General features: G+C 34.7%; 4 protein-coding genes across 5 annotated transcripts; 3 read left to right on the top strand and 1 right to left on the bottom strand.

Annotated features, from left to right (window-relative positions):
* The first annotated feature begins 17,763 nt into the window (after positions 1–17,763).
* On the top strand, positions 17,764–29,193 carry LOC112711418 (uncharacterized). 2 transcript variants are annotated; one of them, XM_025764068.3, is made up of 11 exons: positions 17,764–18,012; positions 18,521–18,770; positions 18,847–19,021; positions 19,106–19,264; positions 19,426–19,519; positions 19,772–19,842; positions 20,078–20,129; positions 27,893–27,941; positions 28,036–28,170; positions 28,582–28,701; positions 28,810–29,193. In XM_025764068.3, the coding sequence occupies exons 2-11, from the start codon at positions 18,568–18,570 to the stop codon at positions 28,943–28,945; spliced, it is 1,194 nt and encodes a 397-aa protein (XP_025619853.1). In that variant the 5' UTR covers positions 17,764–18,012; positions 18,521–18,567; the 3' UTR covers positions 28,946–29,193. The 2 variants fall into 2 exon arrangements, with proteins under 2 accessions (XP_025619853.1, XP_072059450.1); XM_072203349.1 differs by having other exon boundaries at positions 17,834–18,016.
* A 27,914-nt stretch (positions 29,194–57,107) lies between these two features.
* LOC112709406 (uncharacterized) lies at positions 57,108–58,671 on the top strand. Its single transcript, XM_025761294.2, has 2 exons — positions 57,108–57,501; positions 58,419–58,671. The coding sequence occupies exons 1-2, from the start codon at positions 57,258–57,260 to the stop codon at positions 58,589–58,591; spliced, it is 417 nt and encodes a 138-aa protein (XP_025617079.1). The 5' UTR covers positions 57,108–57,257; the 3' UTR covers positions 58,592–58,671.
* A 1,291-nt stretch (positions 58,672–59,962) lies between these two features.
* Positions 59,963–61,019, top strand: LOC112711416 (stellacyanin). Its single transcript, XM_025764066.3, has 2 exons — positions 59,963–60,239; positions 60,477–61,019. The coding sequence occupies exons 1-2, from the start codon at positions 60,071–60,073 to the stop codon at positions 60,872–60,874; spliced, it is 567 nt and encodes a 188-aa protein (XP_025619851.1). The 5' UTR covers positions 59,963–60,070; the 3' UTR covers positions 60,875–61,019.
* A 392-nt stretch (positions 61,020–61,411) lies between these two features.
* LOC112711417 (uncharacterized) lies at positions 61,412–63,720 on the bottom strand. The gene is made up of 2 exons (XM_025764067.2): positions 63,185–63,720; positions 61,412–61,869 (listed from the first exon to the last, which is right to left on the bottom strand). The coding sequence occupies exons 1-2, from the start codon at positions 63,261–63,263 to the stop codon at positions 61,658–61,660; spliced, it is 291 nt and encodes a 96-aa protein (XP_025619852.1). The 5' UTR covers positions 63,264–63,720; the 3' UTR covers positions 61,412–61,657.
* Positions 63,721–72,089: the final 8,369 nt, after the last annotated feature.

Here is a 72,089-nt window from a genome sequence, read left to right as displayed (position 1 = left end):
AAGTGATTTCTGATAATCATTGTTGTAAATCAAAGGCCAAAAATGTTTCTTGGGGACAAAGCTCTAGCTCAAGGGTTCAGATATAGGTTTACCATTGAACAACTTTTTCATTGCTATCCAAAGATTTTTGGCCAAGCAAAAAGGCTCAGATTCAAATTTCCTAATTTAGGTATTAATTGAAAACAATGAAATGGTAAGTTGGTGAAGTACACAGCTCGAGGAGTTGACTTGGAAGAAAGCAACTCAGCAACATTGAAAGAGATATAAAAGAAAATTTTTCTTCTTTCTAAAGGAGAAGGAGAAAAAAACCAGAATCAGAGTTTCATAGAGAGCTTCCTGAGAAAGTTAAACGTTTTTGGACAATGCGTTCTAGAGAAAGAAGCAATCTGCCAAGATGAAAAACTCGATTACTGTTAGCTCAATCCGGCTAAACTTATAGCAAGAGAGGCTGTTGATGCATCAATCTCCTTCATGTTTTACAGTTTGTAATTTTATTTTCAATGTATATCTTTTTATAATTTCTTGAGTGAAAAAGGCTGAAAGTGAGAAATCAAGAAAAAGCCTATGAGTGATAAAAATTTGAGTGAAACACTTTAGAGAAAAGCTTAGAGTGATTTCAGATTTCTTTAAGTTGGTTATTAAGTCTTGTGTCTTGTACCTGTGAGATACCCCTTTCTAAGTTGGGTTAGCTCTTAGAGTGAAGAGTTAGGTATTAGCATAACCAAGTCGAGTTGGGTTAGAACTTGAGAGAGAAAGGATTGAGTGAATCCTAAGTATTGGTGTATGTAATACTTTAACTATAGTAGAAATTCCACCACAACGATTAGATGTAGGTTGCATTGCACAAGGCAACTCAACAAGGATACATGCTGGTGTCATTCTTTTTCTCTTTCTCTAAGTTCTGTTTTTTGATATTTATGAGATAAAACCAAATTATCTCATAAAGTTTTTACTGCACAGTTCAGACAGATTCTAAGTAAAATTTTGCAAGTAAAGGCTAAATTCATTAAAGTAAAGGAAGGCCATAGATTTAACCCCCTTCTCTAAGCCTTCTACAACCTTCAGTACTATTTGCCTTATCCAAGTTCATGTAAGTCTAGTTGGGTGGTTGTGGATAAGACTAAGCCAAGAGGCTGCATCGAGTCTGATGATAAGACAGAGGGTCAAAAACTTTACCAGATTGATGACCAAACTCTTTCGAAAACGGTGGTTGATACCACTGAGCCGATCACCCTCAGGTCGGCTGTTATGAATGATGACATCATTGACCTTGGAATAAATGATGACGCATTGCAACCAAGGGATGATGATCTTTAAGAAGAAGATGGGATCGATGGTGACGAAGAAGAGGAATACAAGTTCGATTATCAGGAAACTACCTCAGAAGAAGAGAATGGTGAACCAGAAGAAGAAGATGAAGAATCTGAATAAGGTTAATGTAAATATAGTTCTATAATATGTATTTCTTTACAAAACTTTGAGAAGAATGTAATATAATTATCATTGTTTTAGATATTTCAGTTACCATCATTCCATATTTTTAGTTTACAGGTTTGATATTTCACAACAGGTTTAAAGCACTGTTTCAATTATTAATTACCAAGGTACATTATAGATGGACAGGAAAATATTATTAAAAAATAAAAAACAATACTGTTAGAATACACCAACGGTAATAGCCAGTCAATTTAAAAAAATAAAAATATTTTATGTTGGCATTACCATCAGATTGATCCACCGGTAAGATGGCGCGGAGACGTATGATATGGCTCCAACGTTACCGTCGGAAAATTTTTTACGGCAATGTTCAACAGATTCATTTTTTTTACTACCTATATTTCATCACTAAATCCGATGAAAATTACCGTCGGACGCAAAATTTCGCTGGTATTATGTTATTGGCAAGATTTATTTCATCAGTTTTTTTCATTTTTCTATGGTAATTCTGGAGGTACTCAGCAGTTTTCTTGTAGTGCTTTGGATATAAATATGACGAATGACTATGATAGGGTGATAACGGAACCAGCTACACCTGCAAGAAAAGATCACAATGACCCTTTAGTTGTGAATGTCAAAGGTATTGACAATCTGTATTTTGTGAGTTCATTTATTTGGTTTATTTTTTTAATTTTGTATTTGGTTGTAGACACTTTTACGAAGAAATCACCAGTCGCAAAATGATAGCAATTCAAATTTGGCATTTGAAAAAGAAACTTAGATGGCCGTGGGCAAGATCGAGATAACGACGCTAACTTATTTGTGAGGTTTCTAGGTCTAATGGCCCGTAAAGCAACACTGTGTTGAATTTCAATTAGCAGATGGGATATGATGTCTGAAGACAACAGAAAAAATAGTAGAACTACATTGAAGTAAGAATATATGCTTTAGATATTTTAATATTTTCTTTCATATTAAATTGGTTATTGACGGTAGTTTTAAGTTGTTAGTATGCTACTTGTTTGTGATACTGTATCTGCCTATGTTTGTTTCCTCCTATGCTTGTATACACTAATCTAACTTTTTTTTTCTTATATAGGAGCAAATATTAAAATATTTGCCTGAAGATCAAGAGCATATTACAGCTGAAGAAAGTGTTGGCTCATCCGAACGATACAATTGAAAAGGTTTTTGGTGCTGAGAATGTATGGTGTGTGCATGATTTTAGTAGTGCTATATGTCCGGTAGGATTTGATAAGTCTAAATGTGTTTTTGAGTTTGTAACTAGTAGAGTCTCCAACAACATATCTCAACAACATATGATATATTTAGAGTAGCATGTTGAAACTATATAAAAAAAGGTAGACGGATATGAAGAAACCAAAACTCAGTTTGCAGCTCTGCACAAATTTTTGTTATCAAAATACGATGATAAAGTGCCTACTCTGTCCAGTGACATGCCACATACTTAATTGGTGTATTTAACAAGTATTAGTTTAACATTTAGGTATATTTACTTTAGAAGACCTTAGAGTTTCTTTTATTTCTTATTATATAAAAAATATAGAAGTTTAGACTTGAATTGTTATTATTATTTTATTTATATAAATAATAAATTTATATTATTATGTCTTTTTTTTCAGTGCAATAAATGTCCAATTTGTGTATTTTAAAACTAACTTTTTGTTATTAATGTTATATATATAAATATAATTTTGATATATTAAAACTGTTTAATTAGTCACAATCAAATTATAATAAAGGCTACAAACTTTAAAAAAATCAAAGTTAGCAAAGAAAAAATTTAATTAATTAGTACAAATTAGTCACGGATAGTATATAGAAAAACAGGAATTAGACACGAAAATAATATGATTAAATAATTCGATATTAGCCATGAAAAATAGTGACTAAAAGAGACAGCCTGCACAAATTAACTACGAATAACATGTAATAAAATTATAATTTTTTATTTGATTAGAGTTATTTAATAACGATATTAAGTGTGAAAAATGATGTATAAATTATGACTCTTCAAAAATTTTGACAATATCTAAAACTAAGGCTCATAATACTAAAATTATGACAAATTAAGAATACAACCCTTTTATTAGCTATAAATGTTTTTTCATGACCAATATTTGATTGTATAGTTTTTATGGATTTTAGTCAAGTTTTTTTTTTTCTATAGGTAAATCCTTTATTTTTTTTTTGTAGCTCTTAATTAAAAGAATGAGAAAAAAAAGTAGAATTTTTATTGTTGAGAAAGAAAATGGTTGTGAGGAAGAAAGAAAAAAAACGTATATCAATAATTATTGACTGATTTTTAAAAAAAATATTGGTTAACATATTTTTAGAAATTAATTTATTAAGAGAGATTAAAATCGTGATATACAGTATTTATTGATGCATGGCATATAATCCAGAAATGTGGATTTGCCATGGTCAGTAACCTGAAAAACGTAGGTTACATTTTTCAGAGACTCCAAAAAGCAAAAGCTGCAAAATGCAGCTTTAGTTTGTCAACGAATGCCAGCCAGAGGACAAAACGTTTTGTCTTCTTCTTCTTCTTCTTCTTCTTCTTCTTCTTCTTCTTCTTCTTCTTCTTCTTCTTCTTCTTCTTCTTCTTCTTCTTCAACCTAATAAAATTCGTCATTCTCCTCTGTTTGCATTTTTCTTCATTATTGATCTGCATTAAATTCAACATAATAAGCTACATCGCTCTTCTTCTTTTTCTTCTTTGTTTTCTTCTTCGATCTATACTTCTAAATCGAAATAATGAATGATTCAACTTCAAATCAGTTGAATGAGAATGATTTGGTTTATTCTTTTGAAACGAATCATGCTGATGAAGTTTGGATTGTGCAATTTTGAATCGAATTGAATGGAATGTGATTGTTAGTTTTATTTGAATTGAATTTAATGGACGTAGGTGTTTTTAACTCTGAATTGAGTTGAATTTAATTGATAATATCTAAATTATAGACAGAGTTGTTTCGAATTTGGTTTTGTATAATGGATTATGTTTCATTCACTAAGTACGATACAATTCTTTCACTGTCAGTAACTGTTCAGTTCGGTAAGCAGAAAGGAGTTTTCTCTTTTCATACACCAGATTATGTTTCGTTCACTCATTATTATAGAGTTGTTTCATCATGAGCATGTGTTCAATTCGGTATGCAGAAAGGAGTTTTATTAGAGGAATATATATAATGGTTCGGTTCACTGAGTACTATATAATTTTTTCACCATAATGATGCTTTCAGTTCACCATGCAGACCAACTGTGTTGTGGATGAAAAATTTGTCCCAAAGGTGTGGATGATTTTCAAGACACTAGAGGAAGCTGGAAAGTTCTACAAACATTATTCCAAACTTGCCATTTTTCTACCAAAATAAGGAACATGACTCGGGACGGAGACAAGATTAAGAATCAACTAATTGTATGCACCAGAGAGGGGAAGTGGAAATCTAAGATATCTCCAACTTTGAAGACAAACCCTTCAGCTGGGTTAAACTGTCCAGCCAGAATTTATGTACACATAATGAAGGACGTCGGTCTTTGGACAATTTCCAAAGTTGTTTTGAATCACTCACATCCTTGCTGTCCAGACTGGGCAGAGATGCTCAAATAACATAGGGAGCTTAGCATTTTTGTGTGTCACACCATCGAAACCCACGAGGAAGCTGGAAGCAGACTGAGCAAAACTTACCAGTCATTTGTGGCAGCAGCTGGCAGTCACCGTGAACTAAGTTTTATAGAAAAAGACGTGAGAAATTACATCACAAGGGAAGTAAAGAATATTTCCAAAGAAGATGATGCCAAATAATTTGGGAAGTACCTACTAAGAATGAAAGAGAAGAACCAAAATTTCTTCTTTGAGCTTAACCTTGAAGTGGATCACTGCATTAAACATGCATTCTGGGCCGATACAAGAAGCAGGGCCGCATTTGAGTATTTCGGAGACTTGGTTTCATTCGACACCACCTATAACACAAACAGGTATTCCGTTCAGTCACATATAGTTTCATGTTCAGTGCATGTACATATTTCGGTTCACAACGGTCTGGGTGCGCTTATTTATGCAGGTACAATTTAGTTTTAGGTTCCTTTGTGAGCGTGAATCACCATGACTAGTCGACACTTCTCGGATGAGCGCTGATGAAAAATGAGGACATCCAATCATTCAAATGGCTATTTGAGTGTTGGCTACGTTGCATGGGAAGGAAGGCACCAAAAGGCATTCTTACTGATCAATGCGCATCAATTCAAAGGGCAATTGAGCTGTGCATGCCAATAATAATTCCCTGGTGGTGTATTTGGCACATCATAAAGAAGATCCCAAACAAACTAAACGGCTACAAGGGACACGACAAAATTGAATAAGAGATGAGCCATGTTGTTTGGAACTCGTACACAAAAGATGCATTTGACAGAAATTGGAACGATTTCCTTCTAAAGTATGGCCTCGGAAGGAACAAGTGGCTTTCAGGTAATTGGGGTTTCAATTCAAATTATTTTCATGCCCATATTTTTTCAAAACATGCACTGTTTTCGCTTCACCACACCTTATGGGTTCGGTTTATTATGCAGAGCTGTACGAGGATCGGCATATATGGATTCAAGTTTACTTGGATCACCACTTCTGGGCTGGGATGAGAAGCACACAAAGGAGCAAGAGCATACATTCATTTTTCAACAAGTTCATCACACTGAACAGCTCCCTGAGACAATTCGTGAAGCAATACGACAATTGCCTAGCAAGCATAGAGCAAAGAGAAAGAGAATTGGATGCTGCAGATTTTCACACCGTGATACCGTGTGCAACAAAATCAGCAATAGAGGCACAGTTTCAGCATGTGTATACCCACGAGAAGTTCAGGGAAGTTCAAGCTCAATTCGGAGGTAAAGTGAACTGTATCACAAGATCAATGCATTCCACCCTAGGTTTCACAACATACGAAGTCGTAGAGCAGGTTTCGAACTCCACATTCAACAAGTTTGTCATTACCTATGATGCAATATCACGAGAGGTAAAGTGCCAGTGCTTGCTGTCCGAGTCAAGAGGCATATTGTACCACCATTCCCTAAGCGTCCTAAGCTTTGAGCGAGTGTATAATATGGCACCGAAATACATACTAGAACGCTAGAGTAAGAACATAAAGAGGAGGCACACACACATCAAGAGCAGCCAAGGTGGGCCTCTACTGGAGCCAAGAAGTAAGAGATTCGATGAATTGGTGTTTCGGTCACACAATATATGTAAATTTACATCCGAGTTCGAGGAGTTGACCGGAATTTTGCACCGAGTGTTTGACAAGGTCATGGCCGAGATGCAAGAATATTAAGAGGGAAGCAAAGGAAAAAGTTTGTTATCCCACGAAGAAGCGATGTTGAGCGATGTGAATGACCTTCAAAGCCCGCCATGTGTGAAAACAAGAGGCCGGCCCAAGAACAGACTTGGATCAAACTTGGAAAAAAAGATCTCAAATGTCATGAAGAAAAAGAAAAAGACAGCTCCAAGCGAGGTAAAATTGACTTGCTTTCGATTAGGTAAAAATTCAATTGTGCATTTTGCTAATATACAATTAATTATGTTTTTTTAGTTGAACCTTTTAGACGCCAGATCATCGATTCAGTCAAGCTCCACTCTTTACAATGCACCAGATATGAATTATCCAAGAGAGGATTATACGAGTTTTAGTTTTTATTAATATAAAGTTTTGTTCACCCATGAGCAAATTTTGGTTCACCAAGGTTATAGGAGGGTTAATTTCTGACTGTTATTAGTCTTTAATGAATAGTCACTATTTTTGTAAAATTCTTTATTCCAAAAGTCAATTTTTTTATTAAATAGTCAATTTATTTTGCTATGTCAGAGAGTTCAGGTGTTTCTAAAACTGAATACTGATAGAAACATTTTTTTATAATTAGCTCTTTGAATTTCTGTATAATGTGTTTGCAACTTTCAGTTCGACCAGTATATTAATTTCGGTTCACTGTGTTTTTTGGTGTTCCTAATGTATTAGTAAATACACTGATTGCAATCACTGAGAACCTGGAATAAAATAGCAGCCAGACAGTTCCAACAGATATATAAATTAACATCTCAGATGAGTAATCCATCTTGAATCAAATATAAATATTAACATTTGATATATATATTGATATTAAGAATATATATATATATATATATATATATATATATATATATATATATATATATATATATTAACATTTACATTAATATTGATACATATACATCGAAAGAAGCATTGTTTGCTATCTTAACAAGTTAAACAAAATATTGTTAATTACAACCAGTCAATCATAGTATATGCTATTTACTATCTAAATCCCCATATGTGAATTTACAATAAGAGCTGGAGAAGATAGCAGATGATTTTGGGAGTCTTATTGCTTCAGATTCCCAAATCACTTGGTCTCTGATTTTGTTCATTTTGTGCACCAGAAGATTCGGACCATATTGGTACCTGAAGTCATCAATCTCTTCCTACATTTCAATTGAAAGGAATTAGTTACATAAGAAATGAACCCAATTGAAATAAGAACAATATCATTCAAAACCCTAGTTATACTGTAAAAATGCAATCACAATAACCCTAAACCCTGAACACATTAAATATCAAGTAAATCGAAATCACAAAGGCCACCGAACCAAACAATATTCATGTGGTGAATAAATGGTGATTAACTTTGAATCAACAAGAATATTATTTCTCCATGCAAAAGAAGTATTGAACAGAGTAACAACCAACTTCAAAGCCCTAGTTAAACTATCCACTGAACTGAATGAAATTAACAACAAATTTCATTCAAAACCCTAGTTATACTGTAAAAATCCAATCACAGTAACCCTATACCCTGAACAAAATAAAAGAAGGCCACCGAACCAAACATTGTTTATGTGGTGAATAAATGGTGATCAAATTTCAGTCAACAAGAATAGTATTTCTCCATGAAAAAGAACTACTGAATAACAACCAATTTCAAAGCCCTAGTTACACTATCCACTGAACTGAATGAAATAAGAAAAAAAAGAAGTTTATTAATTTAGAAAGTACTTACTTGTGTCCAAACTTTATATTTATATCTCTTTCGCTTTTGATCTTTTGTGGATCAATTGTTTCGAGCCATTTCATCACGTATATTCCACAATCATAGCTAATCAAAAATTGAGTATAATATGATTAATAGTATACAAAATAAAACACATTAAAAATAGCATTATAGAAGAGAAAGATTCTTACTTTGTACGTTGACCATTCAGTGGCATATACTCTGCTTCCTCTCCCAGTCCGTCCTCCATTAAGGATTCCGCCCCATCGTACACCCTCATCTGGAAAATTATTAAACAGTGAAAGAGACACAAAAAGTAAATAAAGAGAAGCAACAACAGTGAACCGAACTCCTCTTATCTACTAAATAGTTTGAATAATTTACAACAAAATAACTTACAACAAATTTGTTCAGTTTCACTCTTGATTCAGATATATCTTTTTTCACCTTATTGATAAGGTCAAGGACATAGAATTTCTTCTTGTTGACATCAGCAATCCACAACCACCAATGCACTCCATTACAAATTGGCACAAATAGCTGAAGTTTGGGAAAATGATAGAATATTTCAGTCGAAACATAGCAAACAAGAGAATTATCGAAGAATTTTTAGAAATTACAACTTACAAATGGATGCGATGCAAGTTTTCTTTTCTCAAGAAACTGGCGTTGGTGGGCATACTGCTCAATATCGAACCTGTAGGCCTTGTTTGTCCTTTTATCAGTGTAGTCCACGCCATGTGTTCCCAACATAAAATTCTGCAAAATGAACATCAATTAAAAATCACATTTCCACCGAACCAAACACATTTCATATGCTGAATAAAATGTGAAAGACATTCAATCATCAAGAGAAAAGTTTTCTTCATGCAAAATAACTCAACAGAACACATAACAATCAGGTGAATCAATATTAACATTTCCACTGAACTGAACAGCAATCAGCAGAGAATAAGAAATTTAGCTTATCACAATATCCAGCGGCACAATGTATATTTGTTCTTGATATCGGTGAACTTTTATTTGGTTGAGAATCATGCTATGTATACTGACAATCTACATGAAGAAAATTTATGAGATATACTGTGTAAGAGTGTTTATAAAAATCATTAATGTTAACGCAATTGGCAAAGAATTTATCGCGTCATGCACTTGTTCTTTGGGCATTAGAGACACGAAATATTCTCTTAACCCCTCGTAAAGTGCCTCATCTTTCAAGACGAATATTGTATCATATTCGTTGCTACTATCTTTTGTCGTTTTCACATGTGTCATCCAATGATAACACTTTTCGATCAACTCCTTCGAGATTTTTATCTTTTTCTCCAGAGTTTTAAAAACTTCAGCAGCTGGTAAGGTTGGCTCGGAAAATGTTGCTTCAGCAAACTTTAATGTTGCCGTCACTCCAGCATCTACCACCACCTCTGTCAGGATTTCAAGCTGTAAAATAGGCAGCTCAGAGGGATGAGTTGGTTGAGATGCTGGTGGACTTATCCCAAGGCTAAAGGAAGGCATATCATCTTCCTTTTGCCTAGGTTGCTGTTGTTTTTTGGCAGGACTGCTGCATTAAACAGAAAATAATTCAAAAACAACCCATTAAAATTAATAAATAGAATTTTATATGCAACTTACTCATTATCATAAACTTCCTAGAGATAGTCATCGTTGATTAACTCTTTAATAACAGAACTCGTAACAAACAATGTAGGTTCTGGCTCCATTTTTCTCGGTGAAGATATCTTGACAGCCTACTTTTCGGGTTTTGGAGGGCAGCTGTAAGAAACAAAAGAGATAAGACTTACAATTAAAGTATGTAATGAAGTGAAATTATCAGGATTTGTAAAAGTAGTAAAAGTTACACATTAACATGTACTTTTTCTTCCGATTGCTGCGCTGTTGCTTCTTTGCTGGGCTGTTGTTGCAGTTCCAGAGGGCTGCTGTATTAAACAGTAAACATTTCAATAATTATCCCAAACTATTATCATATTCTATTAAAAAAAATAAAAAGTATTTTATGAGCCCACCGAACCGAATCCCATTGATGCACCGAATAAAACATGATAAATAATAAAATAGCTAGAAAAGCATTGCTGCCTGCAATCAGAATAACCCTAAATCTTCAACACACTAGCTATCAAGTGATTTAAAATAACCAAGCCCACTAAACCGAAATTAAACAATGTGGTGAACAATGGTAAAACTTACAATTCAGATTGTGCTTGTTGTTGTTGTTGTTGTTTGGGAGGACAGCTGCATTAAACAGAAAAGATTTCAGTAATGATACAGATTTTTCTAATAGAAGGGATTTTAATTACCAGCTAGACCAAAGATTATAAAAACAATATTAATTAAAACTTACACATTAATTGAAGGTTCTGGCTCTGTATTCCTTGGTGAAGATTCCTTAGTAGCTTGCTTTTGTTGTTCAGTTTGTTGTGCCGGTGGTTCTTTGTTGGGCTGCTGTTGTGGTTCCCAAGGGATGCTGCATTAAGGAGGAAGCAGTTCATTAATGATCCCAAACTATTATCATATTCTATTAAAAATAATAAAAAAATATTTTATGAGCCCACCGAACCGAACAAGATTCATGTGGTGAATAAATATTTATAAACTTACTCTTCATCAGAGGTTTGTGGTGTTTAACTTTCTCGAGGGACACAGATAAAGTCATCATTGATCAACTCTTCCTGAAAAGAACTTGGAAGAGACAATGCAAGAGGATTTCTAAGGAATGTAAACAAGGAAGAAGTTAATGTTGAATAATTAGAATTTGTTCTAAGAAACGGGAATCCGCATATTCAAAAACTCATATTTTCAAAGGTTCATAATGAGTTTCTTGTTGAACCTCAATGATTTGTAGCTCAAAATTGGGTGTAGCGCTAGTGAAATTTAATCACCTTTTCCGTGAGATTAATTAAATAAAATATAATTACCTAAATCTAAAAGAGTAACATAAATATTTTTAACTTACACTCGTGAACTTTTAAAAGTCTTTCTTGGATGGATTTTCTTTTTTCTAAAATATTTTATCGTGATTTCTGGGCAAATTAAAATTAGAAACGAAGATTAAAAGCAGTGGTCTAGAAACACATGAAATTCATTTTTGGAAACCACCGAATCAAAAGTAAAGAGTGCAACGAACCAATTTACCTGGTATTGTCTTGGGCATTTACAGACGGTGTGGAGCTTCCCTGAGTTTTCAAGAGTAGTTCACTTCTGAGATTTACAGTCATCAATCTAACCAAAATAAATAAATATTAGTAATTGAATCCAGAGGAATTAGAAAATGTTCTATCAATAGTTAGCAAAGAAAGAAAAATAACTCGGTAAAAGAAGCCAAAATCTTACGTCTCAGACAAATAATTTTGTGGCTCAGTCGAGTCAGATTGATTCGGAGCAACCTTAGCTATTTGAGCTCCATCATTTCTTTTCTTTAACCTCTTTTCTCTTATTGTCTCCAATGCTTGTCTTCTTCTTTTTGTAACGCTGTCTTGTATTTGCTCAGATATGAAAGTTCATAAAATAAGTTTGAAGGAACCTAAAACGAAAGCATCAATAAAGTAAAAGAAAATACGATTCGAGAAACTTACTGCTTGTCAGATTATGTTTGCTTTTTTGCCATCCTTTGCAGTTGTTTTCTTTTTATTATGGGTGTTTTCTCAATTTCTTTTTCTCTGTAACATATACAAAGACATTGAATTTATACCAGAGAAAAATATAAGCAAGAAAAAGACACTAACAATCAAGTGAACGAAACTGACAGACACCACCAAACCGAAAGAAATTCATACGCCGAACAAAACGTGATAGTCATTCAATCATCAAGAAAAATATTTCCGAATAAAAAAGAACTCAACTTGAGCAACTGCATTGAACAATATCACATTTGAAATTTACTTTTACTTAACTAGCATACATAAACAATTTTAAGCAAGGAAATGCAAAAACTAAACCAGATGAATATCATACAATCATATAAATGAACATCATCCAATACTTACTGGCTTTCAGATTTACTTGTGCCCTTTGAATCTGTCAGCACATGCTTTCTTTTTTTGCTTTGTTTTTTTTAACCACCTTCTGTGGTTGTTTTCTTTTCTTTGTGCCACTTTTTTCAATTTCTTCTTCTCTGCAATACATAAGAACAAATGCATAAGAACAACTTTAAGCAAATACAAGTTAAATGAAATCAATATGAAAATCAAACTTACTAGTTTTCGGATTCACTTTTGCTTTCTGAATCCGTTGGAGTGCTTTCATTTTCAGTTGTTGTTTCTGAATCCGTATCAACAAGCTTTTGTTTTTTAACCACCCTCTTTTGTCTTGTTCTCTTTGCTGGTGGTGTTTTGTCGGATTCGGATTCAGTTTCAGAAAATCTTTCTTCTTCCGAAGAAGAATCCAGATCAACAATTTTCTTTATTTTCTTTCTTTCCTTTTTCCTTCTTATCTAACTTCTTTGTTTTTTCTTCCTTCTTTATGTTCTTTCTGTACAAAAGTCCCTAAAACAGAAATTTATTTGATGAGAAATACAGTAACAATCAACTGAATCAACATTAGCAACCCACCGAATCAAATAATAGTAATGTGCTGAATAAAATGCCATAAAATGTGATAATTATTTAATGATCAAAAAAATATTTTTGCATGCACAAGAATTTAATTGAAGACACTAACAATCAGGTGAACCAAACGGATCAGACCCACCGAACCGAATAAGATTCATATGGTGAATAAGACGTGACAAATATTTAATAATGAAGAAAAGTGTTTATGAATGCACAAAGATTCAAATGAATATACTAACAATTGCAAGTAGGAGAAATAAATCAATTATAACCTAAAACACAAGTTTATTTAGTTAGTAGTTTATTTTAGAAGCATTTGAAATAAAATTTTAGGGGGAATTTTTTGTTTAATTTACCAATGGGTCAGTTGCTTCCCTCGAAATCTGGTCAAGCATCTTTTGCTTTGTCCAATGGGCCACCCACGATTCTGGGGGAGCATCAGGTCCGAATGGGCGAGGGAACTTAGTTTTATGGAAGTATATCAGCATCAAAACAAAAACACAGCCATCAATGGACTGTTTTGTTCCCTTTCTCTTGTTTTCTGTTCCTTTCATCAAGAAGTTGAGCACATGTTTTGGCCAATCCCACTCTTGGATGTTTTCCACATGAAAGATAGGCGGCTTATGTATTGGGGAGGCCACCTTTACCGTGGTCGGTAGCAAGAAGCACTTTTGTATGAAAATGACAAAAGTCCTTTTGAATTTTTGCCGGTTTTCCTCCCCTTCAACGCTCATATCCAGCACATTATTTGTCTTCCCAATTTAGTTTTGTGTAATCAAATTTGTCATAAAAAATATTCCCTATAATATTTTAATAGCAACAAATCAGCCAAAAGATATAGCAATGAACGGAAAATAAGCAAGAAGTGGAAAGTGTATTACCGCCGTTGTTTATGCCTAGTGCAGCTGCTACCTTGCGAGGAGTTATTTTAATGTTCCCCTGGAGAGTTTTCAAGCATCCCTTATAGTCATCAAAGAAATCAATCAATTCTCTCAATAGGGCGTAAGAGACATTCATTTCTAGGACATGTGTCAGGGACCCAAATCCCATTTGTTCAACTATATCTCTCTTTTCTTGAATCATATTCCTAAATACTGTTGCTATTGCCTTTGTTTGGCATCTGCAATCATGAGTTTTCTGCAAGTTTTGAAACAGAATGTGAGAATATTTTTATAATACAAAATAGATATTATTTGAACGAAAGCGGATAAATATATTTAATGTGCTTACATTATAATATGGCTTCTCCTTTTTTGTCACTATTGTCTTGTTGTGTTTTGCTGTAATGAAATTTTTTTACCAATACTTCAGTCAATACACTTAAAAGCACAAGCATGCAGTAAATATCAAGTTCAAATCCCTAGTTATATTGTAAAAATGCAATTAGAATAAAGCCTAAACCCTGAACACACTAAATAATTAGTGAATGAGAATAACCAAGCCCACCAACCGAATACAATCCATGTGGTGAATAAATCTTTATAAGCTTTCAATTATTATGAATAGTATTTCTTCATGCAATAGAACTTAACTAAATAGAGTAACACTCAAGTTCAAAGACCTAGTTACACTATCCACTAACTGAATAAAAATAAGAACAAATTTGATTTAAAGCCCTAGTTATATTATAAAAATGCAATCAGAATAAAGCCTAAACCCTGAACACACTAAATATCAAGTGAATGAGAATAACCAAACTCACCAAACTGAATACAATCCATGTGGTGAATAAATCATTATAAGCTTTGAATGATTATGAATAGTATTTCTTCATGCAAACCCCTAGTTATACTGTAAAAATACAATCACAATACATTGATCTACTGAACGAAGCAAATCAATCCAGTAATCCTGAAATACAACTAGGAGAAATGCCACATTACAAGATTTCAAATGAACAGTAGTTTTTCTCATACCTTTGGTAGTCTTTGTTGCTGTTTTCATTCGTTTTTTCTTGTTCTTGACGAAATCTTGTCGCGATTCTTCTCCAGTAGTGGTTTCCGCAGAGACCGTGACTGAAGTTTGAGTGATTTTGAGAGAGATTCGAAGAGAAGGAGGTTTTTCATGTAGCGATTTCATGTTGAGGAAAAATTACATTTCTTCATAATAAGCGCGAAGTAACGAAGGGATTTTTGGGTGCATGTTTTCACGTTTCATTAATATGCATGACTCTATTTGAGTTTAGACCAATTTAGTTGCATGGTTACATAGATGTGTAGCAGGCCTGTTATTATTATTATTATCATTAGTAGTAACCATATTATTATTATTATTATTATTATTATTAACTGCTAATATTAAGAAATTACTAGTAAGTTTTAGTATTATGGTGATAGTTGTTGTTAATATCAATAAATATTATCCTTTTTTTGCAGACTATCAGAAATTTGTTGCCTAAAAAACTTGATCCGTCGGATACCTTTAACGAGCGAGCTACAGTGGCACTAGCATTGATTGACTGGGTTTCAACAAATTTCACGAATAGGTGAAATGAGAGACCATTCTGCACTGTTAAGTGCCTTGGTGGAATGGTGGAGGCCAAAAACCCACATGTTTCACCTTCCAGTGGGCGAGGTGATGGTGACGCTAGAAGATGTGATACATATACTTGGCCTCCAGATTAACGGACACCCCGTCACCGGTAGATTGGATAGCAGTCACCAGTTTTTGGTGGATAACTGCATCGCTTGTTTTAGTCGGCAGCCGGGTCCGAACGATCACGTCTTGGGCAAGGTAAATCTTGCATGGGTCCGGCAGTGCAGAGACACTAAACTGCGTGACACGCAAGAGTCTATTGAGCGGTACGTCAGAGCTCACATTTTCTGTGTGCTTGGTACAGTGGTATTTCCAGATAAGTCTACCACGGCTTTGAACTCGAAGTTTTTGCCTCTACTTTTAGATTTTCATTGGATTCCATAATACAGTTGGAGGGCAGCTAGTCTGGCACATCTATACAGATCGTTGTGTTATGCATCACGGTACAACTGTAAAGAGATGGATGGGCCACTCATTCTGTTTTTTGTTTGGGCATGAGAGCGTATGCCGTTCGTGGCCCCTATTCCGTGCAATGAGCTCCTCGATGTTGGTGTTCCACTTGTGCGACGGTAATGTTTATTATTATTATTATTATTATTATTATTATTATTATTATTATTATTATTATTATTATTATTATTATTATTATTGCGAACCACCATCAGTCAGACAAGGCAAATAAAACGCACACTAGTTGTAACTTGAATTAATAATCATAACATAACCATATTCACATAATGAGGAAATTCTGGGGCATGCATGGCTTCGAGATCCAGAGTCCACATAAAAGACGGAATACCAAAGGGGTATTGACGTACAATCGCATCCGCTTCATTTTATACCGTCGGATTGCCTACCAAGTCTCCATCATCGTTTTCGTCGTCGACTTCATAGTTGGCTTCGAACTCCTCTTCACTGTCGTTGTTATCTTCTTCCCAATCTATATCCCCGAGCTCATCCACATTGACCTCCTCGCCAACCGCGTCCAACTCGAATGTTGTTCGAACTCAACATACAGCTCTATCATTGGCACGTGAAATCGGGTTTGTTGATAAATACAGAACATTTGCTGCATACTTGCATCGTTAGTGATGGACGTTATTTGAAACTGTATCAGCCCACCAAATACTTGTACAGAATTTCTGTATAAAATGTTGTTCACTCTTTTCGAAATATGACTTTATATGTTATCATAAAGATCATTTTTCAACTCTATAAAATTCATGGTGCATGAAATAGCAAATGACAATGGACATTCACAAACAAAAGTCACTCATTCATGTGTGTTTAGTATAATCTCACCATTATAATATACTCGCAAATTTGCAACACCTTCCATAACTTCAACTCCACCTAATCCGATTTTTTTTGACACAAGTAACTGTAAAAAAAATTCACAACTATGACATATTCGGAAGAGAGAAGAATAGGAGTACAAGTGAAGTGAGGGATTACAAATGAATTCCGAATTGTATTTATAGGCAACACTCTTGATTAAAATATTTTTTTCTCCAAAAAATGCAACCTACGTTTTATGCTATCCAAAAAAAGTTTCTGACACCTGAAAAATGCAACCTGCGTTTTGCTTCTTTAAAAGAAAAAATTTGACAACCCCAAAAAACGCAGGCTGCATTTTGTTGTTTTAAAAAAATTTAAAATATTACCCATCCATAAGACGCAAAGTGCGTTTGGGCCACAAGAAAATAAAAAAATAATTAAAAACCTGAAAATAATAAAACGGAGGCTGCATTTTATTATTTTGATGAACAAAAAAAATAAAAAGCTATTAAAAATAATAAAACGCAAGTTACGATTTATATCGATATCATAGCAGAAAAATTTTTGTTCATCCATCCATTTCATTGCACTACACCATTATTGTTTCCATATATGAAAAAATGAGCCACATATTTTGGTTCCAAAATTTTCTCATTTTTTATATGACTATTTTTATTATTATCAAAATTTTAATTTATTATGGAACGAAAGAAAAGTAGTGAATTGGAATTTTTATTGTTGTTACTTTTATTTAATTTATAAATTAAAATATATTATTTTGATGATTGTGTGTGTTAAAAAATAAAATGAGAAATTCTAAAATTTATCAAAACTCTCTAAAAGCTGCATGTGTTGAAGTAAATAATTTGCAATTTAGTTTAAAAATTGTCACCTTTTAAAAAAAAATACTATAACATTTGAAAAGTATTAAGAAAATTACCCACGCTTATTCTCAGGTCTTGAATTGTAAATAGAAAACTTTTGAATAATAACGGTTTGGAAACCCTTACCCTTTTCCTTCCGCTGCCATCCTCGTCTCCGGCGCCGTTTGATTATCTGCCACCACGACCTCAGTTGCTCCGCCGCAAGAGCTTCACCTCTCATCCACGACAATTGCGTAGGTTTTTCATTAGACGCTGACTCTATTTGCTTCATTCTACTTTCTTCTTTTTTTTCTATTTAGCTTATGTAGTGATTGAACCTTAGCTTACTAATTAATATTGACCGGTAGATTTAGATCAAATTCTTAGTTTTTTTGTTTCTTTTTCCTTTTTTGGCTATTGTTTTGTTAAATTTTAAGCTTAAATTTCAATTGGCATTTTATTGGTACCTTTACGTAAATTAGAGTAAGAATGAATGGCATAATAGAGAGTATTACTAAGATTAGTAGAACCAATGGAAGTGTTTTGTTTCTATTGGTATGAGGTGAAGTATAGTTTTGAAATGAGTGTCTGGCAAACTTTTGTGATAGTTGTGCTTAATGTAGATTAAGTTCTTTTGAATTTTGCGCTATCTTTCTTATTGATGGTAATTTTTATGATCTGGACTTCCATTTGGGATTAAATGTTTTTGATACAACTTGAATTTTAGTGAATTCAGAGTTTGACATCGTTTTGATTCATCAGAATTATCATAGCACATAGGACATAGGTGCTGCAACTGCACTCTGCAAATGAAGTTTGCAGTGAAGAAAGCATTGAGTAGCAGTGGCGCTCGTGTGGGAGTACTCGAGGTGGGAAGCTGCCCGGCGCCAATCGAAACCCCTGCTCTTCTCCTGGCTACTCGAAAAGGCCTCCCTCACTTCATCTCCCCTGAGCTTCTCCCTTCTCTCCCATCGCCTGATTCCAACCTCCTTCAAGTGTCTCCTCTGCACTTGTAAGTTATAGGCACCCTCATGTTCACAATCTTCGCATAATGCCCTCTCATTATTTTCTCTTGTCTACTTCTCTAGTTTGGAAGGACTCTCTACAACCACTATATCAAAAATAGGAGGCCTTCACCAAATGCTTGGTTTGAAACAACATGGAATTGCAGCTGTACCCAGGGATTCTATACAGTGCCTTCCTGAGTCCAAAGCAGCTACCAGACTTGGAGCTTCTTTCGAGACACCTTGTGGCCGTCTATTGGTAAATTTATTGCCACTTGGGTTTGAATATTGTCTTTATGATAGTACTGTATATCTTTCTAATTTTAAATTTTGACATGACCAGATTAAACCTAAAGATTATATTGAAATGATATCCTGCATGAAGCCAAATATATGGGCATCTTTGGCAGATGAAGTACCTGCTTGGGTCTCTGAGAAAAGGAACAAAACCTCGGTAGATAGAACTTTGAGATGGCTTGATGACTGCATTTCGTTGTATCCGGTAAAGGACAGTTTATGATTTTCCTCTCTAGCTGTGTTATGAATTCATTTCTTGCAATTGAAATAGTTGATATCTTGTCTTCCTTCTTGCTTTTTTTTTCTTTTCTAGCCAAAAAATTAAGACAAAAAGATAAATTCATTAATTTTGATCTCAACATTCAGGCAGCTGGATCTATCTTTGGTGCCATCGTTGGAGGCACAAGTTTGGAAGAAAGGAAGCGATGTGCAGAGGAGGTAGCTAAGCGAAATGTATCAGGTTCTTTGTTTTTCTTCAGTTTGTGTAAGCCTAAATTGTAGAGGTATTAGGATGTTATCAATACGTTGAGTATTGTCATAGAGCAATCCATTATCTGTTCCTTAATTACTCCTCACTTGCTGGCGCTGGTATATGTAAGATGCACCGTTAGTCCCTCTGCTGTGACAAATGCATGTTATTCATTATGGAACTTAAATTATTGAAAGTTAAATCTTTTTGAAATGCATAACTTACTTATGATCATTGATGCAGGCTATTGGATTGGAGGATTTGGACTTGGAGAGGGCATTGACGAGCGACCTGCTCTTTTAAGAGAAGTTATGGTAAGTGTCATTTCAGGAGTTGTTCAATAAGACCCCATTTTTTAATTGAACTTTATGTAATAGTTCAAGCTAAGTTGTGATAATTTTGACAAGTATAGACTACTGCTGAAACCGTAAAACCTGATTTTCTTGTAACTATTTTTGTGTATGTGCGGATGTTTTGTAGAGATTACTATTCATGCTGGACATTTTTTAGTTTTATCTGAAATTCCTAACTAAGTAACCTTTTTCTCAGGATATCTTGCCAGACGAGAAGCCACGCTTAACATGTGGGCTTGGACTCCCAGGTACATGATTTATATAATTAAGCTCTTATATGTTATCGTCCTGCTTAGCTTGATGGATGTAGTTACCTCCTTGTATTTCCGAAGACATTTATTTTTTTCTTTTCAGTCTATCATCTTCGTATACATGCTTCTAAAGCTGAATTCCTGAAGTTAGGATTTTTGCTAGTAAAGAGTTTTATAAAAATATAGTCGCGTTGTGAGTATAGATTCTAAACCAACAGAAAATCCCTTCGTACAAACGTTTTGATTGTCACAAGTAACAAACTCCTAAATAAATTGATAAACCGAAGTATTTAAATCTCGAGTCGTCTTCTCAAGGAATTGCAGGGATGTATGTTCTTATTATTGGTTATGAAGATTGTAAATAGGGGTTTTAAAGATGAGGAACAAGTAATTTAAATGGCAGGTAAAATAAATAAATAACTGTAAAATAAACTTTTGGCAAGGTATGAGAAATTGGAAGTCCTATCCTAGTTATCCTTATCAATGATGATGAAAATTGAATCTTAATTTCACTTAGTTAACCTTTGCTAGTACAAGGGAATGTCAAGTGACTAATTAGTTTGATCTTCAAATCCTAGTTAATTCCTAGAAAAAGATTGGGATTGTAGAAGTTCAAGCTAATTAGCAAAGATAGCGATTATCGATCACGTTGAGTCTAATAACTCCTGAGTTACTGATTTCTTAATCAAGACCAAAAGGAGAAAAGTAAATCTACTGGAATAAAAATGTCTTCGGATTGGGAGCAACAGTAACATAAATAAAAGAGAGTAATAATAAACTGAAATACCTCAAAATCATAAATTGATAAAGATATCAAATGTAACATGGGCAGTTATAGCCAAATAAAGAAGTTGAGTTGAACATAAAAATCCATAAACTAAATTGAGAAAACAAATAAAATGAACATCGAATCTGTAATTGAAGAAGATGGAAATATTCCTAATTTCTAAAAATCCTAATCCTAATACCTAAGAGAGAGGAGAGAACCTCCCTCACTAAAAACTACATCTAAACTATGAAAAGTGCTTCTTGAAATTTGCTCCTTGATTGTTCACTTCATTCCTCCACTTTACAGCCCTTGATCTGTGTTCTCTGGGCTTAGATCTGGGCCAAAAAGAGCCCATAAACTGCTGGGAACGAGATCTGTAATTTTTGGTGTGTGGCCTCTGTCACGCGTCCGCGTGGGTCTCGCGGTCGCATCATTTGGAGTTTTCCTTGTCACGCGGTCGCTTGTCATGCGTCCGCATCATATGCGTTTCGCTTATGGCGCGCGATCGCGTCAATCACGCGGTCGCGTCACTGCCATTTCGCGATGGCATGCGGCCGCGTCGTCCATGCGTTCGCGTCGCTACCAGTTTCTTCAAAAACTCCATTTTGCGCTTTCCTTCCATTTTTGTATGTCTCCTTTCCATCCTTTAAATCATTCCTGCCTTAGAAGATCTGAAAATACTTAACACACAAGTCACGGCATCGAATGGCAATAAAAGGTAATTAAAATTAATATTTTTAAAGCCTAGGAAACATGTTTTTCACATACATCACATAATAAGGAAGGAAAAGTAAAACCATGCAATTTCACATAAATAAGTGGGTGAAGGATTGAATAATTCACTTAAATTCAGCACAAAATATATCATAAAATATGGGTTTATCAATCTCCCCACACTTAAACAATAGCATGTCCTCATGCTAAATCCAAGATAAAGAGTAAGGTAAAGTGGTGGAATCTCATGCAATGCAATCTATTCTAAATGCATCTACCTAAATAAGTCATGCAAATCTAGTTATCATTCACCTATATATAAAGCTTTACATGTAGTCAAATTAATTCACATTCTCAAGGAATCATATATGCATAGCCAACCTTAGATAATATTAAAACACTTTTACAATTGAGATGGGTAAATAAAATATTTTTCAAACTTGCAAGACAATTAGCAATAGAGGTAGAGATATATGGTGATGAGCTATTGAACCCTCACTGGATTTTGTGTTTACTCTCTAGTCACTCAGTATTTATTGGGTTAATCACTCTATTCTTCTTTCTATCCTTGTTTTTCATAACTTTGTTATTCATCTAACCAATCAACAATTATAGAATATAGGCATACAAAAATCATGAGGTCTTTAATTAAGGTTGTAATGGGACCAAGGTAAAGGTAAGGGCATATGTATAAGGCTAAGTGAGCTAATTAAGTGAATCCTTGATTAGTCTAAGATCTCACCTAACATACATATTTTGTAAAACAAAGCTTCTTTACCTATTTTTCCATATTTTTCCCATCTTTTATATTACATGCTCATATCTTAATTTTTTTATTTATGTTTATCCTATGTGCGTCGCTTTTTGCGTTTGGGAAATTCTTTTTGTATCCCCTTTATTCAAATACTGAAAAATAAATTTTTTTTTGTTACACATGGTAATTAAATTATTTTGACTTCACATGAGCATGTTTACCAAAACTTTTAAAAATAATTTTTTTATTCTTTTTAACTTTCTACCTTTTTGTTTCTTTCATCCATGTTCCCATAAGGTTCCCACACTTACACAATACACAATTTCTATCTTAAGCTAACTAAGGATTCAACTTGGGATTTTTATTTTGTTTTTCTGCTTAAGGCTAGTAATGTGGTTATAAAACAAGAGGGGATTTAAAGGCTCAAGGGGGCTAACAAGGGTGATGTAGAAGGTAGGCTAATTTGAGAATGGTGAGCTAGAATCAAACAATGACCTCAATCACTTTCTTGGTATGTATCTATATTCTATAATCGGACATATAGATTAAAACAAAGTAAAGAACACCAGAATAAATAAGAAGGGCGGAACACACAGGAATAAAATATTATGGTTTAAATGTAACCATGCAATTAAGCTCAAAATTCACAGGCTGTGTGTTTTCTAACTCAAAAATCATATATCACTTAAGTATGTCATGTAAGTAGAAATTAAGAGTTCCCATTATTCTCAATGTAAAATATATTGGATGGCTTTAAACTTTTAGTGTTCCTCCTTGATGAAATGTTGTTAACTAACTAACATGTAATACTATATATACAAGGTGTGTGGATTGATTCTGTTAAAGTCTCTAGCTTACTTCCTTTTTATTTTCAATCAAATCAACTATCATATGCTAAAAAGGGTAAACTATACTAATTAATCCACTTAATAAATAACTAGTAAACTAAGGTGCAAATCAAGCTAAAATATCCAAGATGTATACATATAGCTCAAAGTGCGTAATGCAAAAAGTACAATAAAAAAGCAAAAAGAGAAAAATGTGCAAAAATACAGAAAATGGACAAAATAAGAAGAGAATTTGTGGTGATTCACCAAAATAAATAGATGCCAGAGATGGCAACCTCCCCACACTTAAATAATAGCATCGTCCTCGATGCTCACTCAAGTTGGGTGTGAAGGAGTCATTTCCGGAAGGATGGGCTGCTGGTGTCTCGGTGGTGGGTTGAGGATCTGTCTGCTGTAGGGGAGGCTCTGACTGGATAGGAATCTCTGTATCGGCGGTCTGAAGCGAGAAGGGGGAGCGTTGCGGTGGGGTCTGGGTGGTCATCGGAGGTGCGGCGGCGAAGGGCAGAGAGAGGGGGGTGGTTGCAGGGAAGAGGAAGAAGAAAGGGGTTGGGGGGCGCGCGATGGGTAGGGTTCGCGACACAGGGGGTTAATAATTTGCAAGCCACGCGATCGCGTGGAGCACGCGGTCGCGTGGCTGGTGTGGAATTGGGTTGGTGCGATCGCGTGGGGCACGCGGTCGCATGGAATGGGTAGATAATGAAGGACGCGATCGCGTGAAGCATGCGATCGCGTCGCTAGAAATCGTGCGAAACGCACAATTCTAGCGTCGGTTCAGCGCAACTCACTGTCTCCTTTGGGGTGGTGTGCAATCCATGCGACGCGATCGCGTCGCTCACGCTGTCGCGTGGGATTGGTGTTGTGCAAGTGACGCGGCCGAGTCAAAGATGCGACCGCGTGGGTCGTGTTGTGCGAAACGCGCAACAGCCGCACGATTCCAGCCCAACTTTCTGGAAGTTGGATCTTTACGCCGATCTCTAGGTCACGCGGCCGCGTGAATGATGCGGACGCGTGGGGAGTGTTTTTCGCAAATGACGCGAACGCCCGAGCGATGCGGTCGCGTCACACGCCTTCTTTTTTTTATGTAGATATGCAAGGCTAAATGCAATGTTATGAATAGCATCCAGGTTCAATAAAAAATACGAAATCATAAAAAAAAAATTCAAACAGTACGAAATAAAGAAATTGAGAAAGAAATGACCATACCATGGTGGGTTGTCTCTCACCTAGTACTTTTAGTTAAAGTCCTTAAGTTGGACATTGGATGAACTTCCTGTTATGGCGGCTTATATTTAAATTCATCCAGAAATCTCCACCAATGCTTGGAATGCCAATAACCTCCGGGATCCCAAACAAGGTACGTAAAGCTTTTAAGCAGCTTCAAACATATTCTTAGGCTCCCGGGGTGACGACTGTCGGAATAGATTTCAGGATCCCAAATTCTACCTGTACACCCGTTTTTATCTTGATCTGCATTTCTCCAGCTGGGCGGTTTAGAAAGTAGATTCTCACCATGGTGACCAAACGTTTTCCGAGATCCATTCGATTGATCATTATGCCAATCCGTGCACTTCGAGTTGAAGCGTGGAACTTTATTGAACCTTGTGCACCAGCTCTGAGTACGAGCCATTTCCTTCTTACTCTTAAAGCCGCAGAGAACTCTAAGCTGGCCATCTGTTTCAAGCAAACCATATTCAAGTGGGAATTTGAAGATAAAGGTCAAGGATTTTACCCACTTGAAGTTTGTGTTGGGTGGTAGTGGCCTTGGGATAGGTGTTTCCAGTGGTTCTGTAAGTTCTGCTCCCTTGTAATCTTCTGTGAATTCCTCCACTTCTTGGCAAATTTCTTCCGTTTCAACCATGTCTTGATCAAAGTCTTCGATATCTTCCTCGTCACTCGAGTCATAATTAGGAGGTTGAGAGAAATTGACCTCTGCGTCATCTTCGTATTCACTTGGGGAAGATTCTTCTATCTCAAAGGATTCTCTTGTGGATGCAAGTTCATCACTAAGAGAACTTGACTCGTGATCATCATCATCAAGGAAACATGCGTCTTGAGTTATTCCGTCTAGTTCTTCATAAGATATCTGCATTGGAGGCGGTGTAACATCTTCTTTAGCATCAATTGTAGCGTCTTCGACGGAATTTTCTACAACTCTGTATTCCTGCGGAGGTTCAACATCTCCTAAATCTTCAACCAACTCTTCTTCTTCTACAATGACAGCGTCCTCTACTTGTTCCAGTACGAAGTTATGCTCTATGCTGTCCACTGGGGCTTCTTGTGTCTTCTTCACAATACATTCTTTATTAGATTCTCCACATGAAGCCATGAGAGTCTGTTGAGTGTCCAAACGTATGGAAGATAATTGATTTATTACTTGCTCCAATTGATGAAGGGTTGCATTAAATTGGTTTACTGATTCTTCGAAGCGAACTTGTGATTCTTGGCTTGATACATATGGACATGGTGTGTAGGAGAGTGGTGATTCTTGGGAGTAATTGGATTGGCGTTGGGGCAGATAAGGATCATATGGTGTCGAATGGCGAAAAGAAGCTTGTGAGTATGGTGGGTTGAGGTTGTGTTGAAAGGATGGTCTCTGAGCATAGGGTGGGGCTTGTTGGTAGCTACAAGGCGGTCCACCATATCTATCAGCTTGGTATGCATTGTGGAATGGTCTTTGTCCATAATATCTAGGAGGGTGTTGTTGCCTAAAGGGGTGATCAGATCCTCTTGGCTCCATCCATTTTTGATTGCTTAGACCTTGATGCATAGTCCTGTTATAGTTTTCATTCCTTGCAGCAAAAGTAGAACCAAACTCAAAGCGAGAGGGGTAAGAATTCATAGTAGTTATCAAAAATAAGAAGGGAAAACAAGAACAAATAAACAAGTAAAAGAAAAATATTTACAATAACCAATAATAAGACACACGTTTGCAAATCCCCGGCAACGGCGCCATTTGGAAGTTAGGATTTTTTCTAGTAAAGAATTTTATAAAAATATAGTCGCGTTGTGAGTATAGATTCTAAACCAACAGAAAATTTCTTCGTACAAATGTTTTGGTTGTCACAAGTAACAAACCCCTAAATAAATTGATAACCGAAGTATTTAAACCTCGAGTCGTCTTCTCAAGGAATTGCAAGGAGGTATGTTCTTATTATTGGTTATGAAGATTGTAAATCGGGGTTTTAAAGATGAGGAACAAGTAATTTAAATGGCAGGTAAAATAAATAAATAACTATAAAATAAACTTTTGGCAAGGTATGAGAAATTGGAAGTCCTATCCTAGTTATCCTTATCAATGATGATGAAAATTGAATCTTAATTCCACTTAGTTAACCTTTGCTAGTGCAAGGGAAGGTCAAGTGACTAATTAGTTTGATCTTCAAATCCTAGTTAATTCCTAGAAAAAGATTGGGATTGTAGAAGTTCAAGCTAATTAGCAAAGATAGCGATTATCGATCACGTTGAGTCTAATAACTCCTGAGTTACTGATTTCTTAACCAAGACCAAAAGGAGAAAAGTAAATCTACTGGAATAAAAATGTCTTCGGATTGGGAGCAACAGTAACATAAATAAAAGAGAGTAATAATAAACTGAAATACCTTAAAATCATGAATTGATAAAGATATCAAATGTAACATGGGCAGTTATAGCCAAATAAAGAAGTTGAGTTGAACATAGAAATTCATAAACTAAATTGAGAAAACAAATAAAAGGAACATTGAACCTGTAATTGAAGAAGATGAAAATATTCCTAATTTCTAAAAATCCTAATCCTAATACCTAAGAGAGAGGAGAGAACCTCCCTCACTAAAAACTACATCTAAACTATGAAAAGTGCTTCTTGAAATTCGCTCCTTGATTGTTCACTTCATTTCTCCACTTTACAGCCCTTGGTCTGTGTTCTCTGGGCTTGGATCTGGGCCAAAAAGAGCCCATAAACTGCTGGGAACGAGATCTGTAATTTCTGGTGCGTGGCCTCTGTCACGCGTCCGCGTGGGTCACGCGGTCGCGTTATTTGGAGTTTTCCTTGTCACGCGGTCGTTTCAGTCATGCGTCCGCATCATATGCATTTTGCTTATGAGGCGCGATCGCGTCAATCACACGGTCGCGTCATTGCCATTTCGCGATGGCATGCGGCCGCGTCGTCCATGCGTTCGCGTCGCTGCCCGTTTCTTCAAAAACTCCATTTTGCGTTTTTCTTCTATTTTTGTATGTCTCCTTTCCATCCTTTAAATCATTCCTGCCTTAGAAGATCTGAAAATACTTAACACATAAGTCACGGCATCGGATGGCAATAAAAGGTAATTAAAATTAATATTTTTAAAGCCTAGGAAACATGTTTTTCACATACATCACATAATAAGGAAGGAAAAGTAAAACCATGCAATTTCACATGAATAAGTGGGTGAAGGATTGAATAATTCACTTAAATTCAGCACAAAATATATCAATTCCCCACTGGAATATTAGGTTCTTCATCAGTAAACCACTAACCACTGTTTCTGATCTAGATTTCTTGAGTAGATGCCAGTTTCCATCACAGCGATTTTTAAAACAACAAATCATTACCATTCTGTTCACCCCCTATTATGCTAATCAATAGAATTCATCTTTGATTTGAATATATACAATTTTTTTGCACATAAAAGCTTATTTGTTATTATTACCCTTACAGAGGAGATTTTGCAGGGGATTGCCGCAGGAATTGATCTTTTTGATTCAACGTAAGTAGCTATTCCACTTTCTGTTTTCTCAATATATCAATTCCCCTGGTGTTTGGTGTCAAAGAACTAGGAAGGTTTTTGTGATGATTCATAGGTACATCTATTCCCTCACACTTGGAGGATTTGCGCTAACCTTTTCATTGGACAAAAGCGGGGAGCAACATAATTTACAGTCAGACCAGATTGGAAGTGACTCCACTAAAATTAACTTGAGAGCAACAGCTTACCGGTAACATGATAGTTGTTACTGCCTTCTGTTCTTTTTATTATATGGTATTGGATTATTCTATAATATATGGAGATTTCCCTATGATTATTTTTGTTTTTCTTTCTGTTTTCTGTTCTGTATTTCTGCTTCTGTTGTAAATTAACATTAGGGATTGGTTTTCCCTTGTTAGAATTTCTTGATAGTCCTATGACTTAAACCTTCTGTTTGTTTATATCAATTGTAAATTTGTAATTACCTTCTCTCATTTCATCAATATACACTTTTTTGAGTTTGCTCTTCACTATATTTTCTCGGATGACCATGCATTTCAAAAACATGCTTAAACAATGCTGAATTTTTAGTAGTAGTAATCAGATTACATATTAAATGTCACTTCTTTCAACTGAGTTTTGTGCTTGCATTTTGATGCAGGAAAGATATGTCCCCCATTTTAGAAAACTGCACCTGCTATACGTGTCAAAATCATACTAAAGCTTACATCAATCACCTACTCAATGTTCATGAAATGCTGGCACAGACTCTTCTAGAAATGTAAGTTTTTCGTTACCTAAAATTATAGTTGTAATAGTACTATACAAGTATTAGTATCCTATTAGTACTAGTGGTGATAGTGTTGTATTAAATCAATAAATCCTGCAGACACAATACCCATCACTATTTGAGGTTCTTCCATGTAATAAGAGCAGCAATCCAAGATGGAAGCTTTGAGGAATTCCGGCAGGCGTTCTTGGAGAGCAGGCGTGAGCATTTCAAAGGAGAAGCCATTTCAACTTGAGATCATATACAAGTTAATGCAAATTTTGTTGTGAATTAATTAGTCGTGTAATTATTTGTGAAATTAAATTATAAAATGGGAATTATGGATTGCCATTGGGTGGGGAATGTTGTCCATGCATCACTTGTGGTTTTTTGTTCGAGTTAAATTACTTGCCAGTTTAGCTGTTCATTTATTAGATACACACTTGATGATACAAACTTGAAAGGGGTATATTTGATTCACAAAAGTAACCAATTATCCACAAACCTATTACTTGATTTTACTTTTACTTTTGTGTGTTTAATTCTAATGTATGGGTAAAATTTCTCACGGTCTATTAAAATTAAATTACTAATTTATTACAATTGAATTGAATAGTTAAACATAGATTAATTTTTATAAAACTGTTCATTTTTTTCTAAATATATACCGATGATACAATTCCAAGTAATCTACACCCCTCCCGTTTCACCAAACCCCCCCCCCCCCCCCCAAAAAAAAATAAGAGAGAAAAAAACTAAAAAGTAAAGCAATTTGTGCCATTAAATAATTACTGTTTAATATTAGACAAATACAACAAATAAAAAAAATATATTTGGATCCTCATTTTTTATATAAACTGCTATATCTTATAGAGTTTTACACAAATAGACATAAACTCCTATAATATATCGCAATTTATGTGAAAATATAAATAATATATAGAATGCTACGGTATGTAGAACCATCCTTATCACCTTCTACTTGAAAAACCTTGCCTCCTCCTTTCTCTCTCAAATTTGATCTATACATTGAATATTTTTGTTGAAAAATATATCTAATGGATTTAGAAGGCTATATTTTAGTTAAATTAAAACCCATTTAAATCACTTGACTTATTTATTTACTAAAAATAGCGACGGATGTTAATAACGGTTGATTTAAAAAAGAAAAAAAAGAGAGATATATACAAGTAGTATAATGCATAAAGTAGGTCAAATAAATACATAAGAAAAGAATAAATGAACAAAAATACACATGAAAAATTTTTGAGATCATAAAAGTACATACTACATAATTAAAATTTCAATGTATACATCAAAGATGGTTAACAATGGACAAAATTAACCTGCCATTAAAAAAGTTCTGTTTCCGTTAAGTTTAATATATACGTGATTATTAAAACAGTGAATTGGTACTCCTTATCATTATTTAGGGTATCTAATGTGAAAAATCAACAAAATATTATTATTAAGGGCTTGTTTGGGTGAGCTTTTAAGAAAAGATCTTTTTTCGAGTTATCTTTTTTTAAAAGATCTTATAGAAAAGTAAAAGTAATTTTATGTTTGGATATCTCATGTAAAAAGATCTTTTTATCTATCAATTATGTTTGGATATAACAATATAAAAGTACTTTTTTGTTTATTTATTACATGAAAAACATCTTTTTTTAAGGAAAAAAGATCTTTTAAAAAAAGATGTAAATTACATCTTCTTAAAAAAGATCTTTTTTCGATTTTACTAGTGCTTTTACTTTTACTACTAGAAATTTGCCAAACACGTTAAAAAATTAAAAAAGATCTTTTTTATTGAAAAAAGATCTTTTTTTTAACAAAATAATGGCGGCCAAATATGCACTAAAAGGTAGAACGTCGCTTTTTGAGTCTTGGATTGGTTGAACCCTAGTTTTACAAAATTCTCCAGAAGCTAGGGTGGGAGGTTGAAGGCATGTTTAGAGATTTGAAGATTGGAAGAGAGTACCTTCACGGAGAAACACCTTAATGCTATGTTTGTTTGAGTGGAAAATGGAAGGAAAGAAAAGGGAAGAAAGAAAATAGGAAGGAAAATGATTATTTTTTATTGTTTGGTTGGAGAAGAAAATTGAGGGGAAAGAAAATGGATGGAAAAAAAAGTGATGGAGCCCACCAATTTCTTTTCTCTCCAACATTGGAAAGAAAATGGAGAGAAAACTAATGTTTCTCTCTATACTTCCAATACTACCTCTTCACTTTTTTCAATATATATTATAATATAGGGATAAGATTGTCTTTTTATAACATTTCTTTCCTTCTTATTTTCCTTCCAACCAAACACATCTAAAAAAAATAAAAATCCACTCAATTTCTTTCCTTTCCTTTCTTTCCTTTCTATTTCTTTCCTCTTTATTTCTTTCCTTTCAACCAAATATAGCCTAAGTGACTATGGCAGATCATCCACCAAAGCTGTGTTGAAGAGAAAGAAGAAAAAAAAAACCCTTTCAATGGTGGCAAATGCTACCACGGCGTTGAGTTGATGTTATTAAAGTTGCAAACAGTGGGAATCCAAAGAGATGATTCTTTCGTTGTCCTTTGTATAAGGCATGCATCTGCAACTTGGTTTCAAATTGTGTTTATTGGAAGTCTTCCTTTTATACTTATGTCTTATTATGTTCATCTTCAATAAAACAGAAACTTGAGTTGAGATGTAAATATTTCGTCTAGCTTGATGAAGTCCAAGATTAGTACAGAGATAAAGCGATTTTAGATGCTAATTTGTTGCAACATTCATTTTTTGGGAGACAGAATGCTATTTCCATAGAATTAGATGATAAAATTGTGAAATTGATGTTAAACTTGAACACTAGGATAAGAGATGAAAATAGTGACTTAGGAAGTTGATAATTGAATGTATATTGGAATAGTTATTTGAGATTCTGCTTCAAAAAAATGACACTCTATCCTTTAATAACAATATTTTATTGATTTTAAAATAGGCAAAATTGTTATTTTTCACATCAAATACCCTAAACATTGATAAGGAGTACCAACGTACCATTTTAATGGCCACGTATACACTAAACTTAACGGAAATAAAGTCCTTCTAACGGCAGGTTAGTGTTGTCCATCGTTGGTTATCTTTGGTGTGTACTTTGGAATTTCGATTCTACACTTTTAATTTTTCATATGGCAAAAAGAGTGGTGTTTTCCACCGTTATTGGAGCTTTGTGTTATCCGCGAGAGTGGAAGGTGGCTGATAACAAATCGAAGGGTCCGATTTATCTCACCAAAGTTGGAGGGTCGGTATTGAGTCAAAACAGACCCTCAGATTTGCATATGGTGGAGAACGATGGAACGGCTGCACTTGAAACTGTGGAGATCGGACGAATGAGATTGAGTCCTCAAAAACCAGCCTCAGTTTTGTGACCATGAATAATGGACGGCCAGGGTTGAATCTGAGCAGATGGATGGTGAGGGAGTGCCTCCAAATCTAAGGATCAGTTTTGTGGTGAAATACAGCTGTCGCGCATGTAGCCTCTTCTTGTGGGGTGTAAGGCTCCTCTCTTTCTTCTCTCCCTCGCCACTAATCTCTCTCACTCTCATTCCCTTCATTCTGTAAAAAACTCATCTCAATAAGCTTCACTCTCCTGGAACCGAATTCTCACTAAACCAAATACACAATGCCTAAAAAGAAAAAAATTAAAAAAGTTAATCTAATTATGTAAGTATTTATTTTAATTTTTTCAGTATAAATATTAAAATAATAATATTATAAATTTAATGTTGTTTATAGATTAAATAGGTAGTATTAAAATGTGTTTTGTGTAGATATAAAATTAGTTATATATATGTATAGTTAGTTTATATTATTAATAATAATCTGTGGGTATGGTAGAGCTAACCATTACATAATGAATTTAAATTTATTTTATAGGTTTATTAATTGTATCTGTTAGAGTATCATAACAATTAGATTTGAGTTTATTGGTTATTTTTTATATTAGAATATTTGTTAATTTTTGTTTAGTGTTAGTGCCATAACAATTTAATACGCCATGTTGCTAAATTAATTAATAGTGTTTAATTTAGGATTGTGGATAATTTGATTAATTATTTTATATTATATGAAAATATAAATTAAAATTGTTAGTTTAATTTATTAGCTATACTTGCATGTAATAAAATAGATAGAATTTGCATTTTGACTTTTTTTATAATATTAAGATTAATGATAAAGTTAAGATGCTAATAAAAATAAATGGTTATATTTTTGTAGTTATTATAAGAGATAAGTATTGTTTTGGTCCCTAACGTTGAGGGTCAGAATCAAAACCGTCTCTATCGTAATTTTTTGTTTAGAATTATCCTTAACGTTTTTTTTTGTATTAAAATCGTCTTTTTTAATAAAATTTTTAATTTCATTCCTAAACTACCCTTATTTTAATAAAAAATATAAAATTTTTAAAAAAATAAAAAACAGAACGCGTTTTGGGAGGAGGGGGAGGGAAGAAAACGCGTTTTTGTTGGGAGGGGTGGGGGAGGGGGAAAGGAAACGCGAAGGAGGGAGGAGAGGAGGCTATCGTCTTCACCGCGGGTCTCCATCTTCACCACAGGTCTCTACCATCGCTTCTTGCCATCGCCGCCACCTTTGGGTCCTTCGCCACCGAGCACGAGCAGCGAGAGAGGAGATCTGAGAAAGAGAGAGGGAGCACCGGTGGAGGGGAGGAGGCCATTGCCATAGCCGCCGCCACCATCCGACACCTGCATCGTCGCCGTCGTGGATTGCGTCGCCAAGAAGGGGAGCCCGAGCTGCCGATCTACCCAGCCGCCGTCGCTCACGAGCTGCTGGTGGTCATGCTTCAGCTTCTACATTTACTTCTTCTGCATTTGCTTCTTCTGTTTCTTCTGCATCTACTTCTTCTGCATCTGTTTCTGCTTGTGTTGATTTTTTCTGCTTTCTGCTTTTGTTTGTGTTGATTTTGTTATTGAATTTGTTGAATTTATGTTGATTTGTTGAATTTCTGATTCTTTGATTTGTTGAATTTCTGCTTCTGCATCTTTTTCTGCTTTGTGCTTGATGTTGTTATGCTTGGTAGTGCTGGTGCTGGTGCTGGTGCTGGTGCTGGTGCTGATGCTGATGTTGGTGGTGGTGGTGGTGGTGGTGGAGGTAAAGGTGCCGGTAGAGATGAAGAGTATTTTTGTCCAGAAAAAATAAAAAAGATGATTTTAATACGAAAAAAAACGTTAAGGATGATTCTAAATCAAAAATTACGTTGGGGATGATTTCGATTCTGATCCTCAACGTTAGGAACCAAAAAAATACTTATCCCTTATTATAATGTTATTTGTTAGAGATTAGAACTAATTATTACCATAATGGAACTAATTATTAAGCTAATGGAAATAATTGTTATTTACGTTTTATGTTAGAATATAATTAAATATTTTACTTTGATGTATGTATGTGTAATAAAATTAGTTATAATGATAACTAAGCTAAAATTAATTTGGTGAAAAATTTTATTAGTTATACTAGTTAGTTTAGTATAAAGGTTAGTTTAGTATAAAGGTTGAATTAGTTTTGTTAATGTTCATGTTTATTATAAGTGTTTTAACTTATATACGATTAATTAAGGGACACAATTTGAGTTATTATTTGTCCATATTTTGTAGGGTACATGAATTTTGAGGTTTGTCTACCTGAATTTCTCGAATGCATACAATTCGATTGTCGAGCCACTTTTGCAAGCTATTGAATTTTATCATGTATCTCAAATTGGAGTGATCCAAGGTCAATTAACTTTGGTAACAACTCTTGTAGAAAGATGACACCCAAATACTCATACCTTTTATCTTTCTATTGGTGAGAGCACCGTTATGTTGAAAGATATGGCTCTAATCCGAAGTATTTCGATAGCTGGTCTTCCCATGACAAGAACAACCGTGACTAGTCATGAGGCCATGGAAGTTGAATGCTTACATCAGTTTAGGGTTGCACCTAGGACCAGTGATTGTAGAGGAAGTTACATCAAGATTACCTGGATTAGAAATGTGAAAAACAGATTATATCTGAATGATCGAGTTGCCATCGAGAAGTACATGAAGTGACATATATGTTTAGGTCACTCTTATTTGCTGATAAGTCTGGGTCTGCAGTTCACTGAAAATTTATGCCATTGCTTCGCGACTTTTCTTGGATTACTGGTGCGAATTTATAACCCACACTTACTAACTGGCAAGTGCACCGGGTCGTACCAAGTAATACCTTACGTGAGTAAGGGTCGATCCCACGAGGATTGATGGATCAAGCAACAATGATTGATTGATTGGCTTAGTTAGGCAAGTAGAAATTAGTTTTGAGATATTCAAAAGGTTTAAATTCGAATTTAGAATATAAAAAGGATAGACAAATAAATAAATTGGGAATAAAATATGGAGAAAACAGTTAAGGCTTCAGAGTTATCTATTTTTCCGGATTTACTTTTCTTACTAACTATTTTAATTATATAGGATTTAATTTATGGCAAACTATATGTGACTAGACCCTAATTCCTTAGACCTTCCTAGTCTCCTCTAAAATTCATTAACTGTCAATTTCTTGGTCAATTAATTTCAATTAGAGGGTAAAATTCAATTTTCAGTTTATATGCCACAAAAATTCTAATTACCCAAAAATAAGGGGATTATATGTCACGTATCCTATTAAATCCAGATAATTAAAATTGAGGAGAATATATTTTCAAGCTGTTGTTCAAGTAAAGAGCTTTTCCAAGTTTTACAAGAACTCAAATAGAAAGAGGGTCATATTTCCATTCCACCCAAATTCATAAGATAAAGAACGAAAACAATTCTTAAATATAAATCCAAAACATAAATTAAAATAGAAAAAGTAATAAAATCAATCCATACAAATAGACAGAGCTCCTAACCTTAACAGTGGAGGTTTAGTTGCTCATGGAATGTAGAATGTAAATTTGTATAGAATTCCCTAATGGAATCCCCCTAATGTAATGTAACGTGTTCAATAGAAGAGAAGTCTCCCCTATTTATAACTAATCCTAATTAATTTAAAATCTAATTATCTAAAAATAAAAATAATATCTTTTCCTAAAAGATAATATTTGAATTTAAATTCGAATTAATTTACAGATCTTTAGTTGATGGGTGGGGACCACTTGCTTTGTTCATTCTGCAGCTTCTACTCTGTGTTTTCTGGGCTGGAAAGTGGGTCAAAACAGCCCAGAAATCACCCCAGCGTCATTTGTATTTTTACAGATCACGCATGTGACGCGTCCGCGTCGTCCACGCGCTCGCGTCATTTGTGCAGATTCCAATCCATGCGTTTGCGTCAGGCACGCGATCGCGTCACTGCAATTTTTCCATTCCGTACGGTCGCATGAGCCATGCGTCCGCGTCGGTCTTCGCTGGTCATCTCTTTGGTTTCTTCTTTTTCTCTGCAGAAACTTCATCAAATCTCTCCGAATGCTATCTAAAATAAATAAAATTGCACAAAACTCAAAATAGCATCCATAGTGGCTAAAATATAATTAATTCTTAATTAAACTCAACAAATTAGATGCAAATTCATTAGGAAAAGATAGACAAGATGCTCACGCATCAATTACCGAAATCTGTCGGGAATCGGCATCCCTAACACACTTGTATAGAGTATTGTGTAAGGCATCTCGCTTTGACTATAAGGAGAATGACGGTCCACTGACATTATTACAGATCTGGGCTTAGATTCGTATGCCATTTCTAACCCCGATTCTTGGTTTTCCACAACATGTCCCACATGCTAACTGTAACACCCCAATTAGCCTAAGCTCTACCTCGCATAGTAAAGCAAAGATTAATCAAAGGTTACGATAGTTCTAAGCTCATACATATAATATATAGAATAAATAATATAATCTAGAAGCCTGATGAAGGATATAGCTCAAAAATCAGGATTTGAAAAGCGCAAAAACGTACTAACGAAGCTTCTAACTTAAAGCACAAGGTATAGAGATAATATAACAAAAGATAATAAAAGATAATAGTATAATAACATAAGGAATCTAGCCACGGCTCGCGGAGTTTAAGCCGGCTAGCCATATATACAAACAAAACAGAACTTGAAGTTTAAAATAGCTTATACAAATTTCTCTCTCAAATACAAGCCTCTAGGCAAAAGCAAAAAAAATTACAAAAGTGAGAGATATCTACAAAACAAATCAAAAGGACTCCAAAAAGTATCATGATCCTCCGCTCCTGTCACCATCCAAAGTAACTCACCGAGGTGGGTTGCTACATGCATCTGAAAAATACAACAGAAATATGGTATGAGAACCGGAGGTTCTCAGTATGGTAACAATGTCCAGTGATGTAGGATATAAGACCTCGGGATGCCAAAGGAAATTCTAGACTTCACATCCATCACAAGATTCAACCTTAAAGCATACTAAAACAATAAAGCATAATCTTAAACCATAATACAATCTAAGGGTAATCTATCTTAAGGAATTCTCTATTCTAACCAATCTCCGCTATCCCACAGCCTTCACCAACCTACCCTCCATGCGATCCCATCGCCACCGCCTTTCGATCCTCCTCAATCCTAGTAGAAAGCACAATTAATAGGAATGCAAGTAAAACACAAGTAGAAGCATATAACACAAGTAGTTCAAGTAAGCAAATAGGCATGTTATTCAATTAGGCATATAATTACAAGTCAGAAAAGTAAACAAGCAGATAGAAAATGCACATGATGAATGCCTGTCCTATTTGGTTGTGATATCACATTGTCGGTTCAACTGCCAACCCGACACATCTCCATGGAGATGTCGCCCTTCAGAATCATCATTGGGAACCCCCGAGATATAGTGCTCGGATCACTGTCCAGGGTTTTGCGCCTACACGTTCTATTGATCCGAAGGGATGCGAGCAGGATACTCTTGCCACAGACCTCACATCTCAACACAAGCGGGACGAACCACCGCCCTTACGCCACCGCCGCTACCTCAACAAGCGAGATCTAACCACCGTCCCTGCCGAGCACACAGCGTGTCAACAATCTCACTATAAAGTGATACATCAGTGGTTTTTAGAAAACATTTTTAGTACATCATGGATCCAACATCTCATTCCGAGTCCTCGACTCATCTCAACCACTATCAATCAACATTTTAGTTCCGAACTCAACAGTTCATTAGTTCTCATCTCATACATCAATCATTCTTCACATACCATCAAACCATCCTCAGTACACCCGAAACCAAATCGTCCATTTTCTAATTTTTTCAAAAGAATATCAACTAAAACCCTTAGGTTATTTCCCATGTTCTCATACTCAAAATTAAGCCCAAAAGTCTTAAAATGGTGTCATAGATGCTTACAATCTTGTTGGGAAGGTGAAATAGATGAAAACAAAATTTAAATTTGAGAAACAGGGCGTGTGCATACGCACCGAGGTGTGCGTGCGCACAACCAGGAGAAGTTTTTAAAAGTGTGCATACGCATAGAGGTGTATTGAAGGTTGTGGTAGGCTTAGAGAAGGGGGTTGAATCTATCCCTTCCTTTTAAGTTGCTGTTATGATACTTTTAAATCAAACTTTCAATTTTAATTCTGTTTGTACTTAGTAACAGAAATTTATGAGACAATTTATTTTTGCCTCGTGAATATCAGAAAACAAAACACATCAGAGAAGAGAAAAGTTAACACCATCATATATCCTGGTTTGGTTGCCTTGTGTTATGCAACCTACGTCCAGTCTCCTCCACAACAATGGAGGAATTTCCACTATAGTTAAAAGTATTACATACACCAATTTCACACTCAAGTTCTAACCTAACTTGACATTGGCTATGCTAACACCTAACTATTCATTCTTAGTGCTAACCCAACTAAGAAAGGGATACCTAACAGGTATAAGATACAAGACACTTAACCAATCTAAAGAAATCAGAAAATAACTCTAGACTTTTCTCTCAAGTGTATCACTCAGCCTTTTTCCACTCATGACTTTTACTTGAGCTTTCTCACAATGCCTTTTCTCACAAGAAATTACAGAAAGATAAACATAGAAAAGTACATCACAATCTGTAAAACATGAAGGAGATTGACTTCATCAACAACCTCTTTGCTATGTGCAAAACCAGATTTGCAAACCTCAGATACAGTTCTTTAGTATTGGCCGAATGCTTCTTTGACAAAAAGCATTATCCAAATAGAGGAACTTCTTTACAGAACACAACTAAAAAAGCTCAGGTTTTTTCTCCTTGGTTCTGAATGAGCAAAAAGCTTCTTTTATCTCCTTGCATGTGCTTTGGTTGCTCACCCTAGGTCAACTCCTTGAGCCTTGAGCTTCACCAACCCCAGCCGTTCACTTTCTCCCATTTTTACTTAAATTAGAAACTTTGGTTCTGACCATCTTTTTGACCGAAAGCCTCAATACAGCAACCACAACAAGTCTTCCAATGGTAAACCAGATCTCAGCCCTTGAAAACCAACTTGGTCCCCAAGATTCGTTTAAGACCGTAGATACACAGCATATTATAGCAGAAACCAACTTTTCCTTGTAACCCATTTTTGGAATGGCAGAGTGTTGGGAAGAAGAGAAGAAAAATGAGATGCATGTAGACGGAAATGAAAATCACCTTTAGCTTGTGAACTCTTCTTGATATAGATTGCTGATGGGTGATTAGACTTCTATCATTTGCTTAACCTTCTCTTTCTTGCTGCTTTGGTGAATAGCTTAGGGAAGAAGCTTTCTCTTTCTTTTTCTGAGTTCTGACCAAGAGGGGACAGGTTAACGTTGCTTTTGGGTGAGAGTAAGATGGAAGAGTTTGAATGAGTGGGATAACCGGGCTTGGATTGGATCTTTTTCATTCAGCCCGTTGCCTTGTATTCTTTGTTTCTTTTGGGCTTCGTTTGCATTTTAGCCCACAAACCTTGTTTATATGTTTCTCTCATTCACTTGGGCTGCTGCTGTATTATATTTATTTTTTGGCCTGCAGCATATCATCATAAATAATCAGCAGCATATAATTATAAATAATTAATATTTAATTATTTATTTTGCCGAATAAATTAATGTTTGTCATCATTAATTAATCTAGTTAATTTCTTAACTCAACAATCTCCCCCTTGATGACAAACATATTTAAGCAATAACCAAAAGGAATTGAATTTTAGTAAAGGTAGAAAACTTCCCTTTGATTTTTGTCATTTGCTTTTATGTTGCTCCCGTTTCCTTTTCAAGAGTAGCTCCCCCTAGATTCATGCTCTTCTCTTCTTTCCTATCTACATTATACTTATACAGAGCATAGTAAAGGGCTACACAAAATTCTCTTTAACTAATGGAGATTAAGCAACTAAAAACACAATTTCAGCCCAGAGTTCAATATGTCATGAAAACAAGTTCCAATAAAACAATCACAGCAGTAGCAAACAGTTGCAAATTCATGTCAACAACATTCCCTGCAGTAGCACATTTGTACAACAACGATTATTAACTATATGCTCAAAATTATCAGCAGTAGTCAAACAAAATCCACAAAAATAACAGTAGGTGCAGTAGTATCATTTAAAATTCATCAGTCAAATTCAGCATTTCAGCGCTATTACTCTCCCTTTTGTCATCAATGGTGGATAATAATCAAGATCAACAAAAACATCACCTTAAATCCTGCAAGAAAGAGTTAGTGTACAGTTCAAAAACATGAAGAAAACTAAAATTAAGTGCAACAGTATTTAGATAATTACAGTCATCCAAGACAACAACAGAAAAAGTTCAAAAGTAGCAAAATAAGCAGAATTCATGAGACAAAAAGAGTAGACATCAGTAGCTTCATGAAACAATCCTAGGCATCAGAACTGTACCCCTCGGAGTTAACTTCTTCATCAGCGTCAGTGGCAGGTCTTCATCCTTCTGTAGGTAGTCAATAAATGTTATAAACACAACCACTCTATTCCTTGATTTCCAGAGGAAAGTTTCATGTTTGCTGGCTAGCTTTCTTTGTTCCTGGCGCACCAGAGATTCCTCAGGGACAAAGTCATCATCTTCATCATCTAAGACCATTCTTTCAAATTGAGTAGGTCCTTTTTTCTATTTTACTGCACCACCCCCTTTTAGGTATGAATGTCTATTTTGATATTCTTCATTGGTCAAGTCAACACCAAAATAATCAAATATGCAAGTTAGAAACATGCCATAAGGAAGTGCTTTGTCTTTTTCACTCCTAACAGAGTCAAACATATATCTAACCATCAAGTATGCAAATGAAATTTCAGTTTTGATGAGAAGGGCATATAAAACAAGAGTATCAGTGTAGGGAACCCTTTTATATGAGCCACTTTGTGGAAGAATAATATGGTTGACTATTCGGTGCAACTGAGCACGCTCATATCCTAGGGCTTTATGAGTGGGTGTAATGCCATCAATTAAAGAAACATGTTCACAAATGTGAGCCAATGTATCATGGTAAGAAATACCAACTCCTTCATCCCACTTAACAGACGCATAAGCACACGGCCCAACATCAGTATACTTCAATGAATCACTGATTGTTTCATTATTTAAAACTATGTCTCGGACCTTGACATATGAGTGAACAGTGTCTTCATGATATTTCATGTTAGCATAAAACTCTTTGACCAAAAGAGGGTAAACAAGCTTTTTGATGGAAAAGAGATGAAGCCAGTCCAGAAATTCTAAATTTTCAATAAAAGAAAGAGAATATGTGTTGGCAACCGTACCAAAAAATTTTTCTTAAACCATGCAACTGCATCACCTTTTGATATGACTTGAAAAGACATGACCTCATAAAAAGAAAGATTTTATTTGATTTTAAAATGAAACAGGAAATTAATTTTAAATTTTGAAAACCTTTTAAAAAATCAACCCAAAAGCCTTTTTGGACAAAAAAAATTGAAACACACAAGCCAACAAAAAATTTATCAAACAAAAATGTAACATTCATATTTGGGTCCAGAGATAGTTGGTTTTAAGGAAACACATTGGACCACTCTAAATCTGATTTTTGAGGTTGGCCCAAATCATTTTTCACTTGAAATATGCCCAGATCACGCTGATTAAAGGGGAACATTCTTCTTCTGCCCAGAATTGTCTCAAACCTATTTATGAGACAAAAATCTCCAGCAAATACATCAGCAATTATCAAACAAAGAATCATAACTCAAAATTCCTAGACTAGTCCTAAGCATGCAGAATCTATCCTCAGTTAACAGTTTTGTGAAAATATCTACTAATTGCTCCTCTAATTTAACAAATTGAATGCTAATATCCCCCTTTTGGACATGTTCTCTTATTGAGTGAAATTTCACTTCAATATGCTTAGTCCTAGAGTGCAAAACTGAATTTTTAGAAATATTAATGGCACTCATATTATCACACATCAAGGGAATATTTTTCAGCATTTAATTTGTAATCGGCAACCTGTGTTGTTAACCATAAAAGCTGAGAACAACAAGAAGAAGCAGATATATACTCAGCCTCTGCAGTGGATAAGGCCACTGTTGGTTGCTTCTTACTTGACCAAACATTTAAGGACTTTCTAAGGAAATAACATAGGCCTGAAGTGCTCCTTCTATCAACTCTATCACCAGCAAAATCTGCATCACAATAACCAACTGCAGAAAAATCATCAATCTTAGGATACCAAAGACCAAAATTGGATTTGCCATGAACATATCTAATGATCATTTTAACTGCTGAAAGATGTGACTCTTTAGGTTTGGATTGGAACCTTGAACACAATCCAACACTTTGCATAATGTCGGGTCTAGAGGAAGTTAAGTACATAAGAGAACCAATCATTCCTCTATACCTAGTCTCATCTACATCTTTCTCGGTTTCTCCCTTATCTAATTTAGAATTAGGGTGCATGGGAGTTCCCATGGGTTTGGCATTTTCCATACCAAATTTCTTAACTAATTCCTTGGCATACTTCTCTTGATGAATGAAAATACCATTTTCAGTTTGTTTAATTTGCAGCCCAATGAAAAAATTAAGTTCACCCATTATACTCATGTCAAATTCACTTGTCATGAGTTTTCCAAATTTAGAACAAAGGGATTCATTGGCTGATCCAAAAATAATGTCATCAACATATATTTGGACTAGAATAAAAGAATCATTAGAATTCTTGATAAATAGAGTTGTGTCTGTGGTGCCTCTTTGAAAACTATTTTTCAAAAGAAAAGAGCTAAGTCTCTCATACCAAGCTCTAGGAGCTTGTCTTAAACCATAGAGAGCTTTAGATAATTTGAAAATATGATTAGAATGCTCTTTATTTTCAAACCCAGGTGGCTGCTCCACATACACTTCTTTATCTATCACACCATTCAAAAATGCACATTTCACATCCATTTGATATATTTAAAACCACAAAATGCAGCATAGGCTAAGAGAAGTCTTATGGCTTCCATTCGGGCAACAGGGGCAAAGGATTCATCAAAGTCTGTTCCTTCTTCTTGGTCATATCCTTGTGCCACAAGCCTTGTCTTGTTTTTTGCAATGCTGTCATCTCCTAACTTGTTCCGAAATATCCACTTGGTGCCGGTCACTTTCTTTCCACTTGACCTCGGAACCAAAGTCCACACTTGGTTCTTCTCAAACTCAAGAAGCTCATCCTCCATTGCTTTAACCCAAGAAGGGTCATTAAGTGCTTCCTTGACATTTTGAGGCTCCATTTGTGAGAGAAGGGCAATGTTTGATCCTTCATTTACCTTTCTAGTGGAGGACCGAGTTCTAACCCTTTGAGAGACGTCCCCAATGACAAATTCCTCAGGATAATTCTTCAAGAATCTCCATTCACGAGGTCTGGTGGACTTGGAAGCAGATTCAGGTACCAATGGATTTTGGGTGCTGTTGGCTTCAGGATCTCCCTCAGATTCATGAGACAAAATGGAATTGTCTCTCAAATTTTTAGCAACTGCAGTTTCTGGGTCAGGTTGAGCAGACTTTCCATTTTCTTGATTTTGTCCAATTTCAACGTCCTTTTGAGCTTGATTTCCTGCATCACAATCTTCTAAAATACTTTGCACCAAGTTACTATCACAAAATGTAATATGTATGGACTCCTTAATAATCCTAGCATCTTGATGATAAACTCTATATGCTTTACTAGTTGAGGAATATCCTACAAACAAACACTCATACGCCTTTGGATCAAATTTATCCAAATTATCCTTGTTATTTAAGACAAAGCATCTGCATCCAAAGATGTGCAAGTAGTCTAAGTTTGGTGGGTAACCTTTCCAAAGTTCATAATGGGTTTTCTTAAAAAATTTTCTCATGATTGTTCTATTCAAAATGTGGCAAGCCGTGTTAACCGCTTCAGTCCAAAGGAATTTTGGAACATTGCTCTCACAAAGCATAGCTCTTGTCATCTCTTGTATGCTTCTATTTCTTCTTTCTACCACACCATTTTGTTGTGGTGTCCTTGAACAAGAGAAGTTGTGAAATATCCCAAATTTCTCACAAAGGGATTCAAATAAATTATTTTCAAATTCAGTTCCATGATCACTTCTTATAGAAGAGATTTTCAAATCCTTTTCATTTTGAATTTTCTTGCAAAAAGGTTTAAAGGCCGAAAAAGTTTCATTTTTGTGTGCAAGAAATAAAACCCAACCAAACCTAGTATAGTCATCCACAATTACTAAACCATAATGTTTACCAGCTAGGCTTTGAGTTCTTGTTGGACCAAATAAATCAATGTGTAGCAACTTAAGTGGTCTTTTAGTAGAGATATCTTCCTTTGGTTTAAAAGAACTTTTTATTTGTTTTCCCATTTGGCAAGCATCACAAGTGATGTCTTTGTCAAACTTTATCAAAGGAAGACCTCTTACTAATTCTTTCTTTACAAGTTTGTTTATTTGAAACATACTTGCATGGCCCAATCTCTTGTGCCATAACCACTTTTTAGATTCTTTAGAGTGAAGAAAAGCTACATTTTAATCCTTTAGTTCATCAAGAATAAGTCCATACATATTATTAAAACGCTTGGCAACAAACATCACTTCATTTGTCTTTTCATTAACAACACAGCATTCAAGTCTTTTGAAAGTCACTAAATATCCTAAATCACACAGCTGACTTATACTCAAAAGATTGTGCTTCAAGCCACATACCAAAAGTACATCATCAATGAAAGTAGATTGCTCATTACCTACTTTTCCAACAGCAATAATTTTACCTTTACCATCATCTCCAAAGGTCACAAAACCTCCATCATACTTATTTAGTTTGATGAAGTAAGCTGACCTTCCAGTCATGTGCCTTGAACATCCACTATCTATATACCACATGTCCTTTTTGTTCTTGGATGTTAGGCAAATCTGCATGAAGAGTTTCAAGTAGCCTTAAGTATCCAAATTAATTTGGATCCTTTGAAGTTAATCCATCTTGGTTGTCCAAGTGCATTGAAATCACAAACAACATTATAAATTTTGTTTTCTACAACTTTCTTTTCAATGAAACATTGTGCATATGAGTGACCAGATTTCTTGCAATTTACACAATGATTTTCTGATGTGTATCGCTGAAATTTAGATGAGCTACCATGCTGGAAATGATTAAATGATTGAAATTTTCTGGTTTTTGGAAGAGGTACATTTCTTTTCACAAACTAATTTTTGTTATAATTATTCCTCTTTGCAAAAGCATTTTCACCAGAATTTTTGAAAACCTTTGGATTTTTCGAATATGAGATTTTGTTGTAAAATTGTGGTTTCTTGAAAGCAACTTCATTTTTTGAAAAGTATCCCAAACCTGGTCTGTTTGAAGTAGGTTCGGTTCTTGGTGAAGGTTCAGTTTCACTTGTGTGAACTTCATCAAATTTCTCCTCAAGTGTGGGAACATACCCAATACCATATTTGTTAGATGTGGTTTTTGTATTTTATGAAGAAGCCACAAAGTTTATAGAGGAATCATTAAAAACTGCACTTTCCTTGGTTATGTAACCTAAACCAGATTTTTCAAACAATTGTCTTTGTCTTGCAAGTAATTTGTCCAAGTTACTAGAACTTTGAGCAAATTTTGCTAAGTCACCATTTAGCCTTTTAATCATATCATTTAATCTTTCATTTTCAGCAATTAGCTCTTGGGAAGGATAATGTGCTTTCCTTTTAATTTTTCAAGTTCAGATTTTAAAAATCTGTTTTCTTCAATAATGTCCAAAGCACATTCAATTTTCTTCACTTTTTCTTTCAAAAAATCATTTTCAACTCTTAACACATCTCTTTCAGATCTGCACTCATTGTATTTATCTAGCAACTTTGATGTATTTAAAGTGGGATCATCAATAATATCATGTAAATCATCTATGGTCAAATCATAGTAATTTACCTCTTCAAGATTGTTGTTTCTGCCATGAAATAGTCTTTGTCTTCACCTTCAGATTCTTCTCCTTCATTTGAGTCGTTCTCAAGATCCTCCCAAGCTGCCATGAGCACTCTCTTCCTTTTCTTCTTTCCTTTGTCCTCCTTTTTTAGCTTTGGACAATTTAGCTTGTAGTGTCCAGCCTCCTTGCAGCGATGGCACGTCACCTTGCTCAAGTCGATCTTGTGCTCCTTTGAACTTGAACCCTTGTATTTTCCCTTGTTCTTCATCATCCTTCTAAATCTTCTAGAAAAAACAAAAGCTCATCATCTGAAATACCATTACTAGACTCACTCTCTTTTGGTTCTATTTGTGATTTGAGGGTTATTCCCTTTTTCTTTGAGTCTTTGTTTGTGTATGTGGTTTCATAGGCAAGGAGTTTTCCTCTCAGCTCATCATAGGTTATGGGGCTTAGGTTATTGCTCTCGGTTAGGACAGTGGCAGTAGTTTCCCATTCTTTTTGTGAGGCTTCTAAGGAGTTTTCTCACCAAGGTTTGTTCTGCATAGTTTGTACCCATAGCATCAAGGTTGTTGATTATGATTGAGAATCTCTCAAATGCTTCATCAATGCTTTCTCCATCCTTCATGTTAAACATCTCGTACTCTTTTCGCAGCATATCAATCCTCGTTTCTTTGACTTGTTTAGTGCCTTCGTGTGTAACCTGGAGTTTTTTCCAGATTTCTTTGGCTGTCTTGCATCTAGACACCTTCTGGTACTCTTCAAAGCTGATAGCACAGTGAAGAAGGTTGATTGCTTTAGCATTTAGCTCTATCTTCTTCTTATCATCTTCATTTCATTCAGCTTCTTCTTTTGGAGTCACTACTCCATCAGCACTTGTTTTTGTTGGGATCTTAGGACCGCTCACAACGATCTTCCATATGTTGTAGTCAATGGACTGGATGAATATTCTTATCCTTTCTTTCCAGTAGGCATAGTTCTTCCCGTTGAAGAAAGGTGGCCGGTTGTTTGACTGGCCTTCAGTGAGGGTGTAGGCAACTGTGGTTGTGCCCAAGTTGTTCGCCATTGGATCTTTGCTCCAAGCGGTTAAGCTTGATTCTTGAGACCTTAGCTCCTGATACCAATTGAAGGTTGTGGTAGGCTTAGAGAAGGGGGTTGAATCTATGCCTTCCTTTTAAGTTGCTGTTATGATACTTTTAAATCAAACTTTCAATTCTAATTCTATTTGTACTTAGCAGCGGAAATTTATGAGACAATTTATTTTTGTCTCATGAATATCAGAAAATAGAACACAACAGAGAAGAGAAAAGCTAACACCAGCATATATCCTAGTTCGGTTGACTTGTGCTATGCAACCTACGTCCAGTCTCCTCCACAACAATAGAAGAATTTCCACTATAGTTAAAAGTATTACATACACCAATTTCACACTCAAGTTCTAACCTAACTTGACATTGGCTATGCTAACACCTAACTATTCATTCTTAGTGCTAACCCAACTAAGAAAGGGATACCTAAATGGTATAAGATACAAGACACTTAACCAACCTAAAGAAATTAGAAAATAACTCTAGGCTTTTCTCTCAAGTGTATCACTCAGCCTTTTTCCACTCATGGCTTTTACTTGAGCTTTATCACAATGCTTTTTCTCACAAGAAATTACAGAAAGATAAACATAGAAAAGTACATCACAATCTGTAAAACATGAAGGAGATTGACTTCATCAACAGCCTCTTTGCTATGTGCAAAACCAGATTTGTAAACCTCAGATACAATTCTTCAGTATTGGCCGAATGCTTCTTTGAAAGAAAGCATTATCCAAGTAGAGGAACTTCTTTACAGAATACAACTCACAAAGCTTTGGTTTTCTCTCCTTGGTTCTGAATGAGCAGAAAGCTTCTTTTATCTCCTTGCATGTGCTTTGGTTGCTCACCCTAGGTCAACTCCTTGAGGCTTGAGCTTCACCAACCCCAGCCGTTCATTTTCTCCCATTTTTACTTAAATTAGGAACTTTGGTTCTGACCATCTTTTTGACCGAAAGCCTCAATACAGCAACCACAACAAGTCTTCCAATGGTAAACCAGATCTCAGCCCTTAAAAACCAACTTGGTCCCCAAGATTTGTTTGAGACCGTAGATACACAGCAGATTATAGCAGAAACCAACTTTTCCTTGTAACCCATTTTTGGAATGGCAGAGTGTTGGGAAGAAGAGAAGAAAAATGAGATGCATGTAGAAGGAAATAAAAATCACCTTTAGCTTGTGAACTCTTCTTGATATAAATTGCTGATGGGTGATTATACTTCTATCATTTGCTTAACCTTCTCTTTCTTGCTGCTTTGGTGAATAGCTTAGGGAAGAAGCTCTGACCAAGAGGGGACAGGTTAACGTTGTTTTTGGGTGAGAACAAGATGGAAAAGTTTGAATGAGAGAGGTAACCGGGCTTGGATTGGATCTTTTTCATTCAGCCCGTTGCCTTGTATTCTTTGTTTCTTTTGGGTTTCGTTTGCATTTTAGCCCACCAGCCTTGTTTATATGTTTCTCTCATTTACTTGGGCTGCTGCTGCATTATATTTATTTTTTGGCCTACAGCATATCATCATAAATAATCAGCAGCATATAATTATAAATAATTAATATTTAATTATTTATTTTGCCCAATAAATTAATGTTTGTCATCATTAATTAATCTAGTTAATTTCTTAACTCAACATGTGCATACGCACAGGTACCAAAGTTCACAATGTCTTTTTGCTCATACAAGTTGTGCTAGCGCCCTCAACAGAATGACCTTCCCAACATGTGCGTGCGCACAGGGCTGTGCGTACGCACAGGTTGCAAATCTTCATTGGGTATGTGCGCGCACAAGCTGTGCTAGCGCTGTAAATAGATTGCCTGCCTCTGCGTGTGCGTACACACAGGTTAAAATTTTTCGCAGAGGTATGCGTGCGCACAAGGCTATGCGTACGCACATACCAAAAATCACAAAATTCTGTAACTTTGCAGAATTTCAGATTTTTACACCAATCTTTGAATGATCATAAATTTCTCTACAAAAACCCAATTCTTACAAACTTTATATCAAATTGGAGGATTTTCAATAAGCTTTAATTTCAAATAAATTCCAATCAATTTTGAAAACTAAGGCATAAGTTATGATCAGACAAAGTTCACCAAAAATCGACTTTTACCAAAAGTCACAAACCACCAAATTTTCCAAATCCTCAAACCACATCCAACCAAAATAATACCAAACTCCCATTTACAACACAATCTACCCTCTTGGGTCATAATTCACCATTTTCAACCATCAAACATCAATTATATGACACTAAAGTCAATTCTCTGCTAACACATTCATCAATCATCATTTTATCACTATTAGTTCTCATCATCAATCTCATTCATGCTTGATATCAATATCCACAATATACAACCATTCATGTCATCAAATATCATACCTCAACATCAATATTTCTTAACATAACAATACCCATTCAACATACATCATCAATCAACCATCATCAACAACTACATAAATCTAACCTATCCTATAGGTCACTAGCCTAAGTGTCCATGAATATTATATACTACATAGAGAAAACTAAAACCATACTTTAGCCGATTCCTTATATGCCAAAACTTGAAAGTGAGCACAAGCAAGCTCTCAACCACACTCTAAGCTTTCAATTCTACTTCAACAAGTACCAACAAGTTCCAATAGCTCCCAAACTCACAATAATCAAGCTATATATACATAATTCATCACAAATCAACCTAGGGCACATCATAAATAAAATTTCACAAGAGGTTAATGCCTCTTACCTTGTCCAACAATTTTGGTAGCCAAAATCTAAGGCTAAGCAAGAGTTAGAGTGAACCTAAACACCCAAAATCACAAAATCTCACTTAACCAAAAATCCTAGGATTCGAAATTTTGGAGAGAAGAACTGAGAGGAATTCGAACTTTCCTTACCAGTTTCTTAGGTGGGTCCTGTAGAGCTCTCCACGAGGAACGCGTGGCCGCAAACGGTGTGGCGATCAGAGTTTCGTAGCTCAAGATATGAGCTTGAGAAGATGGGAATGAATAGTGTTAATGGAGTCTCTCTTCTCCTCTTCTCAGCTGGTGATGTGTGTTTTAATGGTTGGTGGGTTCATTTAAAGTACTTATATATATTGGGCTTGGGCCCAACTTGGGCCCGGTCCAACCTGTTAGCATTTTTAGCCTGTTTGGCCCAACGTCGGGCCAAACCTTTAAAATTAACGCCCGGTTTTCTATTTCAAATATTTTTCCAAGGTTTTTTACTGTTTTCACTTTTTCTCGCGCAGTACCGGGCACGCTTGAACCAGTTCAACCAGTTCACAGTTTTTTACGGTTTTTTACAAAAAATACATTTTCTGACTCAAAAAGACCTACTGAATCCAAAAATCATATTTAAATCCTCAAATTCTCACTCTAAAATTGTGGAACCTAATTTGGGCAATATTAATTACTTAATTAAACGATTAATTAAGCTCAGTTCTTACACTAACCGGTAACATTAATTGCTAATAACTTTACACTATTTTTACTTTGTATTTCAATGTGTGGTCAGAAAGTTTACAAATGAAAATATATTATCCCAAATGGCATAACTAGGAGCGTGCTAATCGGCCATATAGATATTATATTGTTGCTTACTTTAGGGGATTGTTAGATGAAGTTCGGAAAGGGCAAGTATGTTCTCATTAAATAATACAGAATCATATCCATATACCTATATGTTGATGTCTTCGTATTATTTGGCGAATAATTCTATCTTTTTGAATTCTATCCAGTTTGTTTGGGAAGCTTACGATGTTGATTGGATAGAGCAAGATACCATCCCGAAAGATATTCGTCGTCATTCACAAGTTTGGAGCGCAACGATACCATTAATATCGTTCGAGACTCTTGAGTGGCATGCAACTTACAAGTGCAGGAGGCAATTTGGTTTTGTATAGAGTGTCCCATATTAGAAGAGATCTCTGGATAGCCAACATGGTGAGATTTTGACTGGACCTAAAAGGCAGGATTGATCCGTCACACACAGGTTTTGGTCTTTTGGATAATGCAACGGACCAACTAATTCATTCATGTCCTAGCTAAGGATCCCATGCCTTTGCATCATCCGTTGGACCTTTATATGTATTGGTATGGAGAGAAATATGGGATTCACTTGTACTTGTCTGATCTTGTCCTGCAAGAAAATCAAGAGGGCGATGATAACCCAATCAGCCACACCATACAGAGCCGCAACCATCACCACAGTCGCAACAACCCCATAGTCAAAACCACTGCAGGAGCAACCTCAGCAGTCTTCAAATCCATATGTTCCTCATACCTCTTTCACGTGCCTTTTACACCGTCGTTTCAATTACAGCAACATAATTGGGGTGTATCACATTTGGAAACAGGAGACCAAGCATCATTCAGCCAACTACTTGGTGTCATGGCAACAGATCCAGGGCGATTATAGTCTTGTAACCTAAGTAAAGTACCCCCACCTAGTTCGGCGCACCAGAATGTGCTAACCTAAGGAATGAGGTTATTGTATTTTTTGAGAATTTCGTTTCATACACCTTCAGGAAACTCTAGAGGCAGACTATCTGTTGATTTGAGCAAGAGTGATGGGGGTTGAGGTGTTGTTAATAGCTAAATCCACTTGAAATTCACCACAATCACACCGACGCTGACGAAGATCAACTACAAACTCCAAACCACTAGGCATCTCACACACCTCAAATATTTCATTTTACTCGTCAAAACAACTAACCTAGATGTTTCCCGTTGTGTGCTGATTGGTATGCAACTTGGAGGTCACAAACTCAGATAACACATAACTAACATTAATTCGAGTCTCAGCTTTAGCCCTTTTCGAGTGAACAACTCATTAAAACTGTAAAAAATTGCCTTGATAAGTGCAGTGACTGAGAGATTACGTACCCCCTTTAAAACTAAATTTGTGCACTCAATTAAATTTGTAGTCATATGTCTCCGTCGGTATTCACCATCAAATGCCAAAGCAAACTGTTCACGCAGAATTCTATCTGGCCACCTTGTGTACGCCTCATCCCGCTTGCGTAAACACTGGTGATGAAACTGGTACTCGTGCACTGTCCTAAAATACCCTGCAACAAGAAAAAAAGCAGGATACAACCATTATGATGATGGTAACTATAACAATTAAACACTTAAGTGTTTTTATTTACCTATGTTGATGATACCTTTTGTAGATATAGTGCCTTAAATTTTCTCAAGAAGTTGGACTCTATATGCCTGATGTAAAATATGTGGAAAGCCTTTGAAGGCAACTAAGCTCCATTGCTATAAGGGACAACTGAACTAATGGAATCGTGTCGATCAAAGATGAGGTCCACACCATCCAGTGTCACCACATGTTGTCGCAAGTTATTAAGAAAAAAATGTCATGCATAAAAAGTCTCCCCCTCGACAATGGCAAATGCAATAGACACGATATTGTTCTTTCTATCCTGTGAAACTACAACCAATAGACAATCCTTATATTTTTCATACAAGTGAGTCCCGTCTACCTGAACAATTGGTTTACAGTGCATGAATGCTCTAATGTAAGGGTAATAACTCCAGAAGACCCGATGTAATACCCAGATATCATGAACTAAGTTATCCCCCTGGTATTCAGGTATGGTCTCAAAGTGGACAGCTGTGGTCATGGTTTCAAACTATAAGGGTAAGGTTTCATAGGAAGCTTCTCAACCTCCGAATATTTTTTCTATTGATTTTTATTTTGCCAACCATGTTTGGCAATAACTTATGATGTAATTAAACTTCGACTAAACTTCAGGAATGACAGATTTTACATTTATGGATGGGTCAGCTTTTACCGAAGGCTTAATTACTTCTGCAATTGTGATAGAATCCAGTTTGGAATTGTCTTGAGAAATAGTAGTTCTAGTGCAAGTGTGATTACCATTATATCTCTTTATCTCCCAATAATACTTCTTCTGAATCATGCTAACTCTAATCAGCCAATCACAACTTGTGTCGTACTGTGTATATTTGCATAAAATGTGTGGGGTTTCAACTTATACACCTTATAGTCTATGCCTCCACAGATAGCGTAATTTTTTACTACCGCAATCACAGTTTTTTGTGAACTAAATTTCATTTCTACGACAAATTCATCATCTACTGCAATAGAAGGCTCTACCACAACAACACCATGACATAAACTTACAAAGTATGTATACAAGTATATATAAATATATTAAATTTAAATATACAGATTTTAAATATATAAATATAAGTATATAAATAAATATATAGTATGTATAAATATATAAATATGTAGTATGCATAAAAATATAAAGGTTTAATTATTCTGTTGGTCCTTATAGTTTCACTAAATTTTTAATTAAGTTCCTATACTTTTTTTCCTTTCAATTAGATTCCTACATTGCTTTAGTTTTGTAATTAAGTTCTTCATAGTGTAAAAGATATTAGAGTTAACTGAATATTTCTTTGCAAAGTGAAGGTATTTATAATTAAAAATTTAATTAAATCTTTGACCGCATGTATTTTGGTAAAAATATTATGTTAATTTTAACATTTTTAACATGAAAAAGACGTAATTACAAAATTAAAAGTAGTGTAAAGATCTAATTGAAAAGAAAAAAAAGTATAAAGACCTAATTAAAAATTTAGTAAAACTATAGGAACTAATAGAGTAATTAAATCAAATATAAATATATAATATATACTTAAATATTATACATTTATATATTTGTCTAAACGTATAAATAGATAAATATATAATATATATAAATATGAGAATATATAGATATAGTATCTGTATAATATATTATAAATAAATATATAATATAAATATATATATATTTTAATAAATAATATCAAATTTATTTTATTCTACAAATGTAATTAGTCATTATTAATTGCATAAACAATCTAATAATTATCATATTATTTTACGCCAAACTCAAATATTTTAATGTTATACAATTACCGTATACTTATCTAAATTACATATCTAGATTCAAATATTTTCAAGAAATTCTGATACATACATAACTTCTAGATCTAACGTGCGCATGAAAGATGGCTCTTTAAATGGGTGCTGGTTTATTAATACATTTGTCACTTCCGTCACATCTGTCTTCATGTTATCATCAACTTCACCATCATTTCATTTGAATCAACAACCTCATAGTTGATTTTGAATCATTTTTTGTTATCACTATTATAATCTCTCCATTCGATATTTCGATTGATTTTAAATTGTTCGAACTTAATGTATAACTCGATAACACACACTTGTAATCGACTTTCATAATAGATTGAAAACATCTCTTTCATGCTCGCATTGTCGGTGACATACTTCGTTTGAAAATGAACGAATCCATCATATATATATATATATATATATATATATATATATATATATATATATATATATATATATATATATAGAGATATATATATATATATATATATATATAGAGAGAGAGAGAGAGAGATAGAGAGAGAGAGATGTCGATACAAAATATTCGATACCATCTTTGATATATAAGAATATATATATATAGAGAGAGAGATAGAGAGAGAGATGTCGATACAAAATATTCGATACCATCTTTGATATATAAGAATTTACCCTTTTACAAATAACACATTTTAGTTCTTCAAATGATAATGTAAAAGGAATAATAAGATCACATGCATTATTTTCGCATGTAAATTTTTCCTCCTTAGATGCTTGTAATAAGATATGATTATCATAGTATAATTTTAGCATAACTTTATCTTTCATTTTTTTAAACCAATGTCACTCATTCTCCTCAACTAGTTTATATTGGCAAAAGTGAAATGGAAAACAACAAAGAAGAAGAAGGACCAGCAGCAGGTGAGATGGAGAAGATGAAGTTTCCCTTGCGAAACGGCACACCCATGGGTTATGTAGACAAATTAGATTATCAGAATTCCCAATTTTAACCCATCGATTTGGGTTTTTAGGATTTATGAATTTTTTTTTTTAAAACACAAAATTGACCCACCAATTTGTTCTACACTTTAAAAAAAAATTACACAAAGATATGTGAGGCTCCGATTCATTGGTCATCTTCAATACACTACAAATCAGATCTTAAATTTTGTGTTTCAGCCAAATCTGAGTCTCTGATTTTTTCTAATTTAAAAAAAAAATACATTTCCATATCCATTGAAAACACGCCACTAATCTATAATCGTGCATAACACATACTGAATTTTCATTACTAACCAATTACGTTATGTATATTTTTGTGGCCTCAAACATTTTTCATATATAATTAAAAAAAATACATCTCCATATCCATAAGAAACATGCCACTAATCTATAACCGTACGATTTTGTTGTGCGTATTTTGCAGCCTCAATATTTTTTATATGTACTTTTGTCCATTTATTTACTCCATAAAAAAAAGTAATCGTTTAGTTGTTTGGCTATATTATTTATGAAGCATACTTGTATTAATATATAGATGGCTAATGGTTTCAGTTGCAAAGCAACTCAACAAATGACACGGCTCAAATTTTCATAAAAATAAGATTTTATCTTTAATTTATATATATATAATAAATTTTCTTGAATAAAATTGATCTGCTCCCTTTTTATTTTTTTTTTTAGAAAATGAGTCATTGTTTATGTTATAAATGATAAAAATGACATCCATACTAAAATCATTTATCAAATTAATAATTATATATTTATATATAAATATATATATCATTTCATATATTTTTAATATGTAATTTATATGAGTAATTAATTTTATATACATATAATATGAATGTATAAATGATTCAACCATGTTATATATATATTAACAACACTTATAAAATATATATTGAAATACAAAGTATAATTTAAAATATATATATATATATATATATATATATATATATATATATTAGTTAATTTGATAGTTAATTTTTTGTATGTACACACATATAAAATTATATATATTATATTTTTTCATATGTTTTCTCTTCAAATAACAAAAAAAAAGGTTAAGTATGATTTTGGTACCTATGATATAGGTCGAAAATTTTTTTCGTCTCAAATTTTTTTTGCATACAAAATCGTCCTTAAGGTTTAACTTGGTTTTAAAATCGTCCTTACCTTAGGGACCAAAATCGGAGGTGGCGGCGGAAGCGGAGGTAGAGGTGGATCGTGGACAACTTCTTCTTCTTCACTTCCCCCTTCTTCTTCTTCCATTCCCCCTTCGCAAGAGCAGAAACATTTTTTTATTTTATAATTTTTTTGTTATGGGTAATTTGCTCCAAACTTTTAATATTTAAGTAAAAGGAACGATTTTAAAATTTGATTTTAAACCTTAAGGATAATTTTATATGTAAAAAAAAGTTAGAAATAAAAAAAAATTTCGGCCTATTTCTTAGGGTCTAAAATCTTGCTTGACCCTAAAAAAATGTGCATTTGGTCATGTATAATTTGGTTGAAACAATAAGTATTTACTCATTTTTTAAAAAACATATCTATTGTATATTATTTTTAGAAGAACATCAAAATAATTACCTTTCTTATAATATTCATTATACAAAAAAAATAGGAGTTTACTAACAATGAGATATTAATTAAGAAATTAAAAGAAATTATAAAATATAATATTTTTAGACAATAATATGATAATGTTCTAAAAAAACTAATCATCTTAATTGTATAAGTAATTTAATAGAATGATATTTTATTATTGAATGTTAAATAATAGCATGGAATTTAAAAGAGTTTGATCAATAATGTTTTAATTGTAAGTTTCTTATTTACTTTTTGTATAAAATTCTGTTTGTAGAGCAATTTACTATTTTATTCTCCTTCTTCATAAGTAAAGTTTTATGCATTATTTATATCTTCGTATAAACCATAATACTATAGCCGTTTATGTGCATTTGTGTAAAGAGATCCGAAAATAACCTTCTTTTTATTTGTTGTATGGACTATAATTTATTTGATGGTCTAAATTGCCCCTAAAACTATGTAGAGTTGTCTGAATTGGTAAGAGGAACACAATGAATTCGGCTTTATTTTTGGGATTAGCTTTGACTCAGCTTCTTAGTGATTTATTTGATGCACAAGACACATGATCTTCTTTTTTCCTTCTCTTAAATCACCGTCAAAATCCACTCCCATTTTCCTTCTCATCAAAGAAAACAAAAAGAAAACAAGAACATAAGTGAAGATGCACAGGTCTGCAAGCTGGAACAGGTTCTCTGATGATTACTTCAAGCATTCAGCAATAACTCTGTCTCCAGGGCACAGATCATACTCTGTTTTTGACACCACCACTTTGCCAACGTATGATCCCATTGCTGAGTTGGCAAAGAAGGAGAAGGCACGTGTCAAGTTCGCAGAGAATGCAGTTCATGTTATCCCTTTTGTCCTCCTTGTTTGTGCCCTCGCTCTTTGGCTCTTCTCAAACCCAGGTGCAGAACACATTCCACATCATCCATTCCTCGGAGATTTACTTCTTTGAATATAATTAGTTTCTATAATGAGTCTTAAGTGACTATTGTCATGTGTATCGTGTTCCTTCTCTTTTGTTTCTTCACTGTTTTGTCTTTGTAATCTGAATTTGAGTCTGTTACAACATGTTACAGTTATGATATGCGGCATCTATAAATCTAATTTTGAACCTAACTTGCATGGAATCATAGATCATCATAGTTTACTTCTGCATTCACTAATTATGAATTATTTAGTAATTTATATTCTTAGGTCTGATTTGATAAAGTTTATTAAAAATGTGTTTGTATTTTTAAAAAATACAAATAGTTCGTCTTGTGTCTGTGTTTATAGTTTTAAAATATTAGAACTTCTTTTGAAAGTACTTCAACAATTATCTTTTAAAATTAATTTGTGTTTATCAAAATAAAAAAAATTAACTTGTATATTAATAAATATTTAGATTTATTCTTAACTAATTATTGGGTTAAATTTTTTATTCACAATCAAAATTCTTCCTCTAGTTTTGTTTATTATGGTTATTTTAAATTTTAAAAATTATTTTATCAAACACAATAATTATATGCATTTATAAAAATTATTTTCAGTTTGATTTACTAAATATAAATCTTATACTTTTTACAAAAACTATCATTCAAAATTTTATAAATTACTTATGAAAATTGAAATTTTACCAAATCAACCTTGATAACACTTGGAAGAAATTCTTGATCTCACCATGCTTATGAGATTAATGAAGAAATAGACATGCACTAATATAAGGAAAAAAAAGGTGATGTATTGTTAACTTTCTCACTTTGAATTCTATAACATCACTATTTTAAGCTCCATCTTTTTTCCTTTTTTCTTTTCTCTTCTTTTCTTGTTTTATATATAGATGTGGGAATGATAGGAGGAAGAAGCATTGAAGGAATGAGTCTTGAAGGAGAAATTGAAAATGGCAGCGATGGTACTCAAACGGGCTTCTTACCTATTGTCAACCCAGATGACATTTCCACAAAAGATTTTGCAGCTGATAAACTTTCCATTCATCTAAAAAACTTTAAGTAAATTATATGCTTCAGTTAAAAATTGAAGTGCAAGTACTTCTACAAATCTACAAGGCAATTCTAAGCTCAAATTTTTAACTATTTCCCACCTTGTATTATTCTCTGTTAGAACTTAGAAGCAATTGGTGATGGTCCAAAATGGTGAATGGCAATAGTCTTACATTTACCTAATGGAAAAGTCTAGGAGGCCAGCAACTTTTGTGTTTTTTGGCCAGCACTTAACCACAAAACAAAAGTGAGTGATCTCCTACCATTAGATGTAATCTCACACCATTAAAAATATTATTAATGGCCAATTGATGGTTACAAAACACTAAAATTACTGGCCCCTTAGCATTCCTCTTAACTAATTTACTAATTATTAGAAGTATAAACATTCATATATTTCTCTTTTTATTAGTTTAAATTTTTGAGTAAATAATTTCTTCACACTAATCATAAAGCTCTAACAATTAATACTAAATATGTGGGATTTTTATAGTCCATGCTTTAGGGTGGTCATTCTCATTCCACTTGATGGCTTCAGTTAAAGTGGTTGAAAATAATTTCTTTTAAATAATATTCTGGGAAATAAAAAATACTATGCGTTCGTCAAAATCACAAGTTCTTTAGTTTCATAATCAATAATTTTGGGTTCAAATTATAGGAGTGAAAAAGTAAAATAAATAAAAAAAATGCAAAAACCTGAGACAAGATCAAATACGTATATATAAACAATTTAATCAACCATCGCATATAGAAATATATAATTGACATCTCATAAGTTTTTCTATTATAATACTAAACAAGGTTAGTTATTCGTTTATTACCGATTTAATTATTCTCCTATGATAGGTTTGATTATTCTAATAGTTGATTATCTAGTTAGAAAAATATGTAAATTAATATGTAATAAATATACATAAATATATAATAGCTAATTTAATAGTTAATTTTTTTTGTCCATAAGACTTTTTTGTTTTATTTTTTTATTTATATTCTTAAATTTCCTATATATAAAGACACACACAAAACGTGAGCACTCTTTTCAATTACTATATTTGAAATTTTGACTCGGAAGTCGGAATCTTCCACTAGACCTAGTTCCTTTTACTTAGATTTCTTTTCTTTTCTTCTTCGTTGTGGAATTGAAGAATATCATGTTTATATTAGATTAAAAAAAAGGATGAAGAACAGTTACTTCTTGAACTAGATAATTAAACCTTCAAAGTCAAACCTACTTAAAAGCCTTATTTGCAGTGCAATATGGTTTAACCACTGGCCAGCTAACGTGACCAATGAATCACTCAACCATCTTGATAAAATTCACATACCAATTACCAAGTATCATTTATTATTTCTTGCAAATTTATTAATTTTTTGGGAGTTAGGTCATCTGAAAAATGAGCAAACTTCCAAGTAGTTATATATATCTTATGTTATATGGACCCGCCCAATAAAACTTATTAGTTCCATTTTTTTCAGCTTAATAATTAACTTTATGATCAACATGGCAAAGGTGGTCCTGTCATGTTTTCTTCTCTTTGCTTTTGTGGTGGTGTCATGCTCAGCCACCACCTACACTGTTGGAGATACCTCTGGCTGGGACATTAGCACTAATCTTGAAACTTGGGTTGCTGATAAGAATTTCAAAGTTGGTGATTCTCTTGGTAAGTACTTAATTAATGTTCATTTTCTATATGGCTCATTTTTGATACAGTAACTTCTGAAATGAATTATTGTTTATGTTAGCAGTTGTACTAAATTTGTCATATCAATTTTGAGGGGCTGGAATTCAATAAAAATTGAAATATTAAGAGCAATAAACATATAACTAAGAATCAAATTTTATTCACAGAATTTATAAATTTTAACTTATCCGGGTATATTTTGATTTGATTTTGCAGTTTTTCAGTATTCATCATCCAATAGTGTAGACGAAGTTACAAAAAAGAACTATGATACATGTGACACAACCGATGTGTTGGCGAGTTATGGAAATGGAAACACTTCGGTGCCATTGACACGAGCTGGGGATAGATACTTTGTGAGCGGAAACAGGTTGTATTGCCTTGGAGGGATGAAGCTCCATATTCATATACATGGTGATGACACGACGCTTTCACCGGCTATGGCACCTAATGCTGTGGCCGGATCTGACCAAAACCCTGCAACTACATTTCAACAGTCTCCTTCATCAAAGAAGAACACACCTGTTTCAAATGGAGTTGTGAATTTCCCACCAAATATTCTCAGTTTGGTTTACGTTGCTTTAGGCTGCTACTTTGGGATGATACAAATTTAGAGAAAACAAGTTCACGTTAATTTGACAAAAAAAAATGTAATTTTGTTATGTTTTCTTGGAAGAGTCATCCACAACATACTTTATACATGATTGTTGTTGAACACAATTGAATGATAGACACTTTGATGTTTTTATGCATAACAAAGTTGGCAACTTGGCATGTTAGTTTACCTCATTAAACTGTTTTGTAGAAACCCATTTGAATCATATGCTTTGCCTTGGAGGCAGAGGGGCTTTTACTTTAGATTTTATTTCTATAGTTTGTATGTAATCCACCTCACATAGCCCTAGTAGACTGAATTTGAATATTTTGTATGAAATTATAAATTCATATTTTAATGTCACTAAATACAGGAAACAAAAATGGTTTAAAACTACTTGCATTGTATAAACTATTTGGAGTTGCACCCTTGATTTCCAATGCAATCCTAATAGCTTTATTTTTGGGTTAAAGAAACTTTTGTCTAACACTTTAAAAAAAATGGCAAACCTAATATTGTGTTAAATTTAATCAAGCTATATAATAAAAAAATGAAATAAGGTGACAAAGACCATGTAAAGACATTAATGTGTTGTTCAAGCAGTAAGTCTTATAACATCACAGCATACAACCAGAGAACCGTTAACTAATTATTACTCCAGTAATGGAAAATTTGGTTTTCCGTTTGAATTTTCGACGGAAACAAATGTCAAAGCAATAAAGCAATAACCTAGCAACCCAAGACAGTTCAGGACCCCCCAACTGTTCTTATATGCTATGCAATCTCATCTTACAATGAGGACCTATCCTGATGCTGTCTTCTTTTGCTGGAAAATGACTGCATAGACAGGAACCGCGACACCAATGCTGAAGCCGGTGAACACTGCAAGGGACATTTTCAATCCCTGATTGGTCATCCTGTCCAAGTTGTACATGTGCTTTGCGTGCATGTAGTATGGCTCATCATGGCCATGACCGCCTCTCTTGATGCCAGTAGAATGGAAACCTCGGCTACCTGCCACAGTGCAATGACATGAGGTTAAATTGTGAAAACTGTCTTTCCCAAAAGGTTTGTGAACAGTATCATTCAATCCTTTGTTGAATAATATTTCCTTTCATTCTCTGCCATTTTAAAAAGCAGATTTTGCTAACTAAATCCAAAGACAAAAAGCCTACTTTATTGTCAACAGCAGTTTTTTACAAAACAAGTAAAATCTATCTTGGAACATATGAAAAAGAAGGGGGAAAAGTAAGTCCTCAGTTTGCAGCCTCATAATTGGATTTGGACCCTCTAAAGTGAGGATCTAATCATACTTGAAACATCTATAACTACTACCCTGACTTTAGACGATTGAAATCCCTCATAAGCAAAATGAGGATGCGGTTAGCAAATGATCCAAGAAACAAGAAACATAAAGCACTTTAGGCTACATAGACATGGTGGGATAGGACGAGACAAAGACACTAGTGGCCTTCCTTCTGAGATGCAACTAAGACAGTGTATTTTAGTCCCATTGAGTCTCTCTTGATTCTGTCTTAGTTCAACCAAACATATTTGTATCCTACCATATCCATGAATAAATGTTATATGCACATAAAAATTAGTCACCAAATCAACCAATATATATTGTTTATAGATACTCACGTTCTATATTTTGTATTTCAATATATATTCTATAAGGTGGCTGAGTTTTAAGTTTTGACATACACGGAGCATGGCTGCTGTCCATAAACACTAACCAAACTACTCTAAAGACCATAGATGTATTTGACATGCCATAAACATCACACAAACAAAATGTCAACCCTAAAAATTCAGACCTTTCCAGAATATCAAACAATTCAGAGCTATAACCAAAACACAGAATCATAGATAAATGACTGAAAAAACCATTAATGCGTTCCAGTTTTCATGATTTAATTTCACTGTTTCCCTTTTACTTTCAACTGTTTCCTGGAACAAAAATCTGAAGGAAAAAAATAAAAAAGTAAACGCGACAATCTAAAACAGAAACCACACAGGCCCCAAATTCCAACTAATTCATCATCTAACTCGAAGAACAAACTCCACATCAGAAAATAGGTTAAACAAAAGGAACCCTTTTTTGTTTTCTCTAATTTTCCTAAAGCTCAAGCACATGATTCACATCGAGCTAACTCAACCCTAATACCAACTGGAAATTCAGTGTTTCATAACGATGGATCCATTTCAAATATGACCACGCCACTTTGCAAATTTCCCCCTTTTTACATAAAATAAAAATAAAGAATATTAATTTGGTAGAAAAAAATTGAAAATAAAGAGAAAAAACCGGTAAGAGAGGAATTACCAGATGGTGATTTAGAGATGAATGATTGAGAGGAGCGAATAAGCTTTGCTGCGGATCTGAGAGCGGTGTTGGAAGCCATGGCTGCGGAAAATAATACCCTCTTCGACCGAGTTCTCTTCTCTTCTCTTTCCACAGGCGCAAAATTAATCAGTTCTATTTCTTAATGAAAACTGGCCATTTATATTTATATTAATTATAGACCTTATCAATTTATTAATTACATTTATTAATAATTAAGACGACCAAAAACACACTTAGTTCTTTTTTTTTTTTTTTTTGAGAACTTATATTAAAATGTTAATTTGTTTAAATATTTTGAATATAATTAACTTGTGTTATAAGAACACGTTTTAAAAATATAATAATAAAAATTTTAATATATTTAATATATTAAAAATGTAAAAAAATTAATTTTTTATATTTATTTTTATGATATATTTAACCTATATTTTTAGGACAAAAATTAGTAAAATTCTAAAAATGTTACTCTGTAAATTTTATTTATTACATTTTTGTTGTTGTAATTGAAAAGTAACAAACATGGAGCACCATATTTTGAGCCGAAAATAGCTCTAGTATATTGACATGGGAGCTGGGCTTGGATCTTTACGAGTGGTGAGCCCGTGGTTTTGTTGGGTCCAATGATATTATTATTTATTGGGGAAATTAAAACCGTTGTAATGCCCCGATCCAAAAAATCACTGTTGTACTGCTCCCGTCCAAAAAAAAAAAACCTAATGTAATGCTGGAAACTATAAAAAAAATAATTTGTTGTTGTTCTTGTTGAGGTTGGCCGATGTATAACTCGTTCGCTAGTGAGTACTTGTAAACTCTCCGTCAAGATGAGGTATACGTCGGCAAAGAGAGAACAAGGGGTGAATACCTGCAAAAGACACTCCAACGCTCAAGTCAACAAGTGTTTAAAGAGGTATAAGAATATTTCTATGAATATAGAATGTAAGACATGAAATAGAAGTTATCATGTGTTATGTATTATAATAATTCTATGAATATAGAATGTAAGACATGAAATATAACTTATCATGTATTTTATTTATAATAATTCAATGAATATAGAATGTAAGACATGATGATATAGAACTTATCATACATTGTCTGCTGAGATATAGAAATTAGTGTCCTAGGCATAAATTTGATGAATGATATTCATGTTATGACCGTTCGGTCATAAGATGGAAATGATGGTAATGAAGGTGTCGATTACAAGCAAAGAATGAATGATAGTTAACGTCGAGTTATAACTCCTAATGCAAAATAAAGACCGAATTATAAGATGACGGATCAGTTGTAATGTTGAACCTACTGTCTTTTCACTCTTGTACTTGTTTATTTTGTATAATGAAATTCAGTTATCTAATAAAAAAATAAAAAATAGTTTTTTTCACTGTATTCCTCAGCACGCGACACATCAAGGACTAATATATCGCAGATCGAAGCTTTGTTTGAAGATTCGTCGTTGGCTAATGGATTGCTATATGCATAAAACGGAATTCAAACTATCGACATTTGTTTAAGCGGCCTAATAAGCTAACCACTAGACTAACCTAAGTTGGTTAAAAAAACAGTGGTGCATCACCTGCTTTATAAACTGTGGACTAAGTTGTTATAATTGTGAGATGATTGGACCTTACAAGTCCTATAGTTCTAGTAGCTATAGCTTCTTAAGTTAGGCATCTACAATTGTAATATCGATCATTATAAAAAAATGGTTAGTACCATCGGATTTATTGCAGGATATTTTGTCGGAACCAATCCGACGGTATAATTCCCGTCGATAATTAATTACTGTCAGATTCTGCGACGAATTCTATGCCTAAAAATTATTTAATTACCGATGGAAAATTTTCGCCGGTAATTTTGGCGCTCCACTATTTTCTTTTCTGCCTAATTATCATCGGTGCACGAAATTCTGATACACAATGGCGCCAACAACCTGTACGCACAATTGTAATCTCACTCTTTTTCACAACTTCGCACAACTAACCAGCAAGTGCATTGGGTCGCCCAAGTAATAAACCTTACGTGAGTAAGGGTCGATCCCACGGAGATTGTCGGCTTGAAGCAAACTATGGTCACCTTGTAAATCTCAGTCAAGCGAATTCAAATGGTTATGGAGTTTTAATAATTAAAAAGATAAATAAAACATAAAGTAAAGATAAAGATACTTATGTAATTCATTGGTGAGAATTTCAGATAAGTGCATAGAGATGCTTTATTCATGTTGAATCTCTGCTTTTCTACTGCCTTCATCAAATCCTTCATACTCCTTTCCATGGCAAGCTGTATGTTCGGGCATCACTGTTGTCAATGGCTACCTCCCGTCCTCTCAGTGAAAATGGTCCAAATGCGCTGTCACCGCACGGCTAATCATCTATCGGTTCTCGATCATGTTGGAATAGAATCCAGTGGTCCTTTTGCGTTTGTCACTACGCCCAACACTCGCGAGTTTGAAGCTCGTCACAGTCATCCCTTTCCAGATCCTACTCGGAATACCACAGACAAGGTTTAGACTTTCCGGATCTCAAGAATGGCCGCCAATAATTCTAGCTTATACCACAAAGACTCCGATCTTTCGGAATGGAGGCTAAGAGATACACACTCAATCTTAAGTAGAACAGAAGTGGTTGTCAGTCACGCGTTCAAAGGTGAGAATGATGATGAGTGTCACGGATCATCACATTCATCAGGTTGAAGTGCAAGCGAATATCTTAGAATAAGAATAAGCATGAATTGAATAGAAAACAGTAGTAATTGCATTAACACTCGAGGAACAGCAGAGCTCCACACCCTTAATTTATAGTGTGTAGAAACTCCACCGTAGAAAATACATAAGTGAAAATAGGGTAGGCATGGCCGAATGACCAGCCTCCTAAAATGTGAACAATGGTCCCAAGATTCCAAGATGAAAATACAATAGTAAAAGGTCCTATTTATAATGAAACTAGCTACTAAGATTTACAGAAATAGGTAAATGATGCAGAAATCCACTTCCGGGCCCACTTGGTGTGTGCTTGGGCTGAGCATTGAGCTTTACATGTGTAGAGGTCTTCCTTGGAGTTAAACACCAGCTTTGGTTCCAGTTTGGACGTTTGACCCACAACTTTTATGCCAGTTCTGGCGTTTTGACGCCAGAAAAGGGCAGAGAGCTGGCGTTTTGACGCCAATTTAAGTCGTCAAAACTCGCACAAAGTATAAACTATTATATATTGCTGGAAAGCCCTGGATGTATACTTTCCAACGCAATTAAGAGCGCGCCATTTGGAGTTCTGTAGCTCCAGAAAATCTACTTCGAGTGCAAAGAAGTCAGAATCCAACAGCATTTGTAGTCCTTTGTCAGCCTCTGAATCAGATTTTTGCTCAGGTCCCTCAATTTCAGCCAGAAAATACCTGAAATCACAGAAAACACACACAAACTCATAGTAAAGTCTAGAAATGTGAATTTTGCATAAAAACTAATAAAAAGATCCCAAAAAGTAGCTAGATCTCACTAAAAACTACCTAAAAACAATGCCAAAAAGCGTATAAATTATCCGCTCATCACAAAACCAAACTTAAATTTTTGCTTGTCCCCAAGCAACTAAAAATAAAATAGGATAAAAAGAAGAGAATATTCAATGAATCACACAGTATCAATGAAACTTAGTTCTAATTAGATGAGCGGGGCTTGTAGCCTTTTGCTTCTGAACGGTTTTGGCATCTCAGTTTTTCCTTTGAAATTCAGAATGATTGGCATCTATAGGAACTTAGAATTTTAGATAGTGTTATTGATTCTCCTAGTTCAGTACGTTGATTCTTGAACACAGCTACTTTATGAGTCTTGGCCGTGACCCTAAGCACTTTGTTTTCCAGTATTACCACCGGATACATAAATGCCACAGACACATAACTGGGTGAACCTTTTCAGATTGTGACTCAGCTTTGCTAAAGTCCCCAGTCAGAGGTGTCCAGAGTTCTTAAGCACACTCTTTTGCTTTGGATCACGACTTTAACCACTCAGTCTCAAGCTTTTTACTTGAACCTTCATGACACAAGCACATGGTTAGGGACAGCTTGATTTAGCCACTTAGGCCTGGATTTTATTCCTTTAGGCCCTCCTATCCATTAATGCTCAAAGCATTGGATCCTTTTTACCCTTGCCTTTTGGTTTAAAGGGCTATTGGCTTTTTCTGCTTGCTTTTTCTTTTCTTTTTTTTTTTTGCCAATTTTTTTCACTGCTTTTTCTTGCTTCAAGAACCAATTTCATGGTTTTTTAGATTATCAATAATATTTCTCTTTGTTCATCATTCTTTCAAGAGCCAACAACTTTAACATTCATAAACAACAAGATAAAAAATATGCACTGTTCAAGCATTCATTCAGAGAACAAAAAGTATTGCCACCACATCAAAATAATTAAACTAGTTTCAAGATAAATTTGAAATCCAAGTACTTCTTGTTATTTTTTAATTAACCACATTTTTCATTTAAGAGAGGCAAAGGATTCATGGAGTTATTCATAGCTTTAAGACATAGACACTAGACACTAATGATCATGTAGTGAAGACACAAACATAGATAGAACCTACAGCATAAAGCCGAAAAACAGAAAAAATAAATAGACAAGTAGATTAAGGAATGAGTCCACCTTAGTGAGGGTGGCGTCTTCCTCCTCTTGAAGAACCAATGGTGCTCTTGAGCTCCTTTATGTCTCTTCCTTGCCTTCGCTGCTCCATACCTAGTGATTTTGGTGCTCCTATCCTTAGTTGCCCCCAATAGTTGTATGGAGAAAAATATATCCCCTGAGGTACCTCAAGGATTTCTTGATGAGGGAATTCTTCATGCTCTTGTTGAGTGCCATGGATGAGCTCTCTAGTTTTCTCCATCCCCTTTTTAGTGATGGGCTTGTGAGATGAATCTCTCCATCTCCCATGACTCAGAGGTGGAAGCAATTGCCTTCCCTTTCCTCTTTTCAGAGGTTTCTCTGGCCTTAGGTTCCATAAATGGTTATGAAAAAATAAAAAGCAATGCTTTTACGACACCAAACTTAAAATATTTGCTCGTCCTCAAGCAAAAGAAGAAGGAAAGATGTAGAAGAAGAAGAAAATGGAGGAGATGGAGGGTGTATAGGGTTCGGCCAAGAGGGGAAGAAGATGTTTGTGATGTGTGAAAATGAAGGGGTGAGTGAGGGTATTTATAGGGAGAGTGGCCGAATGGTTTGGGTGGGTTTGGGAGGGAAATGGTTTTGAATTTTGAAGGTGGGTGGGGTATTTGGGGAAGAGTTAAGGAAGTGATTGGTGAAGGGTATTTGGGGAAGAGATATGGAGGTGATTGGTGAAAGGTATTTGGGGAAGAGTGTTGTAGAAAGGTGTGAAGAGGAGAAAGAGTGAGTTGAGGTTGGTGGGGATCCTGTGTGGTTGACAAATCCTGAAGGGTCAAGAAATCCTTCATCCCTGCTCCAATTGGGTGTTTACAACGCCTTAGAGTGCAATTCTGGTGTTTAAACGCCAGTTTGCTGCCCTGTTCTAGCGTTTAAACGCCAGCTTTCCTTCCTATTATGGCGTTTAAACGCCAGTTTGTTGCCCTATTTTAGCATTTAAACGCCAGTCTGGTGCCCTATTCTGGCGTTTAAATGCCCAAAAAGGTGCCAGATTGGGCGTTTAAACGCCCATTTCGCTACCCTTACTGGCGTTTACACGCCAGTAAGTCCTTCCTCCAGGGTGTGCTGTTTTCAATGCTATTTTTTATTTTCTTCTTTATTTTTGTAATTTTTTTTGTGACTTCACATGATCATCAACCTAAAAGAAAACAAAATAATATAGATAAAATTAAAATAAAATTGGGTTGCCTCCCAATAAGCGCTTCTTTAATGTCAATAGCTTGACAATGAGCTCTCATGGAGCCTCACAGATGATCAGAGTATGGTTGAGATATCTCAACACCAAACTTAGAGTTTAGTTGTGGCCTCCCAACACCAAACTTAGAGTTTGAATGTGGGGGCTCTGTTTGACTCTGTATTGGGAGAAGCTCTTCATGCTTACTCTCCATGGTTACAGATGGAGAACCTTGAGTTTTTACAATAAGGCATTCTTCATTCACATGAAGGATCAACTCTTCTCTGTCAACATCAATCACAACTCTTGCTGTGGCTAGGAAGGGTCTTCCAAGGACGATGAATTCATCCTCATCCCTCCTAGTGTCTAGGATTATGAAACCAGCAGGGAAGTAAAGGCCTTCAACATTCACTAGCACGTCCTCTACTAGTCCATAAGCCTTTTTCATAGATTTATCTGCCATCTCCAATGAGAATTTGGCAGCCTGTACCTCATAGATTCTCAGTTTCTCTATTATAGAGAGTGGCATCATGTTTATCCCTGACCCCAGGTTACACAGAGCTTTTTCAAAGGTCATGGTGCCTATGGTACATGGTATTAAGAATTTACCAGGATCCTATTTCTTTTGAGGTAAATTTTGCTGAGCCAATGTATTCAGTTCATTGGTGAGCAAGGGAGGCTCTTCCTCCCAAGTCTCATTACCAAATAGCTTGGCATTCAGCTTCATGATTGCTTCTAAATATTGGGCAACTTTCCCTTCAACAATGTCTTCATCCTCTTCAGAAGATGAATAGTTATCAGAGCTCATGAATGGTAAAAGGAGGTCCAAGAAAATCTCTATGGTCTTTGTATGAGCCTCAGATTCCTTTGGTTCCTTATTAGGGTATTCCTTATTGATCTTTGGACGTTCTCTGAGGTCTTCTTCATTGGGATTCACGTCCTCCTCCTCCTCTAAGGTTTTGGCCATGTTGATTATATCAATGACCTTGTACTCTCCTTTGGGATTCTCTTTTGTATTGCTTGGGAGAGTGCTAGGAGGAGTTTCAGTAACCCTTTTACTCAGTTGGCCCACTTGTACCTCCAAATTTCTAATGGAGGATCTTGTTTCAGTCATGAAACTAAGAGTGGTCTTAGATAGATCAGAGACAATGTTTGCTAAGTTAGAAAGATTCTACTCAGAATGCTCTGTCTGTTGCTGAGATGATGATGGAAAATGTTTGCTATTGCTAAACCTGTTTCTTCCACCATTGTTATTATTGAAGCCTTGCTTCTGTTGATCCTTCCATGAAAAATTTGGATGATTTTTCCATGAAGGATTATAGGTGTTGCCAAGGGCTTCACCCATGTAATTCACATCTGCCATTGCAGGGTTCTCAGGATCATAAGCTTCTTCTTCAGAAGATGCTTCTTTAGTACTGTTGGATACATTTTGCAATCCATTCAGACTCTGAGAGATCATATTGACTTGTTTTGTCAATATTTTGTTCTGAGCCAGTATGGCATTCAGAGCATCAATTTCAAGAACTCCTCTCTTTTGAGGCGTCCCATTACTCACAGGATTCCTCTCAGAGGTATACATGAACTGGCTATTTGCAACCATTTCAATAAGTTCCTGAGCTTCTGCATGTATTTTCTTTAGGTGAATGGATCCACCTGTAGAGTGGTCCAGTGACATCTTGGAAAATTCAGACAGACCATCATAGAATATATCTAATGTGGTCTATTCTGAAAACATGTCAGAAGGACACTTTTTGGTCAGTTGCTTATATATTTTTCAAGCTTCATAGAGGGATTCACCTTCTTTCTGTCTAAAGGTTTGAGCATCCACTCTAAGCTTGCTCAGCTTTTGAGGAGGAAAGAACTTGGCTAAGAAAGCCGTGACCAACTTATCCCAAGAGTCCAGGCTATCTCTAGGTTGTGGGTCCAACCATGTTCTAGCTCTGTCTCTTAAAGCAAAAGGGAAAAGCATGAGTTTGTAGACTTCAGGATTAACTCCATTGGTCTTAACAATATCACAGATCTGCAAGAACTCAGTTAAGAACTGATAAGGGTCTTCTGATGGAAGTCCATGAAACTTGCAGTTCTGTTGCAGTAGAGAAACTAATTGACGTTTTAGCTCAAAAATTGTTTGCTCCTATGGCAGAGATTGAGATGCTTCTTCCATAAAAGTTGGAAGTTGGTGTAGTAAAATCACCAAGCATCTTCCTTGCATTGTTGTTTGGTTCGGCCATAATTGTTTCTTTTGCTGCTTCTTTTCAAAAATTTCAGTGAGGTCCTCTTCAAAGTTTTGTGCTTTAGCTGCTCTTAGCCTCCTCTTCAGAGTCCTTTCAGGTTCAGGATCAGCTTCAACAAGTATGCCTTTATCTTTGTTCCCGTTCATATGAAAGAGAAGAAAACAATGAAAATATGGAATCCTCTATGTCACAGTATAGAGATTCCTTGAGATGTCAGAGGAAAATAAGAATAGAAGAATGAGGTAAGAATTCGAACACACAAGAGAGATGGAGTTCGAATTGATAATGGAGGAGGAATGTTAGTGTTTAAATAGAAAAAGATAAGAGAGGGGGGAAGAATTTTCAAAAATAAAAAGGATAAAATTTAAAATAAATTTTTGAAAAATTGGTTCTTGTTTTGAAAAAGATAAGAAATAGTAAAACAAACAAAAAGTCAATTAGTTAGTTGAAAAAGATTTGAAAATCAATTTTGAAAAGATAAGAAGTTAGAAAAGATTTTGAAATTGACTTTGAAAAAGATATGATTTGAAAAAGATATGTTTGAAAAGATATGATTGAAATTTATTTTGAAAAAAATTTGAAAAGAAAATTAAAAAGATTTGATTTTTTGAAAAAAGATATGTTTGAAAAGATATGATTTTGAAAAAGATATGATTGAAAATATTTGGTTTGAAAAAGATTTGATTTAAAAAAATATGAAGATTTGAAAAAGATTTGATTTGAAAACAAAATTCCTCTCCTTGTGTCATCCTGGCGTTAAACGCCCAGGAGCTGCATGTTTTAGGCGTTTAACGCCCAATTGCTGCATGGTTTGTGCGTTTAAACGCCAGCCAGGGTACC

This window comes from Arachis hypogaea, chromosome 9 (genome assembly GCF_003086295.3).
Source record: "Arachis hypogaea cultivar Tifrunner chromosome 9, arahy.Tifrunner.gnm2.J5K5, whole genome shotgun sequence".
NCBI lineage: Eukaryota > Viridiplantae > Streptophyta > Magnoliopsida > Fabales > Fabaceae > Arachis > Arachis hypogaea.
Note: the sequence above shows the minus strand (reverse complement) of the source record. Positions and strands in the feature narration are given on the sequence as shown.

Excerpts from the sequence above, each read along its gene's own strand:
- LOC112709406 (XM_025761294.2), top strand. The coding sequence starts at position 57,258 with ATGCACAGGTCTGCAAGCTGGAACAGGTTCTCTGATGATTACTTCAAG. Across the intron at positions 57,502-58,418 it reads TTGGCTCTTCTCAAACCCAG|ATGTGGGAATGATAGGAGGA; the intron begins GTGCAGAACACA and ends TTTTATATATAG.
- LOC112711417 (XM_025764067.2), bottom strand. The coding sequence starts at position 63,263 with ATGGCTTCCAACACCGCTCTCAGATCCGCAGCAAAGCTTATTCGCTCC. Across the intron at positions 61,870-63,184 it reads CATCTCTAAATCACCATCTG|GTAGCCGAGGTTTCCATTCT; the intron begins GTAATTCCTCTC and ends GCACTGTGGCAG.
- LOC112711416 (XM_025764066.3), top strand. The coding sequence starts at position 60,071 with ATGATCAACATGGCAAAGGTGGTCCTGTCATGTTTTCTTCTCTTTGCT. Across the intron at positions 60,240-60,476 it reads CAAAGTTGGTGATTCTCTTG|TTTTTCAGTATTCATCATCC; the intron begins GTAAGTACTTAA and ends TTGATTTTGCAG.
- LOC112711418 (XM_025764068.3), top strand. The coding sequence starts at position 18,568 with ATGAAGTTTGCAGTGAAGAAAGCATTGAGTAGCAGTGGCGCTCGTGTG. Across the intron at positions 19,520-19,771 it reads AGCTAAGCGAAATGTATCAG|GCTATTGGATTGGAGGATTT; the intron begins GTTCTTTGTTTT and ends TCATTGATGCAG. Across the intron at positions 28,171-28,581 it reads TTGAGAGCAACAGCTTACCG|GAAAGATATGTCCCCCATTT; the intron begins GTAACATGATAG and ends ATTTTGATGCAG.